Here is a 70,314-nt window from a genome sequence, read left to right as displayed (position 1 = left end):
AAAACATATTAAAATCCAATTCTGATTATTTGGCATAGAAATTAGAAGAGAGAATATGTCCAAATGTATCTTATTAGTACGATTACTTAAATGGCAAGAAAAAACTAAACTAAAACATCTTCCAGTCCTGATACAATAAACACAACAACGCAGACTTTTAACCAATGACATTTGAAACAAAATGTGCTCCAATTCTGCTGCGATCGTCCTGAAATAAATCTATTCATCCGTTCATCAGCCAAACTCACGGAGCAGTCAAACAAGCTCTTCCTGAAGTTTATGACGTTTATGACGTCGGGGGCCGAATGAGGTGCGACACACACCACAGGGACATTAACCGTCAATTTCCTGCCTCAACAGAGCGAATAAACGCCGCAAGTCGCATACAAACGGGAAACAATCGCCTTTAAACCGCTTCATTCAGAGGCGTGAGGGCGTTAGCATGAGTTAGCATCAGTGTTCAGTGTTCAACGTGTTCAGGCAAAAGAGGAAAGAAGACGTGAGGGCAAAAGAAGACAACAACGTGACTCTTCAAATAAAAATGTGGATACCTTTTGATGGTCCACCCTTGAAGATGAGTTTCACCAAATTTCAGGTTAAATGGGTTAATTGAGTTTGTAAAAGTATAAAGTGAAAGTATGTTCACATTTCAGAGATCTGGCGATTTCCCCATTGGAATAACATGGGAGGTTTCTGTCATCGCTACGGCTACGCCGTAACAAATATGACATGAGTCTCATCGACTTTTTGGACTGGGATGCCAAAATGGAATTTAGTGCCAAAATCAAACAAAACAAAACATTTTACCCTCCATATAATTTTTTTTTTCACTCTGTAGGGGGCGCTGTCCCGCCAAATTAATTTATTTCACTTCAAGTAGGTTTTGGGCAAAGAGTTTAACAACTGATTCTAATTTGACGCAATTCAGACTTTATCTGTGCAAACGGCAGCAAATTTCAAATTTGGGAAATTCTAGCTACAGTTTGTGGCTTCGCCGCTCAGAGACCGTGAAAGATATCAAAGCAATTTGGATAACTTTTGATGTCCCACTCCTCAACACCATTTTCACCAAATTCCAGCTGTTTCGGGCAAACGCCCTGGGAGGTTGTAAAAGTATGACATTTGGAAAAACTCCACAGTCATGCTTAGCAAATTTTTATCCAATATGGCCGACATTTGGTTGGGCGGAACGACATTGCCATAATAATATTTTTTACATCTCTTGTCACCATCTACCTCTGCGCCAAATTTCATGAATCTACGGTCAGATTTTTTTTGGGCCATTTCCCATCTCTCAATGAATTTGTTGTATATTTGGGGAAGCTGACGCGCCATTTGTTTATATTTTAGAAAAAGGAGAATGTAGAGAGGCACAATTTTTAGAGGTGTGCAAATCTTTTTGACTTTTTGTTAATGTTCACTGGGTGAAAAATAGGGGGGTTCTCCCGAGAAGAAAGTCGTGATACATGTATTTAAAGTCGTGATACATGTATTTAAAGTCATAATACATGTATTTAAAGTCGTGATACATGTATTTAAAGTCGTGATACATGTATTTAAAGTCATAATACATGTATTTAAAGTCGTGATACATGTATTTAAAGTCGTGATACATGTATTTAAAGTCTCGGGTTCCTTTTCCCGGTGCTTTTGTCGTTGTGCAGTTCCGTTTAAATCCTAGCTGCTCTCGCCCGGAGCGGCTTTAGCACGACGCACCTACAGGACTATCCCCGGATCACAGTCTGGTCCCGGGATCAGGACCCGGTCTCTGGTGTGGGCCCCGGTCTTGCCCCGGTCTGGTCCCTCGCTCTTCGGGGGTCGTCGGGGTCAGATCGCCGGCTCTCGGACCCACCGTCCATAAACCGTGCGGGGATTAGAAACTGTTAACCTGTCACACGGTCAAATATAAATCAAGACGCAGGAGAGAGTGGCTCTGACGTGCTCTTGTAAAGCTGCACCGTACAACTTTTCACCTGCTTGGCCTTTTACATGTTATAGTTTTGCTTTAAATGTTCCACAGTGTGACATTAAACGTATTTCTGTTTCATTCACTCAATTACAGGTGTTTTTATTGCTCAAAAATACCTCGACAATGGAGCTGCTTGTTATTAAAGCACCTCCTACAGGTCGGACAAAACATTGAACTAAAATTCAGACAAGTTTTACATTTAAAATGTTGATAAAAATAAGAATAGCAGAATATATATAAAGAATAGCAAATAGAAAATTTTTAAGGTTTGAAATGTCACTTCCTGTTTGTAATTGATGACATCACAGTAGGAAATTACCCATAAAACACTGGGCCAAAACTCATCAAATGTCACACTTTTTTTAATTTGACAAATAAAAATATATGTGAGCGACTTTATTTTGTTGAATTAATGTTTAGAGTCAAAAAAGTTGTTTCTTTTGTGTAAATTCTGCATAAACTTTGACTGGAATGAGTGTGATCCTGGTGTGATGTCACTTCCTGTCATTTTCAACACATTTTTCAACGTTTTCTCCACAAATACCTGCTCGATCGGTGTAAAACTTTCATATATATGTACGACAGGTACAAACACACCAAATAAAGTCAAAATTAGAAAATCGTAAAAACCCGTCAGAGGCACTTTAAGCCGTTTTAAATCAATATTGCGATTTACAATTAACAAAATGTAAAATCATAATCTATGTTTGTTAGTTAGTATAATACTAAATACCCCCAAAAATCATATGTTTTCTTCAAAATATGTGAAAACATATCATAATTTGAAAAAATACTAATATAACATGTGTTGTTTGGGAGAGATTTAGCAAGACATTTAACCAGTTTAAAGAAGGCCAAAAACATTAGCTGCTCGCATCAACACGAGAAGTGTAGAGAAGGCAAACGAACAGAGGCGAATAGACTTTAAAAACACAGAGGAGCACTTTGTAGATGATAGATGACATCATGCAGTGGGCAAACATGTCAATCCAAATAGGGATGAGACAAAACAACTCCAGGTTTTGTGTTTTTGATTACGAAACGACATTAAAACGTAAAAAAACCACATATACTGCAGTATTTGCACGGTCATTGGGCTCTAAACTTGCTCTTGTATCTTTTTAGAACATAAAACGATGTTCATGTGAAGAAAACAGACATCATAATCTGTCCGATCTGCTCCGTGAACTGGGATTTGGTGCTAGAACTCCCTCTACTGGCAGCAGTGGGAAGCAGCCTTGAAAAAAAAAAAAAAAACACAAGCAACTCCACTCATGCTAGTACAGCCACGCAGAAGAAATGCTAAGAACCAGTCTGATTTATGAACTTTGACGTCACAAATCTGGGAAATTTGAAACAGAGTGATTTCTGGGGCTTCGAGCAAGAGGATCTCATAAACGTGATGAAGGAAAGACGCGAGAATCGAGCTGAACACAACTCCATGCACGTTTCTGATGAGGGGAAACCGTCATAAATAATACATAAATTCATAAATACAAATAAAAAAAATAAAATGGAATTAAAAATATATATATATAAATGAATAAATAAAATAAAGTAAAGTAAAAAATATATATGTATATATATATATATATATATATACATACAAAAATAAAAAATAAAGTAAAGAAAAGAAAATAAAAGGAAATTAAATTAAATGGAATTAAATTAAATTAAATTATAATAAATAAGGCATGAAAAAAAAATTGGCAAACTAAAAAGGATAAAAATTAGTTTAACCGTTAGCAAGAGGATCTCATAAACGGGACGAAGGAAAGAAGCGAGAATTGAGAAACACAACTCCAGGCAGGTTTCTGATGAGGGGAAACCATGACGACGCGGTTAAGCTCGAAACGTTGCGTAAGACGTGTTTCCTCTGTGCGGATGACTCATGGGACTCGGGGGGGCCCCCAGAACCCCTCGGCTCCTCGTGCCCGGGGACGGTGAGCCTCGCCGGGATTAAGAGGCGTGAGCGCGCGGGAGGCCCCAGAGGAGTCGTTACGGACGGTGGCGACGTCACACAAACATGAGCGGTGCCCCGAAGTCTGCGCCGGAGGAGGCCCCACCCACAGAAGCGAGCGGGAGGAGGACGACCCGGGGCCAACAATGTCCGACCGGCACTGGAAGAAATGACAATCTTAAATACAATAATGCTTCATAAGTCCCCGAATTAAGCGGCAGTTTTCTTGATTTGAGGATATTTTGACAGTCTTGAAATAATAGTGGCCAATGGAACAAGCTTAAAACGTCTGAAACAGGAAAAAGAAAAAAAAATTCTCTGTTGAAATAAGAAAAAACTGCTTATTCCTTTGGCAAATCCTACTTCGAGATGGTAAAAATATATTCAAATGAAGGTAAATATTATTTCAAGCACTTTTTTGCACGTTATTTTATTTATCATTGTTTTTTTTTATCAGTAGGAGGTAAATATTGAGAAATGTGCATTTGTATTTTCTCAAATGGACCAGTAAATTAGCCTCAAGTGCAGAAATATCCCTTTATATACTAATTTTGTCTGTTTTTGAACAAATTTTTATTAGCTTTGGTGACCGTATTTTCCGGAGTATAAGTCGCACCAGCCAAAAAATGCATAATACAAAAAATTTAATAAAAACATATATAAGTCGCACTGGAGTGTGAAAATAACAAATAATATCACATATAAGTCGCTCTGGAGTATAAGTATATAAGTATAAATATAAGTATAAGTCGCACTCCGGCCAAAACTATGAAAAAAGGTGCAACTTATAGTCTGGAAAATACGGTATGTTACACTCAATATTCAAATTTTGCATCTACATCATCAATTGCATTTACTGTACGATTTTTCGACATGTTTTGAATGTCCAGTCTTTAATCGTCTTGATCTGTCCATCACTACAAGAGGCAAAAAGCAGAGAAACAATAAAGAATCATTATGTCTCCAAACTCTGACTTGATCTCGTGCTAAAGCGCCGTGTTTCCACTGATGCTAAGGACTATGTGGAGCCTTAGCAACACAAAGCTAGCGAAGCGCATTAGCATCAGCTGTTTCATCTGATATTTCCAGGTCATAATGCGTCTGACATGATCCAAAGCCAAAGCATGACATAAAGAGAGGTTCAAACGCTGCGCTCAAAGAAATGAGGCAAAACTGTTCTTGTGCACGCTCGCTTTAGCCACGCCCCTCATACACCCTAGCTTTAGCCACGCCCCTCACACACGCTAGCTTTAGCCACGCCCCTCACACACATACAATGGAATTATAAAATGACTTTGTGAATTCAGTCTTCAAAAGCAACAAAAAATTGACTAAAAGTGTTAAAACTGTGACAAAAGCAACAAAAATGTGACTAAAGGGTTAAAACTGTGACAAAAGCAACAAAAACGTGTCTAAAAGTGTTAAAACTGTGACAAAAGCAACAAAAATGTGACTAAAAGTGTTAAAACTGTGACAAAAGCAACACAAATGTGACGAAAAGTGCAGCGTAGAGGCTTTGCAGAGAAGTCAAAGAAATTAGGCAAAACTGTTCCTGTGCAAGCTAGCTTTAGTCAATTTTTTGTCAAATGACTGTAACAATTCACTGAGACGAATAAAAAGTGATGTTTTTGACGAGATAACAACATTAAAACTTTGGAGGACAACTATACTCTGACATCACACATTTCTGACGAGATCAACGTCCTCATTTTTACATTTATTTTAACCAGATCATAATAAATCCAATAATAAACGCGCAGCCACTTTGTTGTTCTAATTTTACCCACAATGCCCCTCTCCTTCTCCCTCTCTCTCTCTCTCTCTCGTCCATTACTTTAATGATCTGGACTCCTCCGGCTCCTCAGCGGACGCCGACGTCTTTGATTTAATTTTCCCGTTGCCGTTAGATACCGCGCTGATCAAAGCTAGCTCCTCGTTAGCGCCGCCGCATTTTTCATTCACGATTCAACAAAATTACAGCGGAAAAAAAAACGCTTCACTCATTTTGGGGACAAAGGTTCAAGCAAATATCCTCAGAGTGATGGAGATGTGGCGCCGTTGCCGTGACGATTAGCAATTCCAAACAAAATATCATATGGCGTGAATGTTTGCAAACGATTTGACTTAATAAAGTACTTCACAGTGGCATCCAAATATAAAAAAATATACATAAAAAGTACAAAAAATATACAAATAGCATTAACATTGACAATGCATTTGGTTGCCGTGGCGCTGAGGCGTTGCTTGCTCAAAATTAAAGGTTTTCAGCTGTTATTTTAGAATCACTTTCACCGTCCAGAGATTGGCCTCCTTGTGTTTTTTTAATTTAAAATAGTTTTCATTTTTTGCATCAGCTCCAGCTTAACTTCAGAAACAATCGCTCTAAGTTTGATAATCAGAATCAGAAAAAGGTTTATTGTTATTGTCAGAGAATAAGAACAAGATGCAGACACGAGGAATGTTCTTCTGTGATGAAATGTGCAGCAGGAAACAACAAATATGACAGAAAAATAAATAAAATAAATAAAATAAATAAAATAAATAAAATAAATAAAATAAATAAAATAAATAAAATAAATAAAATAAAAAAATAAAGAAAATAAAGAAAAATAAATTTAAATACAATAAAAGTAAAGTAAAGTTACATTACATTACACTAAAATAATAATAAATAAGGAAAGTATAAAAAAAATTGGTTAACTAAATAAGAAAAAAATGATTTAAGCCGTCATCAAAAACAAAACACAGAAAAACACTACTAGATTCCTCACTTTTCTTTTTGTTGAGCTTCCCAGGACGTCTAGGTGCTGTTTAACGTCTCTGTTAATTAGGTCTTGGGTCTCATTAATAAAACGTAAAAAACATGAACTACGGACAAAACACAAACTTGATAGGAGCTACAAAGCCTGAATCATTCTTAATAAAGTGTCATGAAGCAAGTCTTTGTTCACGCTTCATTAAGGACAGTGTGAGTTCAGGTGATTTCCTTCAGGGGCCGGCCCGTTTCGTCGTGAGAGACTCCTGCACACGAAAGAGGCGCTCTCTCAGTTTCACTTGGCTCCGAATGTGACGAGATGATAGCGTCTTTCAAGTGCTCGTGAGAGGATGAAAAAGACACTCCTTAAACCTTAAAAGGCTCCAAATATGTAGCGAGGAATTCGATAATTACCGCTGCGTCGTCTTGGTGCGAGACCCGTGCGCGCGTGTTATCTCTCTGCGTCCTGAACGTTTCGCGACCAAGGCTGCGCGTCACATGATCGTGTCAAGAAGGTTCATCGCCGTTTGAGTCGTTTGGAGTTTTAAAACACGTTCTTTTAAATTCAGAATAAAATATTAAAGGTGCACTGTGTAACTTTTCATGTCGATGTTATTGCTTTGCCCGATATCCCACATGTTATTGGACATATTAAACATAATAACCAGTTAAGCTTTTGGATCAAGGTCAGGAATTGTTTTTTCAAGTTTTGTCAGTTTTTTTACCAAATGTGCTTGAAATAACAGAAAAAGATGCAGTTTGAAAGTTAGTATAGTGCGTATTTAAATAATATATATATTTCGGGGGCCGAGGGGGGCGGACGGGGGTCGACGGGGGGTCGACAGGGGCCGAGGGGTTTCACTAAAGTTTGGTTCTGTTGCAAATTTGGACTATTTTCAGATAATTTTTCTTCTTTCAAAATTTGTTTTAATCTTTAGCTTTGGCTGGCTTTGGACAGCTCTCGCAGCTCTGGCTCTGATTGGTCAGAGCGGTCACATGGTGCTCAGAGAACGAGTACCGGCGGCCATCTTGAAACCCCGGTAAAGTTTGTGAGGAAAAACAAAATTGGAATCCTCTATTTATGTCATTTATACATGAAATTCTCTCCAAAATACAAAAAGTTTACGCCCGAGGACCGACATTTAGATTTAATTGAGTATTTTATTTCTTCCTCTTTTTCTCGCTGAAAATCAATCAAATGCAGCTCTAAATAACCAGTTTTATGTCCACCTTTGCAAGACTTTTTTTTGCAGAGAAGCTCATCCAGTTTCACCTGATGACATCATACAGTGAGGCCAAGCATCTGCAGCTCTAGCGCGACACAACTTTACGCTTGCCTCGCAGAGAACCTCTCCTTTGTTCGCCGTGATATCCGTAGACGCCCGGGGCCCCTGATGGTGCCAGGCCTAAGAGAGAATCCAGGCCAAACACCGCCGCTCACATGCAACTTTTGACCAGCGGGGGCGGCGTGGAGACGACGGGGGGACGGCGGCGTGGCGTGGCGTCCGTCTGAAGCGCTGGGAGCACAACGTTAGCATGCGACGCTGGCGAGGTAATTGCAGTGAATTCCAGTCCTTTGTTTTAAAGCTGTTTACATAACACGGGGTCACGGGAACTGGGGCCAAAACCATTAACTTCTTCCGATGTTTGTGTCGATGGTTCAAGCGTAACAACGGCTTTCGGTTATTGCGGTTGGATTTACATCGAGGAAACAAAGTAGTGACATCGTGACGGTAAAAGTTTGGTGCTTAATTAAACTGTGGTGAGGCTGCCCCAAATATATTGTCTGTTTGCTGTAACCCGACCCAACAAGTTTTTTTTTACTTTGAAGGCAAAAATAAAAATTGTCGCCATTTTTTGACACGGAGTGACCGCCAGGGGTCAGGCTTCAACAGTCAATGACGGAGAACGTCTCGATCAACCCGATCGGGAGACTAAATCTCCCGATTTTAAGATATTTCAATCGACCTTTTGTACGCCGCTATCCTTTATTTTGGTACCGAAGGCGAGCGGGGGGAACATGCGGGGGATACGGGCACCGCCATGTTTGTTGTGATTACGCTGCTGGGCGTGTGTCCCTCCCAGAATGCAAAGCGTAGGTAAAATTTAAATGAAGCCACACCATGATGCAGAACGATATGAGCGGTGGCCAGGGCAGTGACGCTGACAGAGGCAATCTAAGAGGTAATAGACAATATAGGTTTCATCTTGCATGGTCTGTACTGCACAGACGCATATGGAGGACCAAAAATGTGAGCGTATACGCGTTGCGCATTGTGTTATTCGTCCCTTGGGATGAAAAACAAATTTGACAGCGCGATAAAATGGCGCTTTTGGAAAGTACGGTCGGTGAGTCGGCAAAATATTAGTAAAATAAACTAATTTGGCGTCATTTTGACAAGATGCTGATATTTGTGTTTCAGTCGGCTAGTTTTATACCGGGTCGGTCGGGTTACGGCAAACAGACCTATTATTTTGCTCAGCCTGAGTAGAACGTGTAATTGATAAGTGAAAATGTCTTCCTCTGGACATAGACTGTGGTGAAGAAGAGGACATGGAGAGGCTGAGGAGGCTGATGGTTCTGTGGCGGGAGGAAGGGAGAGAGACTGTGTTTAAAGGACAAATATTATGCAGTATTTGTATTGTTATTGGCCTTTAAACACGCTTTTGTGCAATTTTTTTTTTTTTTACAAAAACGAACTTTGCCACAGCCTTGGGAGACGCCAGAGTAACTGAGTTCTGGGTCCATCTACTGACTGCAGGGGGAATTACACAGTTTCAAAATCAACACAGTTTGCTAATGCAGCTGCTCGACGACTTCCTGGTCTCAGCTCACAGTTGTACTAATCGTGATGAGACTGGAGATGATTTATAAAGTTAAAAACAGCAGAAGATTCTCAGTCACAGATGGAGAAAAGGTCAGTTCTGGAGGAGATTCAGAACGGAGTGTTTTTGAGGCTCAGAGGGGAGAGGACTTTATCAAACTGTGAATGAAGCTAAATGTGCTCCAGCCGAGTTTGTGACGAGGAACAGAGCGAGGAGAGAGTTAAAAGCTCAGAAAACAAAATTGACCTTTTTGAGCTTTGCATATTTACATTAGCTTGTCGGGAGAAGCTAGCTTTTGTTTATTTCACACGGCTGATGGAGCTCCAACACCAAATCCTGATAAAGTAATGTGTTGTTTTCAAAACATTTTCAGTTTCAAACATGAGGTGTAAAGGACAAAACAACAAAAACAATGTATAAAATCCTTTAAATGAGCTGCATTTCACGCCACTAAAGCTCTTAAACTCGCACACTCCGAGCGGCCCTCACTCTGAGTGGCCCTCACTCCGAGTGGCCCTCACTCCGAACGGAGCGGCCCTCACTCCGAGTGGCCCTCACTCCGAGCGGAGCGGCCCTCACCCTGAGCGGCCCTCACTCCGAGCGGCCCTCACTCCGAGAGGAGCGGCCCTCACTCTGAGCGGCCCTCACCCTGAGCGGCCCTCACCCTGAGCGGCCCTCACTCCGAGCGGCCCTCACTTTGAGCAGCCCGCACCCTGAGCGGCCCTCACTCCGAGCGGCCCTCAACCTGAGGGGCCCTCACTCCGAGCGGCCCTCACTCCAAGCGGCCCTCACCCTAGCGGCCCTCACTCTGAGCGGCCCTCACCCTGAGAGGCCCTCACTCTGAGCGGCCCTCACTCCGAGTGGCCCTCACTCCGAGCGGCCCTCACCCTGAGGGGTCCTCACTCCGAGCGGCCCTCACTCCAAGCGGCCCTCATCCTAGCGGCCCTCACCCTGAGCGGCCCTCACTCCGAGTGGCCCTCACTCCGAGCGGCCCTCACTCCGAGCGGCCCTCAACCTGAGTGGCCCTCACTCCGAGCGGCCCTCACTCTGAGCAGCCTGCACCCTGAGCGGCCCTCACTCCGAGCCGCCCTCACCCTGAGGGGCCCTCACTCCGAGCGGCCCTCACTCCAAGCGGCCCTCACCCTAGCGGCCCTCACTCTGAGCGGCCCTCACCCTGAGCGGCCCTCACTCCGAGTGGCCCTCACTCCGAGCGGCCCTCACCCTGAGGGGCCCTCACGCCGAGCGACCCTCACTCCAAGCGGCCCTCACCCTAGCGGGCCTCACTCTGAGCGGCCCTCACCCTGAGCGGCCCTCACTCCGAGTGGCCCTCACTCCGAGCGGCCCTCACCCTGAGGGGCCCTCACTCCGAGCGGCCTTCACTCCAAGCGGCCCTCACCCTAGCGGCCCTCACCCTGAGCGGCCCTCACCCTGAGCGACCCTCACTCCGAGTGGCCCTCACTCCAAGCGGCCCTCACCCTAGCGGCCCTCAACCTGAGTGGCCCTCACAGTGGTCCTTGGACCCTCGCCAGAACTCGCCTGTGTGTTCCTCATCAAAGCGGCCCCTCAGATCAGACCACACAGATCAGGTTTGGATTAACGAGGGGCCAGGCATCAAACCGCAGCCCCCACGAGTCCAGGGGCCGATCTGACAGAAGCATCCTGACCAGAGCCGGGAGGAGCGGCTCGAGGAGGAACGCTTCAAAGACTCCAATTAGGACGTGTGTGGGAGTGCCGCAGAGAGGGAGCGAGGCCCGGCGCCAAGTGGAGTCTTTTACCCGACGAGCGCGACCGTGTGAGCGGGACATGTCCGAGGTTCAGGGGCCAAACCGGCCACGCAAGCGAGGCCATTTTCACGGCCGCGGGACGAGAAGACGAGCATCAAAACTCCAGTCGCATTTCTGTCTCTTGTTAAGGACTCGTTAAGCTTTTAGCCGTTAATTTGTCGTCATTCCCTCATTAAAAACACGTCTCGGAGCCTCAAAAAACACTCAATTTCAACTTTCCCTGGATTATGGCGTCGCGAGTAAAGATCTGAACATCTCCTGCACAAACGACCGCTCGACTCTATTAGCTCAGCGGTCACATTGACCGAGGGCTTCGTTTGTTTCTTTTTTCACAACTCGTTCCCTCGACAGAAACGCCGGAATAACTCGGACGGGCAATTTGTTATTTTCCAAATCTAGACATTGTTTAAGGTTTGAAGATGTAAAATACTAAGGCAAAAAGTGCGTTTAAAGCATTAAAGGCACAAGAATGTAGAATACGTCCCCTTTAAACCTTACATTTGAGACGCAGTTTTGAACAGATGGTTGGTTTTTAAACGTTATAATGTCCAGTATCTTTCAAACTCGCAGCAGGAAGTCCACTCTGCAACGTTTGTCCCGATGGCAGAGATCTGACCCGGAGCAGAGACATTCAGCGCAAACTCTAAATCTCTGAAATTATTTCCAGATTCAGCTCGTGGCAAAAGAAAGAACGTGCAAACGCTCCCTACACACGACAAATACATGTTCAGGGAAGACGTGCGGAACCGAAGGAGCGACGACGACCTGGCCGTGTTTGGCTTTCCCGTTGCCGTGGTTACAGAATGTGTGAGCTCGCTTGTGTCCTCAAAAAAGACGACGTGAAATAATCGATTGTATTTTACGGACGTTTGGGTTCAGGTTAAAGTGTCCTCTACAGGTTAAAGTGTCCTCTACAGGTTAAAGTGTCCTCTACAGGTTAAAGCGCCCTCTACAGGTTACAGCGCCCTCTACAGGTTAAAGCGCCCTCTACAGGTTACAGCGCCCTCTACAGATTAAAGTGCCCTCTACAGGTTACAGCGCCCTCTACAGGTTACAGCACCCTCTACAGCTTACAGCGCCCTCTACAGGTTAAAGTGTCCTCTACAGGTTAAAGCGCCCTCTACAGGTAATGGAACAAGCCCTGGACTAAAACTGTGAGGAGACCTTGCTCAACACCCGGTCTGGAGAGACGGGAGATGGCGGAGGAGAGTGGATCGGGGATGGAAGACGTTCTGGACGGCGTGGAGGAGCAGCCTTTTCTGCCTGCACGTGCCCGGAAACGTAAAAAGTCCCTTAGCTCGTCCGAGGGTTCTGGGAATGAGCAGCAGGATGAGGCTGAAGCTATTGATATCCGGGGTGAGAGCAGAGACTGTAAGGTGATCATAAAGCTTGCACAGGATAGTGCATCCTTTAAGGAGTGGAATTCAGTGGCATTGTCAAAGAGCCTAACTGTAGCTGTGGGAGTGATCAAGAGTGCGAGTGTCCTTAGAGATGGCTCGCTGCTGGTCGTGTGCAAGGACGCGGCTCAGCAACGGAAGGCGATTGGAACTAAACGTCTGGGTGGAAAGGACATTCTTGTGTCTGATGCTGAAAGAAACACGGTCAGAGGAGTTATCGTAGGTGTCCCTACGGCGACGTCTGTGGATGAAGTTAAGGAGAATTTGACTGGAGTTACGGTGGTGGACGCTAGGCGTTTGAAGGTGACCCGGTTTGGGGTAAGATGTGACAGCTTGTCGTAATGGTAACACTTGAAGGGAGGTGCCTGCCTAGTAAGGTGTTCATTGGGTACATGTGCTATAGCGTCAGGCCATATGTTCCGCCGCCCCTGCGTTGCTTTAAGTGCCAGCGCTTTGGGCATATTGCAGCGGTCTGTAGAGGGAGGCAAAGATGTGGTAAATGTGCAGGAGACCACGAGTATGGGAAGTGTGACGTGGGAGCAAAACTGAAGTGCTGTAACTGTGGGGAAGAACATAGCTCTGCCTTCGGGGGATGCAGGTTTAGCAAAAGAGCTGCTGAGGTGCAGAAAATAAAGGTCTCTCAAGGTATATCCTATGCAGATGCAGTCAAGAAAGTTTCAAGTAACGAGTTTAGAGTAAATACAGAGAAGGGAGCCAGCGCTGCTCCCAGCCAGGGCGAAATGAGAAAGGCCAGCGTGGCTCCCAAGAAGTGTGAAGGTTTCAAGAGTGGAGGTCCCAAGTGTGCAGGTTCCAGAATTAATGAGAATACCCTGGTTGTGGATAGAGAGGATTTTGTACTCTTTATGGTGGATGTTGTAAACTGTGCTGCTCAGACTCAAAGCAGAACTGAAAGGATCAGGATCATTGCTAAAGCTGCAGGGAGATTCCTTGGAACAAAGGAGCTTGATTGGGCAGATATAGAAAACAGGCTAAAGGCGCTAAATGGGAGTCAGAGTGATGGGGGTCTGCTTGTGGGGAGTCAGAGTGATCAGAGTGACGAGATGGGGGTGGGGGTGGTCTCCTGTCCTCGTCCAGTCTCGTAGACGCACGGCTACCAAGCAGCGACATCAGTGGACATATTAAAGCCTATAGAATGAAGCCTGAAGAATAAAGCTGTACGGTGGAAGCACCGAACGTCAAAGAAGGAGAGGAAGATGAAGAAGAGTCTCCCTGGAATAAAGCCGGTCGGTCTCTGAAACAACAACAACTATTCTAGTCACAAAGACATATCATGACCTCATGGGCTTTGTAACACCAAAGAAATGGAAGGAGTTCTTTTACGGACTACGACAGTCTGAGGACTACGAAAAGTCTGAGGAATAAAGTCTGGCGGTAATGCAACGATTGGATGCCAACCGCCATAAAACAACAACAACAACAACAACAACAAAGCGCCCTCTACAGGTTAAAGTGTCCTCTACAGGTTAAAGCGCCTCCTACAGGTTAAAGCACCCTCTAAAGGTTACAGCGCCCTCTACAGGTTAAAGCGCCTCCTACAGGTTAAAGTGTCCTCTACAGGTTAAAGCGCCCTCTACAGGTTACAGCGCCTCCTACAGGTTAAAGCGCCTTCTACAGGTTAAAGCGCCTCCTACAGGTTAAAGTGCCTTCTACAGGTTACAGCGCCGTCTACAGGTTACAGCGACGTCTACAGGTTAAAGCGCCTCCTACAAGTTAAAGTGCCTCCTACAGGTTAAAGCGCCTCCTACAGGTTAAAGCGCCCTCTACAGGTTAAAGCGCCCTCTACAGGTTACAGCGCCCTCTACAGGTTAAAGCGCCCTCTACAGGTTACAGCGCCCTCTACAGGTTAAAGCGCCCTCTACAGGTTACAGCGCCCTCTACAGGTTAAAGCTCCCTCTACAGGTTAAAGTGTCCTCTACAGGTTAAAGCGCCCTCTACAGGTTAAAGCGCCCCCAAAAGCGCCCTCTACAGGTTAAAGCGCCCCCAAAAGCGCCCTCTACAGGTTAAAGCGCCTCCTACAGGTTAAAGCGCCTCCTACAGGTTAAAGCGCCCTCTACAGGTTAAAGCGCCCTCTAGAGGTTGAAGTGTCCTCTACAGGTAAAAGCGCCCTATACAGGTTAAAGCGCCCCCTACAGGTTACTGCGCCCTCTACAGGTTAAAGCGCCCCCTACAGGTTAAAGCGCCTCCTACAGGTTAAAGCGCCTCCTACAGGTTACAGCGCCGTCTACAGGTTACAGCGCCTCCTACAGGTTAAAGCACCCTCTACAGGTTAAAGCGCCTCCTACAGGTTAAAGCGCCTCCTACAGGTTAAAGCGCCCTCTACAGGTTAAAGCGCCTCCTACAGGTTAAAGCGCCTCCTACAGGTTAAAGCGCCTCCTACAGGTTAAAGCGCCCTCTAAAGGTTAAAGCGCCCCCTACAGGTTACTGCGCCCTCTACAGGTTAAAGCGCCTCCTACAGGTAAAGCGCCTCCTACAGGTTAAAGCGCCTCCTACAGGTTACAGCGCCGTCTACAGGTTACAGCGCCTCCTACAGGTTAAAGCACCCTCTACAGGTTAAAGCGCCTCCTACAGGTTAAAGCGCCTCCTACAGGTTAAAGCGACTCCTACAGGTTAAAGCGCCCTCTACAGGTTAAAGCGCCTCCTACAGGTTAAAGTGCCCTCTAAAGGTTAAAGCGCCCCCTACAGGTTACAGCGCCTCCTACAGGTTAAAGCGCCCTCTACAGGTTAAAGCGCCTCCTACAGGTTAAAGCGCCCTCTACAGGTTAAAGCGCCTCCTACAGGTTACAGCGCCGTCTACAGGTTAAAGCGCCCTCTACAGGTTAAAGCGCCCTCTACAGGTTAAAGCGCCTTCTACAGGTTAAAGCGCCTCCTACAGGTTAAAGCGCCTCCTACAGGTTAAAGCGCCTCCTACAGGTTAAAGCGCCTCCAACAGGTTAAAGCGCCTCCTACAGGTTAAAGCGCCTCCTACAGGTTAAAGCGCCTCCAACAGGTTAAAGCGCCTTCTACAGGTTAAAGCGCCTCCTACAGGTTAAAGCGATTCCTACAGGTTAAAGCGCCTCCTACAGGTTAAAGTGCCCTCTACAGGTTAAAGCGCCTCCTACAGGTTACAGCGCCCCCTACAGGTTACAGTGCCCTCTACAGGTTAAAGCGCCTCCTACAGGTTAAAGTGTCCTCTACAGGTTAAAGCGCCTCCTACAGGTTAAAGTGTCCTCTACAGGTTAAAGCGCCTCCTACAGGTTAAAGCGCCCTCTAGAGGTTAAAGCGCCCTCTACAGGTTAAAGCGCCTCCTACAGGTTAAAGCGCCCTCTACAGGTTAAAGCGCCTCCTACAGGTTAAAGTGTCCTCTACAGGTTAAAGCGCCTCCTACAGGTTAAAGCGCCCTCTAGAGGTTAAAGCGCCCTCTACAGGTTAAAGCGCCTCCTACAGGTTAAAGTGCCCTCTACAGGTTAAAGCGCCTCCTACAGGTTAAAGCGTCCTCTACAGGTTACAGCCCCCTATACAGGTTAAAGCGCCCTCTAGAGGGTAAAGTGTCCTCTACAGGTTAAAGCGCCTCCTACAGGTTAAAGCACCTCCAACAGGTCAAAGCGACCTCTTGGGCTTTGTCAAAGCACTGGAGGTCAAAGCACTGGAAGAACAACTTTTAGGACTACGACAAAGTCTGGGGAATAAAGTCTGGCGGTAATGCGACACTCGGCTGTCGACTGCCATAAAACAGTAACAACAGTCTAAGGAATAAAGTCTGGCGGTAATGCAACACTCGGATGCCAACCGCCATAAAACAACAACAACAACAACAACAACAACAACAACAGCCTTCAACAGGTTAAAAAGCCCCCTATAGATTAAAGCGCCTCCTACAGGTTAAAGCGCCTTCTACAGGTTAAAGCGCCCCCAAAAGCGCCCTCTACAGGTTAAAGCGACTCCTACAGGTTAAAGCGCCCTCTACAGGTTGAAGCGATTCCTACAGGTTAAAGCGCCCTCTACAGGTTAAAGCGCCTCCAACAGGTTAAAGCGCCCACTACAGGTTAAAGCGCCTCCAACAGGTTAAAGCGCCCTCTACAGGATAAAGCGCCTCCTACAGGTTAAAGCGCCTCCTACAGGTTAAAGGGCCCTCTACAGGTTAAAGCGCCCTCTACAGGTTAAAGCACCCTCTACAGGTTAAAGCGCCTCCTACAGGTTAAAGCGCCCTCTAGAGGTTAAAGTGTACTCTACAGGTTAAAGCGCCCTCTACAGGTTAAAGCGCCTCCTACAGGTTACAGCGCCGTCTACAGGTTAAAGCGCCCCCTACAGGTTAAAGCGCCCTCTAGAGGTTAAAGTGTACTCTACAGGTTAAAGCGCCCTCTACAGGTTAAAGCGCCTCCTACAGGTTACAGCGCCGTCTACAGGTTAAAGCGCCCCCTACAGGTTACAGCGCCCTCTACAGGTTAAAGCGCCTCCTACAGCTTAAAGTGTCCTCTACAGGTTAAAGCGCCTCCTACAGGTTAAAGCTTCTCCTACAGGTTAAAGCACCCTCTACAGGTTAAAGCGCCTCCTACAGGTTAAAGCACCCTCTACAGGTTAAAGCGCCCTCTACAGGTTAAAGCACCCTCTACAGGTCAAAGCGCCCTCTACAGGTTAAAGCGTCCTCTACAGGTTAAAGCACCCTCTACAGGTTAAAGCGCCCTCTACAGGTTAAAGCGCCTCCTACAGGTTAAAGTGTCCTCTACAGGTTAAAGCGCCCTCTACAGGTTAAAGCGCCTCCTACAGGTTAAAGCGCCTCCTACAGGTTAAAGCGCCCTCTACAGGTTAAAGCACCTCCAACAGGTTAACGCGTCCTCTACAGTTTAAAGCGCCTCCTACAGGTTAAAGCGCCCTCTACAGGTTAAAGCGCCTCCTACAGGTTAAAGCGCCTCCTACAGGTTAAAGCGCCCTCTAGAGGTTAAAGCGCCCTCTACAGGTTAAAGCGACTCCTACAGGTTAAAGCGCCTCCTACAGGTTAAAGCGCCTCCTACAGGTTAAAGCGCCTCCTACAGGTTAAAGCGCCCTCTACAGGTTAAAGCGCCCTCTAGAGGTTAAAGTGTCCTCTACAGGTTAAAGCGCCCTCTACAGGTTAAAGCGCTTCCTACAGGTTAAAGCGCCTCCTACAGGTTACAGCGCCGTCTACAGGTTAAAGCGCCCCCTACAGGTTACAGCGCCCTCTACAGGTTAAAGTGTCCTCTACAGGTTAAAGCTCCTTCTACAGGTTAAAGCGCCTCCTACAGGTTAAAGCGCCTCCTACAGGTTAAAGCGCCTCCTACAGGTTAAAGCGCCTCCTACAGGTTAAAGCGCCCTCTACAGGTTAAAGCGCCTCCTACAGGTTACAGCGCCGTCTACAGGTTAAAGCGCCCTCTACAGGTTAAAGCGCCCTCTAGAGGTTAAAGTGTCCTCTACAGGTTAAAGCGCCTCCTACAGGTTAAAGCGCCTCCTACAGGTTACAGCGCCCTCTACAGGTTAAAGCGCCTCCTACAGGTTACAGCGCCCTCTACAGGTTAAAGCGCCTCCTACAGGTTAAAGCACCCTCTACAGGTTAAAGCGCCTCCTACAGGTTAAAGCACCCTCTACAGGTTAAAGCGCCCTCTACAGGTTAAAGCACCCTCTACAGGTCAAAGCGCCCTCTACAGGTTAAAGCGTCCTCTACAGGTTAAAGCACCCTCTACAGGTTAAAGCGCCCTCTACAGGTTAAAGCGCCTCCTACAGGTTAAAGTGTCCTCTACAGGTTAAAGCGCCCTCTACAGGTTAAAGCGCCTCCTACAGGTTAAAGCGCCTCCTACAGGTTAAAGCGCCCTCTACAGGTTAAAGCACCTCCAACAGGTTAACGCGTCCTCTACAGTTTAAAGCGCCTCCTACAGGTTAAAGCGCCCTCTACAGGTTAAAGCGCCTCCTACAGGTTAAAGCGCCTCCTACAGGTTAAAGCGCCCTCTAGAGGTTAAAGCGCCCTCTACAGGTTAAAGCGACTCCTACAGGTTAAAGCGCCTCCTACAGGTTAAAGCGCCTCCTACAGGTTAAAGCGCCTCCTACAGGTTAAAGCGCCCTCTACAGGTTAAAGCGCCCTCTAGAGGTTAAAGTGTCCTCTACAGGTTAAAGCGCCCTCTACAGGTTAAAGCGCTTCCTACAGGTTAAAGCGCCTCCTACAGGTTACAGCGCCGTCTACAGGTTAAAGCGCCCCCTACAGGTTACAGCGCCCTCTACAGGTTAAAGTGTCCTCTACAGGTTAAAGCTCCTTCTACAGGTTAAAGCGCCTCCTACAGGTTAAAGCGCCTCCTACAGGTTAAAGCGCCTCCTACAGGTTAAAGCGCCTCCTACAGGTTAAAGCGCCCTCTACAGGTTAAAGCGCCTCCTACAGGTTACAGCGCCGTCTACAGGTTAAAGCGCCCTCTACAGGTTAAAGCGCCCTCTAGAGGTTAAAGTGTCCTCTACAGGTTAAAGCGCCTCCTACAGGTTAAAGCGCCTCCTACAGGTTACAGCGCCCTCTACAGGTTAAAGCGCCTCCTACAGGTTACAGCGCCGTCTACAGGTTAAAGCGCCCCCTACAGGTTACAGCGCCCTCTACAGGTTAAAGCGCCCCCTACAGGTTAAAGTGTCCTCTACAGGTTAAAGCGCCTCCTACAGGTTAAAGCGCCACCTACAGGTTAAAGCGCCCTCTACAGGTTAAAGCGCCTCCTACAGGTTAAAGCGCCTCCTACAGTTTAAAGCGCCCTCTACAGGTTAAAGCGCCTCCTACAGGTTACAGCGCCGTCTACAGGTTAAAGCGCCCTCTACAGGTTAAAGCGCCTCCTACAGGTTAAAGTGTCCTCTACAGGTTAAAGCGCCTCCTACAGGTTAAAGCGCCTCCAACAGGTTAAAGCGCCTTCTACAGGTTAAAGCGCATCCTACAGGTTAAAGTGTCCTCTACAGGTTAAAGCGCCTCCTACAGGTTAAAGTGTCCTCTACAGGTTAAAGCGCCTTCTACAGGTTAAAGCGCCTCCTACAGGTTAAAGCGCCTCCTACAGGTTAAAGCGCCTCCTACAGGTTAAAGCGCCCTCTACAGGTTAAAGCGCCTCCTACAGGTTAAAGTGTCCTCTACAGGTTAAAGCGTCCTCTACAGGTTAAAGCGCTTCCTACAGGTTAAAGCTCCTCCTACAGGTTACAGCGCCCTCTACAGGTTACAGCGCCCTCTACAGGTTAAAGCGCCTCCTACAGGTTAAAGTGTCCTCTACAGGTTAAAGCGCCTTCTACAGGTTAAAGCGCCTCCTACAGGTTAAAGCGCCTCCTACAGGTTAAAGCGCCTCCTACAGGTTAAAGCGCCTCCTACGGGTTACAGCGCCCTCTACAGGTTAAAGTGTCCTCTACAGGTTAAAGCTCCTTCTACAGGTTAAAGCGCCTCCTACAGGTTAAAGCGCCTCCTACAGGTTAAAGCGCCTCCTACAGGTTAAAGCGCCCTCTACAGGTTAAAGCGCTTCCTACAGGTTACAGCGCCGTCTACAGGTTAAAGCGCCCTCTACAGGTTAAAGCGCCCCCTATAGGTTAAAGCGGCTCAAAACAGGTTAAAGCGCCTCCTACAGGTTAAAGCGCCCTCTACAGGTTAAAGCGCCCTCTACAGGTTAAAGCGCCCTCTACAGGTTAAAGCGCCCTCTAGAGGTTAAAGTGTCCTCTACAGGTTAAAGTGCCTCCTACAGGTTAAAGCGCCCCCTACAGGTTACAGCGCCCTCTACAGGTTAAAGCGCCTCCTACAGGTTAAAGTGTCCTCTACAGGTTAAAGCGCCTCCTACAGGTTAAAGCGCCACCTACAGGTTAAAGCGCCCTCTACAGGTTAAAGCGCCTCCTACAGGTTAAAGCGCCTCCTACAGTTTAAAGCGCCCTCTACAGGTTAAAGCGCCTCCTACAGGTTAAAGCGCCTCCTACAGGTTAAAGCGCCTCCTACAGGTTAAAGTGTCCTCTACAGGTTAAAGCGCCTCCTACAGGTTAAAGCGCCACCTACAGGTTAAAGCGCCCTCTACAGGTTAAAGCGCCTCCTACAGGTTAAAGTGCCTCCTACAGGTTAAAGCGCCCTCTACAGGTTAAAGCGCCTCCTACAGGTTAAAGTGTCCTCTACAGGTTAAAGCGCCCTCTACAGGTTAAAGCGCTTCCTACAGGTTAAAGCGCCTCCTACAGGTTACAGCGCCCTCTACAGGTTACAGCGCCCTCTACAGGTTAAAGCGCCTCCTACAGGTTAAAGTGTCCTCTACAGGTTAAAGCCCCTTCTACAGGTTAAAGCGCCTCCTACAGGTTAAAGCGCCTCCTACAGGTTACAGCGCCCTCTACAGGTTAAAGTGTCCTCTACAGGTTAAAGCTCCTTCTACAGGTTAAAGCGCCTCCTACAGGTTAAAGCGCCTCCTACAGGTTAAAGCGCCTCCTACAGGTTAAAGCGCCTCCTACAGGTTAAAGCGCCTCCAACAGGTTAAAGTGCCTCCTACAGGTTAAAGCGCCTCCTACAGGTTAAAGCGCCTCCAACAGGTTAAAGCGCCTTCTACAGGTTAAAGCGCCTCCTACAGGTTAAAGCGCCTCCTACAGGTTAAAGCGCCCTCTACAGGTTAAAGCGCCTTCTACAGGTTAAAACGCCCTCTACAGGTTAAAGCGCCTCCTACAGGTTAAAGCGCCTTCTACAGGTTAAAGCGCCTTCTACAGGTTAAAGCGCCATCTACAGGTTAAAGCGCCCTCTACAGGTTAAAGCGACTCCTACAGGTTAAAGCGCCCTCTACAGGTTGAAGCGATTCCTACAGGTTAAAGCGCCTCCTACAGGTTAAAGTGCCCTCTACAGGTTAAAGCGCCTCCTACAGGTTACAGCGCCCCCTACAGGTTACAGTGCCCTCTACAGGTTAAAGCGCCTCCTACAGGTTAAAGTGTCCTCTACAGGTTAAAGCGCCTCCTACAGGTTAAAGTGTCCTCTACAGGTTAAAGCTACTCCTACAGGTTAAAGCGCCCTCTAGAGGTTAAAGCGCCCTCTACAGGTTAAAGCGCCTCCTACAGGTTAAAGCGCCCTCTACAGGTTAAAGCGCCTCCTACAGGTTAAAGTGTCCTCTACAGGTTAAAGCGCCTCCTACAGGTTAAAGCGCCCTCTAGAGGTTAAAGCGCCCTCTACAGGTTAAAGCGCCTCCTACAGGTTAAAGTGCCCTCTACAGGTTAAAGCGCCTCCTACAGGTTAAAGCGTCCTCTACAGGTTACAGCCCCCTATACAGGTTAAAGCGCCCTCTAGAGGGTAAAGTGTCCTCTACAGGTTAAAGCGCCTCCTACAGGTTAAAGCACCTCCAACAGGTCAAAGCGACCTCTTGGGCTTTGTCAAAGCACTGGAGGTCAAAGCACTGGAAGAACAACTTTTAGGACTACGACAAAGTCTGGGGAATAAAGTCTGGCGGTAATGCGACACTCGGCTGTCGACTGCCATAAAACAGTAACAACAGTCTAAGGAATAAAGTCTGGCGGTAATGCAACACTCGGATGCCAACCGCCATAAAACAACAACAACAACAACAACAACAACAACAGCCTTCTACAGGTTAAAGCGCCCCCTATAGATTAAAGCGCCTCCTACAGGTTAAAGCGCCTTCTACAGGTTAAAGCGCCCCCAAAAGCGCCCTCTACAGGTTAAAGCGACTCCTACAGGTTAAAGCGCCCTCTACAGGTTGAAGCGATTCCTACAGGTTAAAGCGCCCCCTACAGGTTACAGCGCCCTCTACAGGTTAAAGCGCCTCCTACAGCTTAAAGTGTCCTCTACAGGTTAAAGCGCCTCCTACAGGTTAAAGCGCCTCCTACAGGTTAAAGCACCCTCTACAGGTTAAAGCGCCTCCTACAGGTTAAAGCACCCTCTACAGGTTAAAGCGCCCTCTACAGGTTAAAGCACCCTCTACAGGTCAAAGCGCCCTCTACAGGTTAAAGCGTCCTCTACAGGTTAAAGCACCCTCTACAGGTTAAAGCGCCCTCTACAGGTTAAAGCGCCTCCTACAGGTTAAAGTGTCCTCTACAGGTTAAAGCGCCCTCTACAGGTTAAAGCGCCTCCTACAGGTTAAAGCGCCTCCTACAGGTTAAAGCGCCCTCTACAGGTTAAAGCACCTCCAACAGGTTAACGCGTCCTCTACAGTTTAAAGCGCCTCCTACAGGTTAAAGCGCCCTCTACAGGTTAAAGCGCCTCCTACAGGTTAAAGCGCCTCCTACAGGTTAAAGCGCCCTCTAGAGGTTAAAGCGCCCTCTACAGGTTAAAGCGCCTCCTACAGGTTAAAGCGCCTCCTACAGGTTAAAGCGCCTCCTACAGGTTAAAGCGCCCTCTACAGGTTAAAGCGCCCTCTAGAGGTTAAAGTGTCCTCTACAGGTTAAAGCGCCCTCTACAGGTTAAAGCGCTTCCTACAGGTTAAAGCGCCTCCTACAGGTTACAGCGCCGTCTACAGGTTAAAGCGCCCCCTACAGGTTACAGCGCCCTCTACAGGTTAAAGTGTCCTCTACAGGTTAAAGCTCCTTCTACAGGTTAAAGCGCCTCCTACAGGTTAAAGCGCCTCCTACAGGTTAAAGCGCCTCCTACAGGTTAAAGCGCCCTCTACAGGTTAAAGCGCCTCCTACAGGTTACAGCGCCGTCTACAGGTTAAAGCGCCCTCTACAGGTTAAAGCGCCCTCTAGAGGTTAAAGTGTCCTCTACAGGTTAAAGCGCCTCCTACAGGTTAAAGCGCCTCCTACAGGTTACAGCGCCCTCTACAGGTTAAAGCGCCTCCTACAGGTTACAGCGCCGTCTACAGGTTAAAGCGCCCCCTACAGGTTACAGCGCCCTCTACAGGTTAAAGCGCCCCCTACAGGTTAAAGTGTCCTCTACAGGTTAAAGCGCCTCCTACAGGTTAAAGCGCCACCTACAGGTTAAAGCGCCCTCTACAGGTTAAAGCGCCTCCTACAGGTTAAAGCGCCTCCTACAGTTTAAAGCGCCCTCTACAGGTTAAAGCGCCTCCTACAGGTTACAGCGCCGTCTACAGGTTAAAGCGCCCTCTACAGGTTAAAGCGCCTCCTACAGGTTAAAGTGTCCTCTACAGGTTAAAGCGCCTCCTACAGGTTAAAGTGCCTCCTACAGGTTAAAGCGCCTCCTACAGGTTAAAGTGTCCTCTACAGGTTAAAGCGCCTCCTACAGGTTAAAGTGCCTCCTACAGGTTAAAGCGCCTCCAACAGGTTAAAGCGCCTTCTACAGGTTAAAGCGCATCCTACAGGTTAAAGTGTCCTCTACAGGTTAAAGCGCCTCCTACAGGTTAAAGTGTCCTCTACAGGTTAAAGCGCCTTCTACAGGTTAAAGCGCCTCCTACAGGTTAAAGCGCCTCCTACAGGTTAAAGCGCCTCCTACAGGTTAAAGCGCCCTCTACAGGTTAAAGCGCCTCCTACAGGTTAAAGTGTCCTCTACAGGTTAAAGCGTCCTCTACAGGTTAAAGCGCTTCCTACAGGTTAAAGCTCCTCCTACAGGTTACAGCGCCCTCTACAGGTTACAGCGCCCTCTACAGGTTAAAGCGCCTCCTACAGGTTAAAGTGTCCTCTACAGGTTAAAGCGCCTTCTACAGGTTAAAGCGCCTCCTACAGGTTAAAGCGCCTCCTACAGGTTAAAGCGCCTCCTACAGGTTAAAGCGCCTCCTACGGGTTACAGCGCCCTCTACAGGTTAAAGTGTCCTCTACAGGTTAAAGCTCCTTCTACAGGTTAAAGCGCCTCCTACAGGTTAAAGCGCCTCCTAGAGGTTAAAGCGCCTCCTACAGGTTAAAGCGCCCTCTACAGGTTAAAGCGCTTCCTACAGGTTACAGCGCCGTCTACAGGTTAAAGCGCCCTCTACAGGTTAAAGCGCCCCCTATAGGTTAAAGCGGCTCAAAACAGGTTAAAGCGCCTCCTACAGGTTAAAGCGCCCTCTACAGGTTAAAGCGCCCTCTACAGGTTAAAGCGCCCTCTAGAGGTTAAAGTGTCCTCTACAGGTTAAAGTGCCTCCTACAGGTTAAAGCGCCCTCTACAGGTTAAAGCGCCCTCTAGAGGTTAAAGTGTCCTCTACAGGTTAAAGTGCCTCCTACAGGTTAAAGCGCCCCCTACAGGTTACAGCGCCCTCTACAGGTTAAAGCGCCTCCTACAGGTTAAAGTGTCCTCTACAGGTTAAAGCGCCTCCTACAGGTTAAAGCGCCACCTACAGGTTAAAGCGCCCTCTACAGGTTAAAGCGCCTCCTACAGGTTAAAGCGCCTCCTACAGTTTAAAGCGCCCTCTACAGGTTAAAGCGCCTCCTACAGGTTAAAGCGCCTCCTACAGGTTAAAGCGCCTCCTACAGGTTAAAGTGTCCTCTACAGGTTAAAGCGCCTCCTACAGGTTAAAGCGCCACCTACAGGTTAAAGCGCCCTCTACAGGTTAAAGCGCCTCCTACAGGTTAAAGCGCCTCCTACAGGTTAAAGCGCCCTCTACAGGTTAAAGCGCCTCCTACAGGTTAAAGTGTCCTCTACAGGTTAAAGCGCCCTCTACAGGTTAAAGCGCTTCCTACAGGTTAAAGCGCCTCCTACAGGTTACAGCGCCCTCTACAGGTTACAGCGCCCTCTACAGGTTAAAGCGCCTCCTACAGGTTAAAGTGTCCTCTACAGGTTAAAGCGCCTTCTACAGGTTAAAGCGCCTCCTACAGGTTAAAGCGCCTCCTACAGGTTACAGCGCCCTCTACAGGTTAAAGTGTCCTCTACAGGTTAAAGCTCCTTCTACAGGTTAAAGCGCCTCCTACAGGTTAAAGCTCCTTCTACAGGTTAAAGCGCCTCCTACAGGTTAAAGCGCCTCCTACAGGTTAAAGCGCCCTCTACAGGTTAAAGCGCCTCCTACAGGTTAAAGCGCCTCCTACAGGTTAAAGCGCCTCCTACAGGTTAAAGCGCCTCCTACAGGTTAAAGCGCCCTCTACAGGTTAAAGCGCCTCCTACAGGTTAAAGTGTCCTCTACAGGTTAAAGCGCCCTCTACAGGTTAAAGCGCTTCCTACAGGTTAAAGCGCCTCCTACAGGTTACAGCGCCCTCTACAGGTTACAGCGCCCTCTACAGGTTAAAGCGCCTCCTACAGGTTAAAGTGTCCTCTACAGGTTAAAGCGCCTTCTACAGGTTAAAGCGCCCTCTACAGGTTAAAGCGCCTCCTACAGGTTAAAGTGTCCTCTATAGGTTAAAGCGCCTCCTACAGGTTAAAGCGCCCTCTACAGGTTAAAGCGCCTCCTACAGGTTAAAGCGCCTCCTACAGGTTAAAGCGCCCTCTACAGGTTAAAGCGCCTCCTACAGGTTAAAGTGTCCTCTACAGGTTAAAGCGCCCTCTACAGGTTAAAGCGCTTCCTACAGGTTAAAGCGCCTCCTACAGGTTACAGCGCCCTCTACAGGTTACAGCGCCCTCTACAGGTTAAAGCGCCTCCTACAGGTTAAAGTGTCCTCTACAGGTTAAAGCGCCTTCTACAGGTTAAAGCGCCTCCTACAGGTTAAAGCGCCTCCTACAGGTTAAAGCGCCCTCTACAGGTTAAAGCGCCTCCTACAGGTTACAGCGCCGTCTACAGGTTAAAGCGCCCTCTATAGGTTAAAGCGCCCCCTATAGGTTAAAGCGGCTCAAAACAGGTTAAAGCGCCTCCTACAGGTTAAAGCGCCCTCTACAGGTTAAAGCGCCCTCTACAGGTTAAAGCGCCCTCTACAGGTTAAAGCGCCCTCTAGAGGTTAAAGTGTCCTCTACAGGTTAAAGCGCCTCCTACAGGTTAAAGCGCCTCCTACAGGTTACAGCGCCGTCTACAGGTTAAAGCGCCCCCTACAGGTTACAGCGCCCTCTACAGGTTAAAGCGCCTCCTACAGGTTAAAGTGTCCTCTACAGGTTAAAGCGCCTCCTACAGGTTAAAGCGCCACCTACAGGTTAAAGCGCCCTCTACAGGTTAAAGCGCCTCCTACAGGTTAAAGCGCCCTCTACAGGTTAAAGCGCCTCCTACAGGTTAAAGCGCCTCCTACAGTTTAAAGCGCCCTCTACAGGTTAAAGCGCCTCCTACAGGTTAAAGCGCCTCCTACAGGTTAAAGCGCCTCCTACAGGTTAAAGTGTCCTCTACAGGTTAAAGCGCCTCCTACAGGTTAAAGCGCCACCTACAGGTTAAAGCGCCCTCTACAGGTTAAAGCGCCTCCTACAGGTTAAAGCGCCTCCTACAGGTTAAAGCGCCCTCTACAGGTTAAAGCGCCTCCTACAGGTTAAAGTGTCCTCTACAGGTTAAAGCGCCCTCTACAGGTTAAAGCGCTTCCTACAGGTTAAAGCGCCTCCTACAGGTTACAGCGCCCTCTACAGGTTACAGCGCCCTCTACAGGTTAAAGCGCCTCCTACAGGTTAAAGTGTCCTCTACAGGTTAAAGCGCCTTCTACAGGTTAAAGCGCCTCCTACAGGTTAAAGCGCCTCCTACAGGTTACAGCGCCCTCTACAGGTTAAAGTGTCCTCTACAGGTTAAAGCTCCTTCTACAGGTTAAAGCGCCTCCTACAGGTTAAAGCTCCTTCTACAGGTTAAAGCGCCTCCTACAGGTTAAAGCGCCTCCTACAGGTTAAAGCGCCTCCTACAGGTTAAAGCGCCCTCTACAGGTTAAAGCGCCTCCTACAGGTTAAAGCGCCTCCTACAGGTTAAAGCGCCTCCTACAGGTTAAAGCGCCTCCTACAGGTTAAAGCGCCCTCTACAGGTTAAAGCGCCTCCTACAGGTTAAAGTGTCCTCTACAGGTTAAAGCGCCCTCTACAGGTTAAAGCGCTTCCTACAGGTTAAAGCGCCTCCTACAGGTTACAGCGCCCTCTACAGGTTACAGCGCCCTCTACAGGTTAAAGCGCCTCCTACAGGTTAAAGTGTCCTCTACAGGTTAAAGCGCCTTCTACAGGTTAAAGCGCCCTCTACAGGTTAAAGCGCCTCCTACAGGTTAAAGTGTCCTCTACAGGTTAAAGCGCCTCCTACAGGTTAAAGCGCCCTCTACAGGTTAAAGCGCCTCCTACAGGTTAAAGCGCCTCCTACAGGTTAAAGCGCCCTCTACAGGTTAAAGCGCCTCCTACAGGTTAAAGTGTCCTCTACAGGTTAAAGCGCCCTCTACAGGTTAAAGCGCTTCCTACAGGTTAAAGCGCCTCCTACAGGTTACAGCGCCCTCTACAGGTTACAGCGCCCTCTACAGGTTAAAGCGCCTCCTACAGGTTAAAGTGTCCTCTACAGGTTAAAGCGCCTTCTACAGGTTAAAGCGCCTCCTACAGGTTAAAGCGCCTCCTACAGGTTAAAGCGCCCTCTACAGGTTAAAGCGCCTCCTACAGGTTACAGCGCCGTCTACAGGTTAAAGCGCCCTCTATAGGTTAAAGCGCCCCCTATAGGTTAAAGCGGCTCAAAACAGGTTAAAGCGCCTCCTACAGGTTAAAGCGCCCTCTACAGGTTAAAGCGCCCTCTACAGGTTAAAGCGCCCTCTACAGGTTAAAGCGCCCTCTAGAGGTTAAAGTGTCCTCTACAGGTTAAAGCGCCTCCTACAGGTTAAAGCGCCTCCTACAGGTTACAGCGCCGTCTACAGGTTAAAGCGCCCCCTACAGGTTACAGCGCCCTCTACAGGTTAAAGCGCCTCCTACAGGTTAAAGTGTCCTCTACAGGTTAAAGCGCCTCCTACAGGTTAAAGCGCCACCTACAGGTTAAAGCGCCCTCTACAGGTTAAAGCGCCTCCTACAGGTTAAAGCGCCTCCTACAGTTTAAAGCGCCCTCTACAGGTTAAAGCGCCTCCTACAGGTTACAGCGCCGTCTACAGGTTAAAGTGCCCTCTACAGGTTAAAGCGCCTCCTACAGGTTAAAGTGTCCTCTACAGGTTAAAGCGCCTCCTACAGGTTAAAGCGCCTCCAACAGGTTAAAGCGCCTTCTACAGGTTAAAGCGCCTCCTACAGGTTACAGCGCTGTCTACAGGTTAAAGTGCCCTCTACAGGTTAAAGCGCCTCCTACAGGTTAAAGTGTCCTCTACAGGTTAAAGCGCCTCCTACAGGTTAAAGCGCCTCCAACAGGTTAAAGCGCCTCCAACAGGTTAAAGCGCCTTCTACAGGTTAAAGCGCATCCTACAGGTTAAAGTGTCCTCTACAGGTTAAAGCGCCTCCTACAGGTTAATGTGTCCTCTACAGGTTAAAGCGCCTTCTACAGGTTAAAGCGCCTCCTACAGGTTAAAGCGCCTCCTACAGGTTAAAGCGCCTCCTACAGGTTAAAGCGCCCTCTACAGGTTAAAGCGCCTCCTACAGGTTAAAGTGTCCTCTACAGGTTAAAGCGCCCTCTACAGGTTAAAGCGCTTCCTACAGGTTAAAGCGCCTCCTACAGGTTACAGCGCCCTCTACAGGTTACAGCGCCCTCTACAGGTTAAAGCGCCTCCTACAGGTTAAAGTGTCCTCTACAGGTTAAAGCGCCTTCTACAGGTTAAAGAGCCTCCTACAGGTTAAAGTGCCTCCTACAGGTTAAAGCGCCTCCTACAGGTTAAAGCGCCTCCTACAGGTTACAGCGCCGTCTACAGGTTAAAGCGCCCTCTACAGGTTAAAGCGCCTCCTACAGGTTAAAGTGTCCTCTACAGGTTAAAGCGCCCTCTACAGGTTAAAGCGCCCTCTAGAGGTTAAAGTGTCCTCTACAGGTTAAAGCGCCCTCTAGAGGTTAAAGTGTCCTCTACAGGTTAAAGCGCCTCCTACAGGTTAAAGCGCCTCCTACAGGTTACAGCGCCGTCTTCAGGTTAAAGCGCCCCCTACAGGTTACAGCGCCCTCTACAGGTTAAAGCGCCTCCTACAGGTTAAAGTGTCCTCTACAGGTTAAAGCGCCTCCTACAGGTTAAAGCGCCTCCTACAGGTTAAAGCGCCTCCTACAGGTTACAGCGCCGTCTACAGGTTAAAGCGCCTCCTACAGGTTAAAGCGCCTCCTACAGTTTAAAGCGCCCTCTACAGGTTAAAGCGCCTCCTACAGGTTACAGCGCCGTCTACAGGTTAAAGCGCCCTCTACAGGTTAAAGCGCCTCCTACAGGTTAAAGTGTCCTCTACAGGTTAAAGCGCCTCCTACAGGTTAAAGCGCATCCAACAAGTTAAAGCGCCTTCTACAGGTTAAAGCGCATCCTACAGGTTAAATTGTCCTCTACAGGTTAAAGCGCCTCCTACAGGTTAAAGTGTCCTCTACAGGTTAAAGCGCCTTCTACAGGTTAAAGCGCCTCCTACAGGTTAAAGCGCCTCCTACAGGTTAAAGCGCCTCCTACAGGTTAAAGCGCCCTCTACAGGTTAAAGCGCCTCCTACAGGTTACAGCGCCGTCTACAGGTTAAAGCGCCTTCTTCAGGTTAAAGCGCCGTCTACAGGTTAAAGTGTCCTCTACAGGTTAAAGGGCCCTCTAGAGGTTAAAGTGTCCTCTACAGGTTAAAGCGCCCTCTAAAGGTTAAAGCGCTTCCTACAGGTTAAAGCGCCTCCTACAGGTTACAGCGCCCTCTACAGGTTACAGCGCCCTCTACAGGTTAAAGCGCCTCCTACAGGTTAAAGCGCCTCCTACAGGTTACAGCGCCGTCTTCAGGTTAAAGCGCCCCCTACAGGTTACAGCGCCCTCTACAGGTTAAAGCGCCCCCTACAGGTTAAAGTGTCCTCTACAGGTTAAAGCGCCTCCTACAGGTTAAAGCGCCTCCTACAGGTTAAAGCGCCTCCTACAGGTTACAGCGCCGTCTACAGGTTAAAGCGCCTCCTACAGGTTAAAGCGCCTCCTACAGTTTAAAGCGCCCTCTACAGGTTAAAGCGCCTCCTACAGGTTACAGCGCCGTCTACAGGTTAAAGCGCCCTCTACAGGTTAAAGCGCCTCCTACAGGTTAAAGTGTCCTCTACAGGTTAAAGCGCCTCCTACAGGTTAAAGCGCCTCCAACAAGTTAAAGCGCCTTCTACAGGTTAAAGCGCATCCTACAGGTTAAATTGTCCTCTACAGGTTAAAGCGCCTCCTACAGGTTAAAGTGTCCTCTACAGGTTAAAGCGCCTTCTACAGGTTAAAGCGCCTCCTACAGGTTAAAGCGCCTCCTACAGGTTAAAGCGCCTCCTACAGGTTAAAGCGCCCTCTACAGGTTAAAGCGCCTCCTACAGGTTACAGCGCCGTCTACAGGTTAAAGCGCCTTCTTCAGGTTAAAGCGCCGTCTACAGGTTAAAGTGTCCTCTACAGGTTAAAGCGCCCTCTAGAGGTTAAAGTGTCCTCTACAGGTTAAAGCGCCCTCTAAAGGTTAAAGCGCTTCCTACAGGTTAAAGCGCCTCCTACAGGTTACAGCGCCCTCTACAGGTTACAGCGCCCTCTACAGGTTAAAGCGCCTCCTACAGGTTAAAGTGTCCTCTACAGGTTAAAGCGCCTTCTACAGGTTAAAGCGCCTCCTACAGGTTAAAGCGCCTCCTACAGGTTAAAGCGCCTCCTACAGGTTAAAGCGCCCTCTACAGGTTACAGCGCCGTCTACAGGTTAAAGCGCCTCCTACAGGTTACAGCGCCGTCTACAGGTTAAAGCGCCCTCTACAGGTTAAAGCGCCTCCTACAGGTTAAAGCGCCTCCTACAGGTTAAAGCGCCTCCTACAGGTTAAAGCGCCCTCTACAGGTTAAAGCACCTCCTACAGGTTACAGCGCCGTCTACAGGTTAAAGCGCCCTCTACAGGTTAAAGCGCCCCCTATAGGTTAAAGCGGCTCAAAACAGGTTAAAGCGCCTCCTACAGGTTAAAGCGCCCTCTACAGGTTAAAGCGCCCTCTACAGGTTAAAGCGCCCTCTAGAGGTTAAAGTGTCCTCTACAGGTTAAAGCGCCCTCTACAGGTTACAGCGCCGTCTACAGGTTAAAGCGCCCTCTACAGGTTAAAGCGCCTCCTACAGGTTAAAGCGCCTCCTACAGGTTACATCACCGTCTACAGGTTAAAGCGCCCCCTACAGGTTACAGCGTCCTCTACAGGTTAAAGCGCCTCCTACAGGTTAAAGTGTCCTCTACAGGTTAAAGCGCCTTCTACAGGTTAAAGCGCCTCCTACAGGTTAAAGCGCCACCTACAGGTTAAAGCGCCCTCTACAGGTTAAAGCGCCTCCTACAGGTTAAAGCGCCTCCTACAGTTTAAAGCGCCCTCTACAGGTTAAAGCGCCTCCTACAGGTTACAGCGCCGTCTACAGGTTAAAGCGCCCTCTACAGGTTAAAGTGCCTCCAACAGGTTAAAGCGCCTTCTACAGGTTAAAGTGCCTCCTACAGGTTAAAGCGCCTCCTACAGTTTAAAGCGCCCTCTACAGGTTAAAGCGCCTCCTACAGGTTACAGCGCCGTCTACAGGTTAAAGCGCCCTCTACAGGTTAAAGCGCCTCCAACAGGTTAAAGCGCCTTCTACAGGTTAAAGCGCCTCCTACAGGTTAAAGCGCCTTCTACAGGTTAAAGCGCCCTCTACAGGTTAAAGCGCCCCCTACAGGTTAAAGCGCCCTCTACATGTTAAAGCGCCGTTAAAGCGCCCTCTACAGGTTAAAGCGCCTCCTACAGGTTAAAGCGCCTCCTACAGGTTAAAGCACCCTCTACAGGTTAAAGCACCCTCTACAGGTTAAAGCACCCCCAAAAGCGCCCTCTACAGGTTAAAGCGCCCTCTACAGGTGGAAGCGACTCCTACAGGTCAAAGCGCCTCCTACAGGTTAAAGCGCCCCCTACAGGTTAAAGCGCCCTCTACAGGTTAAAGCGCCGTTAAAGCGCCCTCTACAGGTTAAAGCGCCTCCTACAGGTTAAAGCGCCTCCTACAGGTTAAAGCGCCTCCTACAGGTTAAAGCACCCTCTACAGGTTAAAGCGCCTCCTACAGGTTAAAGCGCCTCCTACAGGTTAAAGCGCCCTCTACAGGTTAAAGCGCCTTCTACAGGTTAAAGCGCCCTCTACAGGTTAAAGCGACTCCTACAGGTCAAAGCGCCTCCTACAGGTTAAAGCGCCCCCTACAGGTTAAAGCGCCCCCTCCAGGTTAAAGCGCCCCCTACAGGTTAAAGCGCCCCCTACAGGTTAAAGCGCCCCCTCCAGGTTAAAGCGCCCCCTACAGGTTAAAGCGCCCCATACAGGTCGGATGACTCGTTGAGCTAAGATCAATATATTTAGACTTTTATGAAAAATTATTCACATTTTATCCCAGAATAGCAATGTTTTTTAGGTTCAAAATGTCACTTCCTGTTTGTAATTGATGACCTCACAGTAGGAAATTACCCAGCAAACACTGGGCCAAAACTTATCTAATGTAACTTTTTTTTTTCATTTGACAAATATGAATATTTGAGAGCGACTTTATTTTGTTGAATTAATGTTTAAAGAGTCGAAAAAGTTCTTTCTTTGTGTAAATTCTGCATAAACTTTGACTGAAATGAGTGTTCCTGGTGTGATGTCACTTCCTGTCATTTTCTACAGATATTTAAACGTTTTTTCCACAAATACCTGCTCGATCGGTGTAAAACTATAACTATATCTGTACAACAGGTATAAACACACCAAATAAAGTCAAAATTAGAAAATCATAAAAACCTGTCAAAGGCACTTTAATAATAATAATAATCCATTGACTTCCAGTTCAAAAGTGAGGCTACATGACTTATGTGGGCGGGGATAGGGGGTAGGTGAGGATCAAATGCAGAATCCCTCTGTGATGTCATCAAAACTAGAGAGAAACTTTATTTAAACCTTTTTACGACAGATTAAAACGTCATTTAACAAAAAAATGTGTGTCAGGTCAAATCATAACTGTCTCCGTGTTAGTTTGCTTGTTCTGCCTGTGCTCGTCCCGTGGCAGAGTGGTTATCCTCCTCTCTCTCTCTCTCTCTCTGTGTGCTTGTTCTGCCTGTGCTCATCCCGTGGCAGAGTGGTTATCCTCCTCTCTCTCTCTCTCTCTCTGTGTGCTTGTTCTGCCTGTGCTCATCCCGTGGCAGAGTGGTTATCCTCCTCTCTCTCTCTCTCTCTCTCTCTCTCTCTCTCTCTCTCTGTGTGCTTGTTCTGCCTGTGCTCGTCCCGTGGCAGAGTGGTTATCCTCCTCTCTCTCTCTCTCTGTGTGCTTGTTCTGCCTGTGCTCGTCCCGTGGCAGAGTGGTTATCCTCCTCTCTCTCTCTCTCTGTGTGCTTGTTCTGCCTGTGCTTGTCCCGTGGCAGAGTGGTTATCCTCCTCTCTCTCTCTCTCTGTGTGCTTGTTCTGCCTGTGCTCGTCCCGTGGCAGAGTGGTTATCCTCGTCTCCTTCGCAGGCGCCAGCTCGTCATTAATGCCGGGCTCATTATGGTTTACGGGGCCAACGCTCTGCTCCGGGTTTATGGCCCTCGACAACACTCTCTCTGTGCAATCGCAGCGTCCACGAGGTGAAAGAGAGAGGCCGGTTTATGAGTGACTTGTGCGGGGGGGAGACGACGGGAGGTGAGGAGAGGAGGACGAGGGGAGGAGGCGAGGGGAGGAGGCGAGGAGGGGAGGGAGGAGGACGAGGAGGAGATAAGGGGGAGGTGAGGCGTCACAAAGAGGTAGAATTTGAATTTTTAAGTCCGTTTTGTGTATTTTTGGCATTTACTTAATGAAATAAAATATCTAGAATTCCGTCTGTATGTGTTTTTGTGTCTAATATGTAAACAAACGCCTGAAGCCTAATGGGCCTGAAGCATCATGGGCCTGAAGCCTCATGGGCTTCATGGGTCTGAAGCCACATGGGCCTGAAGCATCATGGGCCTGAAGCCTCATGGGCTTCATGGGTCTGAAGCCACATGGGCCTGAAGCATCGTGGGCCTGAAGCCTCATGGGCTTCATGGGTCTGAAGCCACATGGGCCTGAAGCATCGTGGGCCTGAAGCCTCATGGGCTTCATGGGTCTGAAGCCACATGGGCCTGAAGCATCGTGGGCCTGAAGCCTCATGGGCTTCATGGGTCTGAAGCCACATGGGCCTGAAGCATCATGGGCCTGAAGCCTCATGGGCTTCATGGGTCTGAAGCCACATGGGCCTGAAGCCTCGTGGGCCTGAAGCCTCATGGGCCTGAAGCCTCGTAGGCCTGAAGCATCGTGGGCCTGAGGCCTCGTGGACCTGAAGCCTCGTGGGCCTGAAGCCTCGTGGGCCTGAAGCCTCGTGGGCCTGAAGCCTCTAGGGCCTGAAGCCTCATCGGCCTGAAGCCTCGTCGGCCTGAAGCCTCGTGGGCCTGAAGCCTCGTCGGCCTGAAGCCTCGTGGGCCTGAAGCCTCTAGGGCCTGAAGCCTCATGGGCCTGAAGCCTCATCGGCCTGAAGCCTCGTGGGCCTGAAGCCTCATCGGCCTGAAGCCTCGTGGGCCTGAAGCCTCATGGGCCTGAAGCCTCGTAGGCCTGAAGCATCGTGGGCCTGAAGCCTCGTGGGCCTGAAGCCTCATCGGCCTGAAGCCTCGTGGGCCTGAAGCCTCTAGGGCCTGAAGCCTCATGGGCCTGAAGCCTCTAGGGCCTGAAGCCTCGTGGGCCTGAAGCCTCATCGGCCTGAAGCCTCGTGGGCCTGAAGCCTCTAGGGCCTGAAGCCTCATGGGCCTGAAGCCTCATCGGCCTGAAGCCTCGTGGGCCTGAAGCCTCATAGGCCTGAAGCCTCGTGGGCCTGAAGCCTCATGGGCCTGAAGCCTCGTAGGCCTGAAGCATCGTGGGCCTGAAGCCTCGTGGGCCTGAAGCCTCATCGGCCTGAAGCCTCGTGGGCCTGAAGCCTCTAGGGCCTGAAGCCTCATGGGCCTGAAGCCTCTAGGGCCTGAAGCCTCGTGGGCCTGAAGCCTCATGGGCCTGAAGCCTCGTGGGCCTGAAGCCTCATGGGCCTGAAGCCTCGTGGGCATGAGAATAACTTAATTTTACTTTACTTGTGTTTTTCATCTTCTTGTTTGCAGTGTCTTGTTCGTAGACCCTGTTGGTGTATATTTGTTCCTGTCGCCCCTCGAGGATCCAATAAAGTGTTGAAGTTGAAGTTGAGGGTCAGATTATGGGCCCCTAAAGCCCTGAGGCCCCGGGAGAGATGCCCACTTTGTCCCCCCCTGTCCACACCCCTGTGCGGTCGTGTAAATCTGTGTTTGTTCCATCGCTCGGGTCAGAACGCCTCCAGGAGGTGCTCCTCTGTGTTTTTAAAGTCCTTTACCGGACTCGATATGAAACTTTCAGGTCTCAAACAGCAGCTCATGTTTTTAACCCCATTTACGCTGCTTTACACACTTAATAAACCTTAAAAACCAACAAATAGTATTATGCAAATGTATTGAGTAACTTTTTGAAGAAAATGTGTTTCTCTTCAAACTGCGAGTAAAAGTGACAAAGCTTTATGTAGACTAAACCAGGTCTAAACCAGGACTAAACCAGGACTAAACCAGGACTAAACCAGGTCTAAACCAGGACTAAACCAGGTCTAAACCAGGACTAAACCAGGACTAAACAAGGACTAAACCAGGTCTAAACCAGGTCCAAACCAGGACTAAACCAGGTCTAAACCAGGACTAAACCAGGACTAAACAAGGACTAAACCAAGTCTAAACCAGGACTAAACCAGGACTAAACCAGCTCTAAACCAGCTCTAAACCAGGACTAAACCAGGACTAAACCAGGTCTAAACCAGGACTAAACCAGGACTAAACAAGGACTAAACCAGGTCTAAACCAGCTCTAAACCAGGTCTAAACCAGGACTAAACCAGGACTAAACAAGGACTAAACCAGGTCTAAACCAGGACTAAACCAGGACTAAACCAGGTCTAAACAAGCTCTAAACCAGGACTAAACCAGGACTAAACCAGGACTAAACCAGGTCTAAACCAGGTCTAAACCAGGACTAAACCAGGACTAAACCAGGTCTAAACCAGGACTAAACCAGGACTAAACCAGGTCTAAACCAGGTCTAAACCAGGACTAAACCAGGACTAAACCAGGTCTAAACCAGGACTAAACCAGGACTAAACCAGGTCTAAACCAGCTCTAAACCAGGACTAAACCAGGACTAAACCAGGACTAAACCAAGTCTAAACCAGGACTAAACCAGGACTAAACCAGGACTAAACCAGGTCCAAACCAGCTCTAAACCAGCTCTAAACCAGCTCTAAACCAGCTCTAAAATCCAGCGTTTGGGTCGACTTCACGTTCCTGGTTCATAACAGACGTCCTTGAATGAATGACATTTTGAACGATGATAATTTCGCCCATAAATGTTGGAAAAGTCGTGTTCACATCTGGACGATCCATCAGCACGATTCTAATGAGAGCGAGGACTGAACACGATCCGCTCCAGACTCAAAATACACTTGGCATTTAGTCTCAAATCTCTCACTGTTCCACCGAGGAAAAAGGACGTGGGGCTGCGAGCGGTCAGACATTCAGTTTGAACATATAAGAGAAAAGGACGCGGACTATAAGTTGCACCAGCCAAAAAATACATAATAGAAGAAGAAAATCTAGTATTTATTTATAAGTATTTAGCCACCCCAAAGCTGCCCTTTGTCACTGGTTCTGTTCATAGTTTTTATGGACAGAATTTCTAGGCGCAGTCAGGGGTCGGAGGGTGTCCGGTTTGGGGACCACAGGATTCCATCTCTGCTGTTTGCAGACTATGTTGTCCTGATGGCTCCATCAAACCCGGACCTGCAACATGCACTGGGAAGGTTTGCAGCCGAGTGTGAAGCGGCTGGGATGAGAATCAGCACCTCCAAATCCGAGGCCATGGTTCTCGACCGGAAAAAGGTGGCTCACCCTCTTCAGGTGGGTGGGGAGTCCTTGCCCCAAGTGGAGGAGTTCAAGTATCTCGGGGTCTTGTTCACGAGTGAGGGAAGGATGGAACGTGAGATTGACAGTTGAATCATCACTGCAGTCACTGCACCGGACTGTCGTGGTGAAGAAGGAGCTGAAGAAAAAGACAAAGCTCTCGATTTACCGGTCAATCTACGTTCCTGCCCTCACCTGTGGTCATGAGCTTTGGGTAATGACCCAAAGGACAAGATCGCGGACACAAGCGGTCAAAATTAGTTTCTTCCGCCGGGTGGCTGGGCGCTCCCTTAGAGATAGGGCTCTGCCACACGGGGGGAGCTCGGAGTAGAGCCGCTGCTCCTCCAACTGAGGTGGCTCGGGCATCTGTTCCGGAGCATCCTGGGCCCTGGGAAGGTGTTTTGGGCATGTCCCACCAAGAAGAGGTCACGGGGGAGACCCAGAACACGCTGGAGGGACTATGGGAACGCCTCGGGATCCCCCCCGGAGGTGTTAGGTGAAGTGTCTGGGGGGGAGGAAGTCTGGGAGTCCCTGCTTAGACTGCTGCCCCCACGACCCGGCCCCGGATAAAGCGGAAGAAAATGGATGGATGGATAGTCAGTCACCAATTGTGCAAGTTCTCCCTCTTAAAAAGACGAGAGACCTGTGACATCATAGGTCGACCTCAACTATGAGACTAAAATGAGAAAAAAAAATTCTGAAAATGACATTTTCAGATTTTTAAAGAATTTATTTGCCAATAATGGTGGAAAATAAGTATTTGGTCAATAACAAAAGTTAATCTCAATACTTTGTTATATATCCTTTGTTGGCCATGACAGAGGTCAAAGGTTTTCTGTCTTCTCGAGGATGTCCCGTTCCTCCAGGCAGATTTCCTCTAGAGCAGTGATGTTTTGGGGCTGTCGCCGGGCAACACGGACTTTCAACTCCCTCCAAAGGTTTTCTATGGGGTTGATATCTGGAGATTGGCGAGGCCACTCCAGGACCTTTACGAAGCCACTCCAGAACCTTTACGGAGCCACTCCAGGACCTTTACGAGGCCACTCCAGGACCTTTACGAGGCCACTCCAGGACCTTTACGAAGCCACTCCAGAACCTTTACGGAGCCACTCCAGGACCTTTACGAAGCCACTCCAGAACCTTTACGGAGCCACTCCAGAACCTTTACGGAGCCACTCCAGGACCTTTACGAAGCCACTCCTTTGTTGCCGTGGTAATGTGTTTGGGATCATTGTCATGCTGAAAGACCCAGCCACGTTATCGCAAACCAAACGTATCGATAAACGATAAAACCGATCCAAACAGTTGGATTGACCTTCGAGTTTCCACACGATCGTTTGGCTTCTTCTCGTTTACTGGAACTCTACATTTTAACTCTACTTTTTGGCTCCGATGTGTTTTTCACACACGGACTTTCAGCGGCGACGCCGACGCGCGAACTACCTCGACACCAAGGCGCTATGGCAACGAGGTGGACGGCCAGACTTCAGCGTTCAGACGGCGACCGAGTGGAACTTTACGGAGTTTTTTCTTTCATGTTTTTAATAATAATAATACAAACGTAAATATTTACAAAATATAGCCGCAAGCCTCAGGAGCCCTCGCCACGCCGCCGCCACGCCGCATAAGTGTGACTCTAAGAATAAAAATTTGGTTCGTAAAAGTATAAAGTGTAAATATGTTCAAATTTCGGAGATTTGGCGATTTCCCCAATGGAACAACATGGGAGGGTTCTGTCATCAAATATGACATAAGTCTCATTGACTTTGTTGATCAGGATGCCAAAATGGAATTTTGTGCCAAATCTCGTAAAATTTCAAAAAACTAAATATTTTACCCTCCATATAATAATTATTTTCATCCTGTAGGGGGCGCTATTGCGCCAAATCAATTTATTTCACCTCAAGTAGGTTTAGGGCAAAGAGTTTAACAACTGATTCAAATTTGACACAATTCGGCCTTTGTCTGCGCAAAGGGCTGAAAATTTAAAATTTGGGAAATTTCTGAAATTCTAGCTACAGTTTGTGGCTTCGCCGCACAGAGACCGTGACAGATATCAAAGTGATTTTAATAACTTTTGATGTCCCACTCTTCAACACCATTTTCACAAAATTTCAGCTTTTTAGAGCTAACGCCCTGGGAGGAGTTTGTAAAAGTACGACTTTTAGAAAAACTCTTGAGTCATGCTTTGCCATTTTTGAACCAATATGGCCGACATTTGGTTGGGCGGACGGCGTTGCCGTATAATATTTTTTACTTCTCTTGTCACCATCTATCTCTGCGCCAAATTTCATGATTCTACGATCATCGTCATCCCCGTGTAAAGCGCTCCTTTAGTGCGCACTTTCGCACGGGCTTTGCCCGTTTACAATGGTAATGTTACATTTTACTAATACTAATTAGTATGCACGGGGAGCTTAGGCTCATTTAATCCAAATTTGTCCATTTCTAAATTCAATCCGAATGTAATTTTTTCCATTTGTCAGATGTTTATCACAATTTCAGTCTTGTCCTCGATCGTCGTGAAGTTTGTGTCGTCGAGAGGAACTTTCCTTCTGGATAAACACACTAAACACAGGATCTGACAGAGGATCCTTCACGAGGCAGGTTCCTCTGTCCCTCCTCAGCTTGATGGATGGCCTGGTGCAGACAGAGACAGAGGCAGAGACAGGCCGGGTCCCAGAGAGGTGAGTGTCTCTGCCGGGGAGGGGGGGGGGGGAGGAGCAGACCTGGAGCCGAGCTAATGGACTGTGAAATCCACTCCGAATGCGATGTGTCTGAGGACGGCTCCGGCGCTCCACAATGAGTCCACAAAAAGTCCACAACGAGACGGAGGAAGTGGGCCGGCCCGGGCCAAACTGGGCCATCATGAGCCGACATGAGCTGACCAGGGTCCAGTGTGGAGGGACGTCACCGTATCTAAGAACATCTTGTATTCTTTAGTATTTAAGTTCTTTACATTTAGCTCTATTATTTTGGACGACATCAGGATCAGAAAAAGGTTTCTTGCTGTTGTCAGTGAATAAAAACAATTCACAAACGGTGAAAAGTTTCAACATGAAACAACAAATACTCCGTTTGTGTCTCTGCATCTGTAGAAAGAGCGGACGACACTAACGGGTTTCATTTCTCGTTACAACAGAATGTACTTGAAAAGAGAAAAGAGCAGTTAAAACCTCTGGTGATTCGCAGAGTTGTAGGATGGATTGGAACACTTGAACACGAGCGTGCGGTCCTCGTACTCGCTCGATCAGGCCACATTCGACCGTGTTCTTCGCTTGGAGCAAATCGTTGATGAAACCGTGGCTAAATCGTGGTAGCTCTTGACCTGTAGTGCGGCCTTCGCTCACAAACCAAATCACTGGTGTTTGTGACGTTTCCGACGTGCGCGGCTTTAAAACGTCCCGCGTCCTTCGGCGACGTGAAGCAGGTGTAAACCAATGCCGCTGCGCGACTTCGGCCCGTTTGTGGATGCCGGTCTGTGGCGTCTGTGGAGGCCTGTCTGTGGAAGCCTGTCTGTGGAGGCCTGTCTGTGGAGGCCTGTCTGTGGCGTCTGTGGAGGTCCGTCTGTGGAGGCCTGTCTGTGGAGGCCTGTCTGTGGAGGTCCGTCTGTGGCATCTGTGGAGGTCCGTCTGTGGCATCTGTGGAGGTCCGTCTGTGGCATCTGTGGAGGTCCGTCTGTGGCATCTGTGGAGGTCCGTCTGTGGCATCTGTGGAGGTCCGTCTGTGGCGTCTGTGGAGGCCTGTCTGTGGAGGCCCGTCTGTGGTGTCTGTGGAGGTCCGTCTGTGGCGTCTGTGGAGGCCTGTCTGTGGAGGTCCGTCTGTGGTGTCTGTGGAGGTCCGTCTGTGGCGTCTTTGGAGGCCTGTCTGTGGAGGCCTGTCTGTGGAGGCCCGTCTGTGGAGGTCCGTCTGTGGTGTCTGTGGAGGTCCGTCTGTGGTGTCTGTGGAGGTCCGTCTGTGGAGGTCCGTCTGTGGTGTCTGTGGAGGTCCGTCTGTGGCGTCTGTGGAGGCCTGTCTGTGGAGGCCCGTCTGTGGTGTCTGTGGAGGTCCGTCTGTGGCGTCTGTGGAGGCCTGTCTGTGGAGGCCTGTCTGTGGAGGCCCGTCTGTGGAGGTCCGTCTGTGGTGTCTGTGGAGGTCCGTCTGTGGTGTCTGTGGAGGTCCGTCTGTGGCATCTGTGGAGGTCCGTCTGTGGCGTCTGTGGAGGCCGGTCTGTGGAGGCCTGTCTGTGAAGGTCCGTCTGTGGTGTCTGTGGAGGTCCGTCTGTGGAGGTCCGTCTGTGGTGTCTGTGGAGGTCCGTCTGTGGAGGTCCGTCTGTGGCATCTGTGGATGTCCGTCTGTGGCGTCTGTGGAGGCCTGTCTGTGGAGGCCCGTCTGTGGTGTCTGTGGAGGTCTGTCTGTGGCGTCTGTGGAGGCCTGTCTGTGGAGGTCCGTCTGTGGTGTCTGTGGAGGTCCGTCTGTGGCGTCTTTGGAGGCCTGTCTGTGGAGGCCTGTCTGTGGAGGCCCGTCTGTGGAGGTCCGTCTGTGGTGTCTGTGGAGGTCCGTCTGTGGTGTCTGTGGAGGTCCGTCTGTGGCATCTGTGGAGGTCCGTCTGTGGCGTCTGTGGAGGCCCATCTGTGGAGGTCTGTCTGTGGAGGTCCGTCTGTGGTGTCTGTGGAGGTCCGTCTGTGGAGGTCCGTCTGTGGTGTCTGTGGAGGTCCGTCTGTGGCGTCTGTGGAGGCCTGTCTGTGGAAGCCTGTCTGTGGAGGCCTGTCTGTGGAGGCCTGTCTGTGGAGGCCTGTCTGTGGCGTCTGTGGAGGTCCGTCTGTGGAGGCCTGTCTGTGGAGGCCTGTCTGTGGAGGTCCGTCTGTGGCATCTGTGGAGGTCCGTCTGTGGCATCTGTGGAGGTCCGTCTGTGGCGTCTGTGGAGGCCTGTCTGTGGAGGCCCGTCTGTGGTGTCTGTGGAGGTCCGTCTGTGGCGTCTGTGGAGGCCTGTCTGTGGAGGTCCGTCTGTGGTGTCTGTTGAGGTCCGTCTGTGGTGTCTGTGGAGGTCCGTCTGTGGCGTCTGTGGAGGCCCGTCTGTGAAGCCCTTTCTGTGGAGGCCTGTCTGTGGAGGCCCGTCTGTGGAGGTCCGTCTGTGGTGTCTGTGGAGGTCCGTCTGTGGCATCTGTGGAGGTCCGTCTGTGGCGTCTGTGGAGGCCTGTCTGTGGAGGCCCGTCTGTGGTGTCTGTGGAGGTCCGTCTGTGGCGTCTGTGGAGGCCTGTCTGTGGAGGTCCGTCTGTGGAGGTCCGTCTGTGGTGTCTGTGGAGGTCCGTCTGTGGCGTCTGTGGAGGCCTGTCTGTGGAGGCCTGTCTGTGGAGGCCCGTCTGTGGAGGGCCGTCTGTGGTGTCTGTGGAGGTCCGTCTGTGGTGTCTGTGGAGGTCCGTCTGTGGCGTCTGTGGAGGCCCGTCTGTGGAGGCCTGTCTGTGAAGGTCCGTCTGTGTTGTCTGTGGAGGTCCGTCTGTGGAGGTCCGTCTGTGGTGTCTGTGGAGGTCCGTCTGTGGCGTCTGTGGAGGCCTGTCTGTGGAGGCCTGTCTGTGGAGGCCTGTCTGTGGAGGTCCGTCTGTGGCATCTGTGGAGGTCCGTCTGTGGCGTCTGTGGAGGCCTGTCTGTGGATGTCCGTCTGTGGCGTCTGTGGAGGCCTGTCTGTGGAGGCCTGTCTGTGGAGGCCTGTCTGTGGAGGTCCGTCTGTGGCATCTGTGGAGGTCCGTCTGTGGCATCTGTGGAGGTCCGTCTGTGGCGTCTGTGGAGGCCTGTCTGTGGAGGCCCGTCTGTGGTGTCTGTGGAGGTCCGTCTGTGGCGTCTGTGGAGGCCTGTCTGTGGAGGTCCGTCTGTGGTGTCTGTGGAGGTCCGTCTGTGGCGTCTGTGGAGGCCTGTCTGTGGAGGCCTGTCTGTGGAGGCCCGTCTGTGGAGGTCCGTCTGTGGTGTCTGTGGAGGTCCGTCTGTGGCATCTGTGGAGGTCCATCTGTGGCGTCTGTGGAGGCCCGTCTATGGAGGCCTGTCTGTGGAGGTCCGTCTGTGGTGTCTGTGGAGGTCCGTCTGTGGAGATCCGTCTGTGGTTTCTGTGGAGGTCCGTCTGTGGAGGTCCGTCTGTGGTGTCTGTGGAGGTCCGTCTGTGGCGTCTGTGGAGGCCTGTCTGTGGAGGCCTGTCTGTGGAGGCCTGTCTGTGGAGGTCCGTCTGTGGCATCTGTGGAGGTCCGTCTGTGGCGTCTGTGGAGGCCCGTCTGTGGTGTCTGTGGAGGTCCGTCTGTGGAGGTCCGTCTGTGGTGTCTGTGGAGGTCCGTCTGTGGAGGTCCGTCTGTGGCATCTGTGGCGGTCCGTCTGTGGCATCTGAGGAAGTCCGTCTGTGGCGTCTGTGGAGGTCCGTCTGTGGCGTCTTTGGAGGCCTGTCTGTGGAGGCCCGTCTGTGGTGTCTGTGGAGGTCCGTCTGTGGCGTCTGTGGAGGTCCGTTTGTGGCATCTGTGGAGGCCCATCTGTGGAGGCCTGTCTGTGGAGGTCCGTCTGTGGTGTCTGTGGAGGTCCGTCTGTGGAGGTCCGTCTGTGGTGTCTGTGGAGGTCCGTCTGTGGCGTCTGTGGAGGCCCGTCTGTGGAGGCCCGTCTGTAGAGGCCCGTCTGTGGAGGCCCGTCTGTGGAGGCCTGTCTGTGGAGGCCCGTCTGTGGAGGCCCATCTGTGGAGGCCCGTCTGTGGAGGCCCGTCTGTAGAGGCCCGTCTGTGGAGGCCCGTCTGTGGAGGCCCGTCTGTGGAGGCCTGTCTGTGGAGGCCTGTCTGTGGAGGCCCGTCTGTGGAGGCCCGTCTGTGGAGGCCTGTCTGTGGAGGCCTGTCTGATGAGGCCTGTCTGTGGAGGCCTGTCTGTGGAGGCCCGTCTGTGGAGGCCCGTCTGTGGAGGCCCGTCTGTGGAGGCCTGTCTGTGGAGGCCCGTCTGTGGAGGCCTGTCTGTGGAGGCCCGTCTGTGGAGGCCTGTCTGTGGAGGCCTGTCTGTGGAGGCCTGTCTGTGGAGGCCCGTCTGTGGAGGCCTGTCTGTGGAGGCCTGTCTGTGGAGGCCCGTCTGTGGAGGCCTGTCAATGGAGGCCTGTCTTTGGAGGCCTGTCTGTGGAGGCCTGTCTGTGGAGGCCCGTCTGTGGAGGCCTGTCTGTGGAGGCCCGTCTGTGGAGGCCCGTCTGTAGAGGCCCGTCTGTGGAGGCCTGTCTGTGGAGGCCTGTCTGTGGAGGCCCGTCTGTGGAAGCCCGTCTGTGGAGGCCTGTCTGTGGAGGCCCGTCTGTGGAGGCCCGTCTGTGGAGGCCTGTCTGTGGAGGCCCGTCTGTGGAGGCCCGTCTGTGGAGGCCTGTCTGTGGAGGCCCGTCTGTGGAGGCCTGTCTGTGGAGGCCTGTCTGTGGAGGCCTGTCTGTGGAGGCCTGTCTGTGGAGGCCTGTCTGTGGAGGTCCGTCTGTGGAGGCCTGTCTGTGGAGGACACTCGAGAAACACCAGAGATGGAACGCTAAAGCCAACAGCGTCCATGTCGAGTCTCGACAGTGCAGAATGTCCTTCTAGACTCTTCACCTGCGGATGTGAGCAGTGTGTTTATGCTCAAGGCCTGGACCGCGACGTTAGCAACAGACGTCATCCAAACACATGTTTCACTGAACAAATAGAATCCAAATTGTACCTGGATTATACTTTTTAATCCTGAGTTTGATCTGAGTGAGTCACAAAAAGACGTTTACTAATTCCCAGTGTGTGTGTGTGAGGGGCGTGGCTAAAGCGAGTGTGTGTGAGGGGCGTGGCTAAAGCTAGCGTGAGTAGGAACAGTTTTGCCTCATTTCTTTGACTTCTCTCAAAGCCTCTGTGTCAATAAACAGGAAACAGATGTTGCTAACACGCTTTGCTAGCTTTGTGTTGCTAAGGCTCCACATAGTCGTTAGCATCAGTGGAAACACAGCGCTTTAGCACGAGATCAAGTCAGAGTTTGGAGACATATGATTTTTTTGTGTTTCTCTGCTTTTTGCCTCTTGTTCATGGCCTGAGTCTGCGTTCTCTCGCTCGTCCAATCATCTGGCTGTGCTGTGAAGCTCCGCCTCCTGAGTCCACCTGTAGCCAAAGTGACCAGACAAGTCAGAACCTCTCAGGGGCCACTTTGGATCCTTAAACGGGCCGGTGGGGGTCAGTTTGGACAGTGGAGACACAGGACAGGTCAGCACAAAGTGAACCTGTGGAAACATGGCTGTAGTGGCAGATTCAGCCCCGGGGCAGCTGTGGCAACACGAGTCACTTCATGTCAGTGATTGAAGCACATTGACTTTCTGTGTGTTTTTTTATTGAAATGCAAGAGCCAAAATGCGACATTAAACCAAAGAGCCGTGGACCCGCCCCCATGGTCACAGGATCCAAGATGGCGGCATGTTTAGTGTGAGAAAGTCCAAAGTGTGTGTTGTGCGGGTGAAAGTGGGTGAAAGTGGGTGAAACTGGGTGAAAGTGGGTGAAACTGGGTGAAACTGGGGGAAACTGGGGGAAACCGGGTGAAACCGGGTGAAACCGGGTGATGGATGAGTGCGACAGGCCCGTGATCTTGTTTACTCTGCCCCGGCTCGGGTTCTCAAACGCAGCCTTTGAAACGCGACCCGGAGACAAAGCTTAAGGTGACGAGCAGAACAAACAAACTGCTCTGGCATCGCTCGGGGTCACTTTGATTTACAGCGCCGAAGCAGACGAGCGAGCGGCGGCGTCACCACAGATGATCTTTGACTGTAAGAAGAGCTTCAGAACGACGCCGACACAACAGATGATCTTTGACTGTAAGAGGAGCTTCAGAACGACTCCGTCACCACAGATGATCTTTGACTGTAAGAAGAGCTTCAGAACGACGCCGACACAACAGATGATCTTTGACTGTAAGAAGAGCTTCAGAACGACTCCGACAGATGGAGAGAAGACTCAGGTCATCAAAAAGTGGATTTGAAATGTTATTTTTCTTTCATTTTTCAAAATTCTTTCATTTTTAATTTTTTTTTCAAAAACACAGGGAAAGGAACCAGACCAGAGAGAATGCATAAGCATAATGCATAATGCAAAAATAACCCTAATAAATAAATAAAAATAAAATAAATAAAATAAATAAAATAAATAAAATAAATAAAATAAATAAAATAAATAAAATAAATAAAATAAATAAAATAATATAAAATGAATAATAATAACCACCATCATCATCATCATCATCATCATCATCATAATAAATATAGATAATTAAATAATTGGGGCACCCAAAACCCCCAAAGAGCGTCCCATTGTGTACAAAGTCTGTCAAATTAAGTCAAATGTGATTATTTTTTCAGTCAGTTATAAAGTCAGTCTCGTCCTTTATCGTCTGGAGTTTGTGTCTTTCATTTCTTTGTGATGGTCTTTTTCCTGTCGACAGAAGAACGTTCCAAGTGTTTCATTCACTGTGTCCAGAGTTTTGAGGCCCAAAGAAATGTGCAGTTTATCATTAACTTCAGTCCAATAGTTCTGAGCTTCAGGACGGCCCCAGAACATGTGGCAGTGTTTGTCTCCTGCCACAGTCTCTCCAACAGTCTCCTGCCTCTCTCCAAAAGTCTCCTGCCACAGTCTTCTGCCACAGTCTCTCCAACAGTCTTCTGCCACAGTCTCTCCAACAGTCTCCTGTCACAGTCTCTCCAACAGTCTCCTGCCACAGTCTCTCCAACAGTCTCCTGCCACAATCTCCTGCCACAGTCTCTCCAACAGTCTTCTACCGCAGTCTCCTGCCACAGTCTCTCCAACAGTCTCCTGCCAGTCTCCTGCCACAGTCTCTCTGCCACAGTCTCCTGCCACAGTCTCTCCAACAGTATCCTGCCACAGTCTCTCCAACAGTCTAATGCCACAGTCTCTCCAACAGTCTCCTGCCACAGTCTCTCCAACAGTCTTCTACCACAGTCTCCTGCCACAGTCTTCTGCCACAGTCTCCTGCCACAGTCTCCTGCCACAGTCTCTCCAACAGTCTCCTGCAACAGTCTCTCCAACAGTCTCCTGCAACAGTCTCTCCAACAGTCTGTGTTCCCTGTGAGTGTTCCCTGTGAGTAATGAGACTTTGAAACAGAATCCTTTGTGATCTTCCGTTGTAAAGTAAACACATTTTCCCATTCTTCATGCGTCTAAACAAAAGCGATGGTCCAGATCTGGAGATGAGTCCAGAGATGGGTCAAATGCAGAGAACAGCTTTTTTGTGAAACAGGTTCGACTCCGACAATGTTCAAATCTAAGCCGCCGAAAGGATTTGATCGACACTTTTCTCCTTCAAAGTACATTTTCCTACAGGAATACTGAAGGATGGAACAAGGCAAAACACAAATGAAGCCTGCGTAAATTCAGCCTGGAAGACCTAACTCCATCCTTCTACATCAAGGCCACCATGGAAGGACCCCTCTCCCCAGCACCATCATCGCACTCAAGCGGGTGCCCGCCTGTCCGTCTGTGAGAGTCAGATCCCTCCTTCACCATGGACTCTGCGCTTATCCCAAAGAGGTTATGCAGTTTTTCCTGGCCAAAGAAGTAGGGTGAAAGGACAGGGGACGTCTGTACCATGGCCCCCGCACCTGCTGCTCATCCCCAATCAACGCTCTCAGTGACTCCTCCCTGCTCCCAATCGGCACAAGGCGGCCACATTTAAGCCCTCAGGCAGATGGCTCGGCCGCTCAAACCGTACTGCGACCCACCACCTCCCCAGCTCCTCCTCTACATTCCCCTCATCCTCTACCTCCTCTTCACATCTACCACCACCAGTCTCCAGACTCCGGGGGAGACATCTAATACAAATAGATCATGGAGTGCCCATGATTGCAACGTCTTCCGCCGGGGTCTGAGCGCCAAATAACTCGCAAATAAAGCTTGCTAAACAGTCCATTCTCGTGGTCTCTTTGTCTCTCCAGGGTGAACTACAGTAAAAGTAGAACAAGTATTTGGGAGAAGTACGAGTAACGGAGGAAGGATATTTTCAAAGGATGGACAGAAAAACGAAGGAAGTGTTTGTGACTCGAGGTGTGAACGTTTGGCCTGGGCTCGGCGGCTCGGCGGGGGGTCCGGAGGGGGGTCCGGACGGTGGATTACTCTGCCACACTGCGGCCCTGTTTACAAATCCCAGCAGCAGCGGCCGGCCCGTTTACACAGGGTTATTTTTGGGAGACACAGCGCTTACGGGATCTGTGTAAATGATGGAGCTTTGGGAGGGATTTGGGCCAGTGTTGATAAGCGGTGTGTGGGCCGGGTCTGCCAGCGTGGGCCGAGTCTCCCAGTGTGGGCCCGGTCTGTCAGTGTGGGCCGGGTCTGCCAGCGTGGGCCGAGTCTACCAGTGTGGGCCGGGTCTGCCAGCGTGGGCCGAGTCTCCCAGTGTGGGCCGGGTCTGCCAGTGTGGGTCGAGTCTGTCAGTGTGGGCCGGGTCTGCCAGCGTGGGCCGAGTCTATCAGTGTGGGCCGGGTCTGCCAGCGTGGGCCGAGTCTCCCAGCGTGGGCAAGCTCTCCACGTTTCCTCCAGGGGGCGCTGGTCTCATGTTATTGACCAAATATCAACGTGTAAAATCCCCATTATTCAAATGTATGTATTCGCAAAGCTGCCCCTGGGGCCGCCTTTGGCCCTAGGGCCGCCTTTGGGCCACCGAGGTGACAAAAGTGGCCCCATCACCATGTTTCTGTCCAGGAACTCTGGACACACAATGGACTTGGGCCTCAAAACTCCTGCCACGGACACAATACATAGATACTTTTGAACGTACTTTTAGAATGTACTTTTGGCATCAGGAAAAAAGTCCATGGACTGAGACAGGAACAGACATCAGGCAAATGGAATGGTTGGACAGACTTTGTAGCAAATGTGACTTTTATTTCCATTTAAACGTGACTCTCTCGCTCTTTAGTCGCGTTCTGCGCTTGATATTCTTGTCAATATATACATAAACACAAAAGGAAGAACTATGGGTCAAATGCCCGGTATCGTCTTCATTAAAGCGCGTCCAGAGCCCCCTCGAGCTCGGGGCCCCCCTTCAGCCGTCGTGCTGTTCCTCTTTAATCATTTAAACATTCGGTGGGAGGATCCTGCTGCCGTGGCCCGGTTCCAGGTCTAAACTGGTCCGGATCAGGCCCGTGGGCCACCGGCGGTGGTCAGAACACACATCTCCACATCTGACCGCGACGTGACTGAGCGAGTGGCCGCGATGCCATCAGAACGGCCCAATCCTGATGGACATTAAAAACGCAGAGCTCCATTCAGTCTAAGCAGTGCCCCCTAAATATATTTAGAATTGTGTTCAAAATTATTACAATTTTGTCACAGAAAAGCACATTTTTTCGGTTTATAATTTAACTTCCTGTTTGGAATTGGAATCACAGTCGGAAATTACCCAGCAAACACGTTGCAACATCGAAATTTCCCCATGTGTGGACAATAAAGGAATATCTTATCTTATCTTAACATTAGAGAATTGTAAAAAACATAGTAACTTTAATAAGACAAAGAGAGTTCCAGAGTGATAATCCCAACAGCGTGTTCAGACCTTTAGTCACGTGTTCAGACCTTTAGTCATGTGTTCAGACCTTTAGTCACGTGTTCAGACCTTAAGTCATGTGTTCAGACCTTTAGTCATGTGTTCAGACCTTTAGTCATGTGTTCAGACCTTTAGTCACGTGTTCAGACCTTTAGTCATGTGTTCAGACCTTTAGTCACGTGTTCAGACCTTTAGTCACGTGTTCAGACCTTTAGTCACATGTTCAGAACTTTAGTCACATGTTCAGACCTTTAGTCACGTGTTCAGACCTTTAGTCATGTATTCAGACCTTTAGTCACGTGTTCAGACCTTTAGTCATGTGTTCAGACCTTTAGTCACGTGTTCAGACCTTTAGTCACATGTTCAGACCTTTAGTCATGTGTTCAGACCTTTAGTCACATGTTCAGACCTTTAGTCACGTGTTCAGACCTTTAGTCACGTGTCCAGACCTTTAGTCACGTGTTCAGACCTTAAGTCACGTGTTCAGACCTTTAGTCATGTGTTCAGACCTTTAGTCACATGTTCAGACCTTTAGTCATGTGTTCAGACCTTTAGTCACGTGTCCAGACCTTTAGTCACGTGTTCAGACCTTAAGTCACGTGTTCAGACCTTTAGTCATGTGTTCAGACCTTTAGTCACGTGTTCAGACCTTTAGTCACATGTTCAGACCTTTAGTCACATGTTCCTTTAGTCACTTGTGACAATTTGTCGCTAAGCTAATGCTAATGCTAACATACATTACATGTGATAAACCATGTTCCAATAACAGCACAAACTGAACTCACCTGTGTGTTATATTGAAGCTAACGTGTGTTAGCCCATGGTGTTAGCCTTTAGCCTTTAGCTTCAGTCAGTTTGACTTGACGCTTCATGTTGATGCTGACACAGACTTACAGCTCCATCTAGCGGCAGAAGTTGAACATGCACAAGAGTAACACTCGAGCAAAAAGTAATTATCTTTATTTTTCTGAGTCATTTCGTGCTGTGATGTTGGATGTTCTGGAAGTAAATGTTCACCTTCATTTCTCCCACAAACATTTCAATACATTGGAAGAGGTTGAAGATCAAAACGCTTTGAAAACATTTGAGGAAGTATTTTAATAACTTAGCGGTTTTATTAGTTGCCACATCTTTGAGCAGCTTAAAGGTGAGAACACTCACAAAACTGTCTTAAATAATAATCTGAGCTTTCAAACCTTTTTAAGAATGAGAAATGTACTCTTGAAACTCAGAGCTGCCGAGTCGAACTCCAGTTGTCTTTACTGTAACTTCTGTCTATATTTCTGTACATTTGTGACAGCGATAACAGAAATAACTCATCTTTATAACATTCTTTAATTACACATTATGAATATTCTCGTTTATTGTCCCGGTCCAGTGGGAATCATCATAATCGTGTCCTAAACGCTCATAATTAATAAGTCATTTGTGGCGATGTTCCTGGAGCAGAGGTCAGAGGTCATTCCGGGCCTGCTCGTGTCAGGACCGCCCACTCCCAAGCTGCTCCCACAGCTTGGAACTCTTACATCACATTTGATTTTGGCGAGCTGGTCTCGCGCAGAGGAATTTGCTCGATTTTTCAAAATCAAAATAAAGATAAAATCCTAGAAAAATGTGTTTTAAATGTTTTTTTATCTTCTTAAACGTGAAGCTGCTGCAAAAGGAAAAGAGCTCAATCTCGATGAGCTTGAAATAAAATAAAGGTTCATAAATAAACTCAAGTAAAACCCACAACATTTCAGATTGTGTATCAAACATATTTATTGACAGATCTCCAAAAATATGCAGTTTATATTTTGTGTCGAGAAGAACGAGGTTTACAAAAATATCAAGCTCTGCACTTTGGAAACGAACCAGAATCTGACACGATAAACGAGCGAATGAGACGGGAAATGTTCAGAACGAGACGGGAAATGTTCAGGACGTGACATGAAATACAGCAGTTTGTCAGTATAAACCTTGTGCAGAAGATAGTTTGTTTCAGTCGTAATAAGAACACATGGAGGTAGCTAAACTGAGGATTACAACATAAAAGTCGCTCTAAAAATACAAAGTTGAGATGATCCACGACAAAAACAAGACGAGAAGAATATAATAAAGTCACTTAAACCATTTATATATGTGAATGTCCCAGAAGAGCTTTTTAAACAGTAAATATTCAGTTTTTTTCTGCCTCAAACGTTCAAACGATTCAGAACGTTACGATTAATGTGAGAAATAAACATCACGATTTTAACGGTTCTTCACGATTAACAATGAAATCTTTCAGTTTCATTTAATATTTGTCAAGTTTGTGACCAACTTTATGAAATATAACTATGTGAATGACAAAATAAAGTTATGACAAACGGACAAAAAAAAACACTTTCAGACAATAAATTGAATTAAGATATTTTGCTTGTAAAATTGTGTTTTAGTTCTTCTTTTATAGTGACCTGAATAAACATAAGGGCGGTGGGTCTTAAGTCGATACCATTTAAATCCCTAAAATATAGATGAGTGTGAGAAGTTATGGCGTAATATAGCTGATTTTATTGTATTTTTGGGGTATTTCTATGTAAAAATGCAGAGTTAACTCACGATTCACATAATTACTCATCTTTAAACATAGATACAGAGCTTCAGTTCTTTTTTCTGCATTCATAGTCAGTTGTAGTTTGACTCACATACATAAAGATACTTGGCCCTAAAAATCATAACAATCGATTATCCAAATACCCATGACAACCGGGCCCTGGAACACTGGAGCCGTCTTCAATCTACAGCAGCGTTTGTTCTCTTCCTTCTAAATACAGACGATTTATTATAATTTCACTTTTGAGATCTCGGCGCCATAAACACATGTCAATAAAAACAAATAAATAAAATTACTTTAGCTAAGAAACGGTTTTACTAAAAGAAGCGCAAAGTCGTTTTCCCTCCGTCGGCTCGTGACGCTGTAAATGTGGAGCGATGTCACACCGCGTCACATGACTTTAAATCAGAATCTGTCTCGAATAATAATGTGGAGCGAACGTAACCGAAAACATGTTTATCACTTCAAAATGACATAATCATGACTCCCCCAGTGGTTTTTATATAAGTTATTACAAAATTAGCATTAGCGTCAATACTTATTTCAGTTTGTGGCCCAAATTAGCATTAGCATCAATACTTATTTCAGTTTGTGGCCCAAATTATCATTAGCATCAATACTTATTCCTGTTTGATACAGAAATTAGCATTAGCATCGATACTTATTCCTGTTTGATACAGAAATTAGCATTAGCATCGATACTTATTCCTGTTTGATACAGAAATTAGCATCAGCATCGATACTTATTTCAGTTTGTGGATGAAATTAGCATTAGCATTGATAGCCCACATTTGTAGTTAGCCCTTGTGCTTCCCTCAGAAAGTGCGCGCGGGTTAAAACTTTTTCTTTTACCGTTTATATTTTTAACCATAAACCAACAAAAACAAACATAAAACAACAACTTTTCCAGGCGCCTGTGGGTCCTCCAGACCCAGCACGAGGTTTATCCAAAAACGATAACATTTGCTGCGGGGCTAAAATGCCGCCGCAATGCTAGTGCCGGTATTTTACATGTACAGAACCGATCACTTTTGAGGTCACACGAGGTCAAGGATTTCCATTAAACTCAACTGTGACTCGACTTTAGTTGTGCTTGAAATGGACTTAATTCACCAAGAAATGTAGTAGAAGAGAGAAACAGCTGCGTTTGAGTTTCCCCACGGCAGACAACGCCCATCAGACCACGCCCATCAGACAAAAGGTCCTCCTCGTGTGTAAAGTCTGTAACATGTGGTCAGTGACATTCACCTCAGTAACACGTCAATATTTCATCATTTCAGAGCAACACAGGGAAGATAAAGGTGAGCTAACAGTGAGCCAACAGAGAGCCAACAGTGAGCTAACAGTGAGCTAACAGTGGGCTAACAGTGGGCCAACAGTGGGCCAACAGAGAGCCAACAGTGAGCTAACAGTGGGCTAACAGTGGGCCAACAGAGAGCCAACAGTGAGCTAACCGCTAGCCTTGCCTGATGTTAACAATGACACGTTTTGCTCTACACGCTGCTCAAACAAAAGCCTGTTATTCTGATTCAAAGTCATTTTAAAGGGGGCGTGTCCCTTTCCTCCTTCGCGGCGTCGACTGTCCCGACTCAGTAGTTTCGGATGCTGAAAAAGCCCACGCTGGTCGGCGACTCCTTCACCGTCACAGTCACCAGGTTGGCCGTGACGTCGGTGACAAACACGTGCTCGATCAGACTTCTGGGCGGCTTCCAGTCGTTGCCCGTCACAATCTGAGCTCCAAAATCCGTGTCAGACTCCGAGGTGCTCCCGGCCTCTTCGCCGGCGCTCAGCTCGTTCACCTTTTTGCCGTCCTTGGACACCTCGCCGTTGGCTTTGTGCACGGCGCTCCTCTTCATTTCCGCCAGCTCCTTTGCCTTCTCCTGGCGATTCTGCAGCGGCGTCCCGGGGCTTTTGGGCGACATGTATTCTTGACTTTGCGGTTTCCGGACGGGTGCGGCCGCACTCTTGAGCCCCGACGTCTGCATGACGCCGTTCACGTGCGTATCTTTCGTTTTAGCGTTTTGCAGATTTAGCGGCTGCTGGCTCGAGCCGTGGCCGCCGCTCTTGGACGGCGGCGCGCACACGGCCTTCGCGTTGGGTGTCCTTTGCGCGCTCGCGATGCTTGTTGGCGATTTCTTGGCGGCGTTGGGCGGACTGAGCGTGTGCTGCGTCGTCCCATGATGCTTCGTCGTGTTCAAATTCAGCGCGGCGACTCCTTTCGACTTGACGGCTGCCGGCGTTTTCAAATCCAGGCCGCTGGCGCCGGCCCCGCTCAGCTTAGCGTCGCTTTTGTTTTGGCTAGCTTTGTTAGCCGCTAGGTTGCTCTGCGCCTGGCCGGACTTGCCGACGCTCGGCGCGACCGGGCTCCTGTTCAAACTGCTGATGTTGCGGTGAAACCCCATGAAGGTGAAGCTCGCCGGGTGGACGGGCTTCTTGATGGCGCCCGGCACGTCCAACTCCTTGAGCGGTCGCTTGGCCTTGTTGTGGTACTCCTTGAGCTCGGGCGGCATGGGTTTTCGCCCGCGCTTCCTGGGCGGCTCCGGCTTGGCCATGACGATCTGGGCCTTCTTCTGCGGGACCGGGTGCAGGGTCCGGATCGCCGGCTGCGGCTGGTTCAGGTCCGGCTCGTCCTCGTCTTCGGAGGAGGAAGAGGAGGAGCACGAGGAGGAGGAGTCCGAGGAGGAGGAGGAACCCGAGCCGGAGCCGGACGAGCTGCTGGACTTTAGGGGTTCTGGAAGGTTCTCCTGAAACGACAAAGACAAACGGTGACGTAGAGTTTGTGGGCCGGGTTTACGGATCAGATCTCTAGTAACTGGTTCACGACTTCTGTCTGTGTAAATAAACAAAGCTTCAGAACATGTTGCCAACATTCAGCTCCAAAGACGTGATCGTCGTCAGAGGATAAGTTTGAGGAGCCAATCCCAAAATATGTAGGTTGTGGATCAAACATTTGCATATTTCGAACATTAAAAAACAGTGAATCTCCCAAATAGTTGTAAAGGCCACACCCTCCTGACTTCATCAAACTCTAGACGTTAAATACACGCTAAACCTGGTTTAGTCCCGGTTTGCCGTACTTTTCAGACTCTAAGACACTACTTTTTTTTCTCACGCTTTGAACCCTGCGGTCATCTTAACAGTGCGTCAAGATTTTTACCGACAAACGGCCAGCAGGGGGCCCTCTAGCAGGAAGCGCACCCATTTGACACACAGAAGAAGACGTCAGTGGAAGCTCTGTCAAATGGCTACATCGTGTTTTCTATAGTTTAAGCTTCAAACGCGGTGCGTTTTATCACAATCAGACTCATATTCAGGAGAAATGAGTCTAATGAGGAAGTGACTCTAGACGCAGCTGAACACAAAGACACACGGAGCGCGTATACATGTGATACACGGCGAAATTAAAACGTTCTCTGCCAGATCCGACTCACGGGTCTAAAGACGACATGTGCATCATGACCATGGACCATATTTATGTGGAAAAACCTTTTAAGTACATTCTTTACAGTAAATTTCATGCGCGCGGCTTTTATTCAGCGCTGTATCGGCCGAAAAGTACGGTATTGTGTAAAAGAGTTGTTGTTACAGAACGAGTACGACTGAAAACGGGGCAAACGCATCGTAAATGGTCCTCTATCACTGTGTATAAAGTCTTTCAAACTGCAGCAGTCGCATCTCGCAGGTGTCTCGACAGTTACTCCAGTCAGTTTCTGTGGTGAACTCTCTGACTCATCCTAACAGCGAGTTCATTCGAGTTCCTTGCGGTTTTGTCGATCTCCAGTTGAAACACCTGCTTGAGGATCAGAACCAGGAAGTGGCAGACCCGACGCCCAAGAGGGTGAGAGAGGCTTCCGGTGTCGCTCTGAACGATCTGGATTCGTTTGAAAACCTTGGGCCGGCGGCGCTGACACTCTTAAACGCTTTGAACAAACTTACGAGTATTTTCCGTGGCCGTCCTCGGGGTCTCTTGCCTCGGTTCCTCAGCAGCAGCTCCTTCTCATGCTCCCTGAAAACACAACCAACATTTAGAACATGTTTGAAGACGGTTTAAAGCCGCTTCAGCTCAGAGAAAAGGAGAATATAACGGCGGTTGAAGCTTTAAGACGAAGCTAAACGGCACATTTTCAGCTCGTCTGTCCAGTGTAAACGCCTTTGACTCACTTCTTGTTGAACGCCGCCAGGAGTCGAGGGTCCAGGATGTTCTCCTGAGGCTCCCAGCTGTTGTGTCTGAAGCGGAGACAAAAGAATCAGCGTTAAACCAAACCGACTTGTATCTGGTCGTTATGTTCAAAACTCAAAAAACCTCGACACACGTTCAACATTTACCCGACATCAGATCAAAATGCTATTGGTGCTAGCAACAGTTTTGAATTTGCAGTGTGGAAATGTCCCTTGGTTTGCTTCTTTCACATGGAGGATAGAATAAGTGCCATTTTCTAGCCTTAAAATTGTGTTTGAGCCTCATTAAATACATGATTAGTGGGAATATGTTGGTAGATACAAAGAAACACGATTGTGCAGTCGACTTTTCTACAGTATTTGTTCAGTAAAAACCTGAAAATCTGGATTCTGACTTCTTCAAGTGTCTAAACAAAAGTGTAAAACTTAAACACAAGAGAACTCTGGTGGCCACAAATCAGGGAAGTTTGAAACGGAGTGTCTTTTGTGAGGCGCAGAGAAGAGGAGCTCGTAAACGTGATTTAATGAAAAGTGTGAATGAAATAAATACAACTGCAGCTTTTGATGAGGAACAACGTTAGAACAGGGTTAAAAGCTAAAAAATAAACAATTTTTCGACAATAAAGGAAAACAAAATTTTTAATACCAATTTAGACGCCACAATGATAATTAAAAACACTCTTTTTCAGGTAAATATTTAAGACAAATAGAAATTGTCAACACAAAATAGTCTGAGAGTATTAAACTATTAAACAGAGCACTATTTTCTATTAATACATAACATTCCCATTGGTTGGCCAATCCTTAAAACAGCTATTTTGATATAATTTTGTGGATCATGTGTCGCAGTTATAACAATTAATGTGAGAAAAAACACATTTTATCGATTTTTCACGATTGAGACAAAACAACTGTAAAATCCTTCATTTTGGTCCGACACGTGACCAGTTTTACCAAATGTAACTTATTGAAAGACAAAATAAAGTAAAACGTGACAAAAACCGCCAGATAAATAAAGTTCTTTACATTTAAGTCTATTTTTCAGACGACAGCGTGAACAAAATACACTTAATTTGGCTTTTAAATTGTCATGATTATTACTTTTCAATTATCGATTAACCTGATCATACTGACATCTGTTTGCAGATAATACGTCCCTCTAGCCCCTCCCACCTCCAGCCCCTCCCACCTCCAGCTCACATTACATTCACGTTTGTAGCGTTTCCGTCTCCGCCTTAAACATCTGCCCCTCTGCGAGCGCCGCATTGTGCCCATGTAATCCCGCCTCAATGCCGGGGCCCGCGCTGGTGCCGGGGCCCGTCCTTTGTGCGCGAGCAGGGGGGGCCCCGGTCCTTTTGTGCGAGCGGGGGTCCCCATTCAGGGGTCGTTTATCCGCGCGGCCGCCTCGGCGCTCTCCGCACGCCAGAAGCCGTTCCCCGTCGACGCCCACAGAGCTGCAGCCGCGCCTTTGTTTTGGTAATGAGTTTGATTGAGAGTGAAAGGAGCGGTCAGCGTTTGAGCCGGGGGAACGGGCCGAGGGGGAACGGGCCGGGGGAGCACGGCGCTCGGAGCAGACCGGGCCAGGGCAACAGAGTATTTTACAAGTCCACGGGTCAAACGGTAATTTCAGTTTCACACTTTTAATACACTGTAAACTAATTTTAAATAGTTAAAATGTGCAGACCGAAGGCTTCTAGATTGAGAAAGTTTACAAATAGTGTTTAAGTGACAAAAATCAGTCGTTATCTATTATTTTTTGACATTTCGGTTGAATAACACTGCAGAATAACACTGCCGTCTTTGTTATAACGTTGTCTTTTCATGCGTTTTAAATACGACTGCAGTTATTTATTTTTTTATAGTCGACTAGTCACAATCAGTTGGTTAATTGTCGCGGCGTCATTATCTAAACTGACCATTTGGACGGTCACTGCTGATTGTATTAAAATAAAAGGGAAAGAGGGTGATTTTGTTTTGACTGACGGAGAATGGGAAACTGTTCCTCATGAAGTCACATGTTTAGAGGGGATTTTGTTGGAAAAGTGTGACTCTTTTCTTCATAGCAGTGTCAAAGTGCAGATCATTCACAGGGAAATGTAAAGAGTTGGAGAAACTGTGGCTCCAGGAGGAAAACCACCGTCTTTGATACTGTCGATACATTTCAGAACTATGGACTCAGAACTCCTGCCATGGACACAATAGACCTTTGGACTTCTGGCAGTGGGAAGACTGACATTATAAGTGACACATGGACAACGGGGAAAACCAATCACAGTCAGAGTTACCGTATTTTCCGGAGAATAAGTCGCACCAGCCAAAAAATGCATAATAGACGGACTTGCGATTGCAAGTGTGAAGATAACAAATTACATATAAGTCACTCCAGAGTAAAAGTATATAAGTATAAATATAAGTGTAAGTCGCACCCCGGCCAAAACTATGAAAAAAGGTGTGACTTAATAGTCCAGAAAATACGGGTGGGGTGATGTGAAAATGTACGATTATGGAAGATGAAGATTTTAGGAAGTGTCTCGTCACTTTTTTTATTTTAATTTTCGGCCCTTCTTTTTCTCTGTTCAGTGCGTTTTGTTACGAGTTAAAAAATCTAAAAAATCTAATCAAAAAATAGATCATTTTAAACTTTTTTGTATAGTTTCTACCATTAAATTCTGCTCAAAAATTAAAACAAATAATCAAGCAATTATTGGAAATGATTCTCCGTAGACTTGATAGGTAAAACATAATTTAATTATTGTTAACGATTTATAATAATCTACATTTATAAAGCACAAACAGACTTTATCCATACTAAACAGATACTTTATTAATGAATCAGTTTAAAATCGAGCTTAGTAAATATTTAATACCAGCCTAAATCATGCTTAATAAACTACATGTTCATTATGAGTTAAGTCTTTGTTCAGACATAAACGCTGTAGTGATTATTTATATATTATTTTTCTTCTGACTATTAACTTTTTGACAGTGATTAACGTCTTTAAAGCTGTAAAACGTATCACAATCGAACTCGAAAAGACTGCAACTATGTAACAATTACCTTCTAATTACACATTCTATGAATATCTGAGTGTTTGATGAGTCTGACCTTGTACTTTTGACCTCTACAAACCCGTTACAAACTTCACTCGGGCGTTAGTGCTCCTGAATCTGAACTTCATCGATGAAAACGTGATCGCAAATCTAAAAATAAAATACTAACGACATTTGGCCAAAATGGTAGGTCTGAGTTTGTTTTTTGTGTTTTTTTTTAAGTGAACTTCAGAGCGTTCCCGTCATATTCCAGATGATTTACGGTGTTCAATAACGGAGAGAACCAGAATGTGAAAACTCCCTTTGCTTTTCAAACGAGCTGCGAAAATATGCAATTCATTAAGACAACGGAGCTTGTAATTTAATATACTGTAGATTTAACGTCTTAGTTTTAGAAGAAAAGTCATTTTTTGGGTAGTTTGCACCGACAAAACTCCAATCTGCTCCTAAAAGTATTTCATTTCATCCACTTCATGCATAGATTTTTCTGGGACATTGTAAGTTTCCATAAAATGTATTTTTCTCGCACAAAAGACACAAAGATCAGCCTTAAAACAGCTCCTAAAAACACCAAACTGTACAATCTTAGATTCAACACGATCCTGACTGAACGTACAGAAGGATTTGTTCATTTTTAATTCCAAGCCTGATTTATTACAGTTGTAAGTCCAAAAAAAGAGGCAAATTTTGAATTTTTAAGTGCTTTTTCCAGTCAGATCATGTCTAATCAAAACCTAAATGAGAAATACAAAATCCTCTCAGTAAACCACAACATTTGAAACTGCTCTGTCCCTTTTTCAGATGTAAATGTCCCAAATATGTGACATTGGACTTTTTTTTTACACAGAAAATGCCATAAAAAAACCATATAACTTGAATTGTTATATGTACATTTGTTTCCTGTTCAGCTGCAGCGCCTGAATCGACTCAGTTTGCGCAGGTTTACCGTATTTTCCGGAGTATAAGTCGCACCAGCAAAAAAAAAAAAGCATAATAGAGGAAAAAATATATATAAGTTGCGTGTGTGAAAATAACAAATAATATCACATACAAGTCACTCCAGAGTATAAGATAAGTACAATATAAGATATTCCTTTATTGTCCACACATGGGGAAATTTTGTTGTAGCAACGCAGGTAGATACAGGAGTGTCTTTTAAACTTATAAGTTAATAGAAGAACTCTTATAAACAAAACTCTTATAAACAAAACCTCATTTCTCAATAAGGAATGATGGGGAAAATAAAAAGATAAAATAAAAACAGCTAGCGTAAGACAAAATAATACTAATAATAATGGTAAAATAAACACTCTTATTTACATCAGTTCCCTATCAGCACATGAATATGACATTATTGCGTGCGAGTACGACAGTAATTGCACATGAATTTGACGGTATTGCACATTAGGTCTGTTACCCTAACCCAAGTATACAACTAGTAAGTCGCACCCCGGGCCAAAACTATTAAATAAGATAATAGAGCTCTCAGACATTAGCTTAGCAGTTCAGACTTCTCTAAAACTCTGAGCACTTTGAATCCAACAATTAAAACATCAATTGTCCTTTTCCAACTTTTTATTGGTCAACTCATTATTTTTCTGGTATTTTAAAGGATTTACGATCACCACAGCAGAAAGCAGAAGACGCACTGAACACACAGTCTGCGAGTAGGCTAACGTTTATTAGCCAGCTGCCAATGACCCGACACAAACAGCTCCGCCTCAGCCTGGAGTGACCTCTAAGTCCACATGTCCCTCCTGACCACAGTCACACACTTCTGGACACACGGGGTCTTTGGGGGCGCGGCAAAAGATAATTAATTCTTGTTTTCAGTCTTTTTGTTGACACCGCCCACAGTGAACATACCGCTTCTGTCCTCAAGATGGCAGCAGCAACGAGCGCGTGACGTCACTTCAGACACTTGAAACGGGTTTAATTGGCTTTGGCCACGCCCCTTTAGCCCACCAATCGCGGCACAGAGCGTGTCTTTACTCGACTACAGCCCTTTGTTCGGCGTCTCCATCTGTGTAGCGAGATTGTAGTGATTTCGAGAGCTTTTTAAAGTACTTAAGTACTTTTCAGACTCTTGGAGCACCTGCTTACGCTCCCGGGGCCCGTCACCACAAGTGTAATTACCGCAGAGGCAGATGTTACTAATCCAATTTACCTCCGAGAACGACATGCGGGGACAAAAGACAAGAGGCCTCAGAGGGTCAAAAAGAACTCCTCAAACTTCTACAACAGACAAAAGGACGAGGAGGCAGAAAGAGTTAGATTACAGCCAAATAGAGACGCGTTGTGTCGATTCTGTCAGTACTACTACTACTATAAACAATCAAAACAATGCAATGAACGAGGACTGAAGGCGTGACTGAATATAAAGAAATGTGAGACTTGATTAAACGTCAAGTCCTCTAACATTTTTCAACACAAACAAACTAAAAAAGAGAACGAAAGATCTTTGCGCCTTCAAGTATCGTATTTTCCAGACTATAAGTTGGTCTTTTTTCATAGTTTTGGCCGGGGTGCGACTTATACTTATATTTATACTTAAACTCCGGAGTGACTTATGTGATATTATTATTTTATTAGTTATTTTCACACTTGCAACCACATTTCATACTCTAGTGCGACTGATTATGGTGTTTAAAAAAACGTCGTAATGGTTTGAGGAATCGAGGAAATGAATGTCGTCGACGGGTTTTCGACAAACCAGATGCAAACAGCTCGAGCTTTATCTGCGTTTTTAGATAAGTACAAAAACAAGCTCTCAAGGATTTCACGATAAATTCTCAACGTACGACAGCGGATTGTTATAGAAAACTGAATATCTGCCTTAAAATGTGTTCTGTACGATAGAAACGCGTTGCAGAATACATTATCCACATGTCACAACACTAAAGCAGGAAAACCTGAACAAACTCTTCACTAAAATGCAAAATGTTGTTAAAAATAGCTAAATGACACACGTAAAGGAGCACTACTTAACATTTAGACTAAGATTAAAGTCTTTGTAAGTCGGTGTGATGGTTAAATACGTGTTTTCGGGGCGTTTGAGTGTCTGTCGACGCCCCCTGCTGTCTGAATGGAGAACATTGACCCGAAGTCAAGTCACAACTCTCCTGAGAAACCCTGGCTCTTTTTTTTTAATATATGGCAAGATTAAATGTTTTTGTATGTGATTAAACGGTCTTATTATGGTAAAGGAAAGAAGGGGACTATGTATTTACACAAGGGAGCTGCAGGGGGAGCTCTAGGGTTAAAGCTAGGTTTTTTTTAACCTCTACAGCTCAAATCCTATAGTAGTGTTCTCGCTGAGGGCTTTTGGCCCACCATGATGCTATGACCATAAACATTATTTAACTCGTCTGCTTCCATTTTTATTACTTTAAAGACTTTAGATAGTAAAGTTTTGTGAAGTTTTTGTCCCGGATCCGAGAACTTTCACTCACGGATGAATAAAGTTGGTGAAAGTCTCGTGTTTTTGGTACAACTTTGCTAATTTATGCTAATACGCGTGTCATCGCGGGAGCCCTTCACAGCCAGGGGCCCATTGTGTCGGCCCCTTGGCTAAGTTAATGACGACTGTAATCACAACGCCAGCAGATGTTGCCAATCGAATTTACTTCCACCGCCGCAACATATGGCGACGACTACGGCGGCCGCAGAGGCTCAAAACCGACGTTTTCACTGACGTTTCACATCTTTAGGAACCGTTTTCAATTGTCATGCGTTTTAGTAAAGTTTAAAGTTAGGAAGGTTGTCTTATTTTACACATTTGACAGGTTTTAGGTGTGTGTTTACGTGCACAACAGGAAAAGTACTGCAATGAAATGATTATTATAACACTGAATTGGTCAAACCAACATTTCTATCAAACATTTAAGACTTTCAAAACATCTTTTAAATGAAGTTAAGGTTGAAATGTGGTGATTAAAGGCTTTTAGGGGGAGAGTATTTAGAAAGAAAGTGTGTAACTTATCGTTTTAGGACAATACAGAGTCTAAAACACAAAGACACACACATTAAAACATATTGCGAATATGTTTTAATGTGTGTGTCTTTGTGTTTTAGACTCTGTATTGTCCAGATAACAATGATCAAAACACATTTTCTGTTCTTCCAATTCCGTGCATCTCTAAAACAACAATCACGATACAAACAAAACCACTGATTTAATTCACGTTTTCGATGACCACTTATGGATCTACACATTTCTATTCGACATATTTGTTGATATTATTCATAAAAAACCGTCAGACGCGCGTGGGAAACATTGTGTTCGCGAAACTTCCAACGATCGAAATGAACAAAAGACGCAGGAAAAACACGTAAAAAAACCCGCGCGGTTAACCGAACGCGCGGAGGTTTACGTGTCAACAAGAAGCAACAAGCGTCACTACGTCGCCGCTGCTGTTGTTGTTGTGGTCATTGTTCGTTACTCACTTGGCCGACCACCCGCGCCACTTCACCAGGAACTCCAACTTCCCCTGCAACACAAAAGCGTGGTCGGTTAACCGGGCGGAAGGCGCGTGTCTCGGTAAAAGGGCGCGCGTGCTCTGCGTACTTTTCTCAGGCGCTTGTTGAGGATGCACTCGGCGTCGAAGACCTGCTCTCCCACCGCGCTCAGCTCCTCCATGGCCGCGCTATGGCTCCGTGTGTCCGGCGGGGAAACTAGCGGAGACGAGAGGCAGGCGGAGCAGGAGGGGGAGGAGCCGGAAGAGGCGGGGCGGAGGAGCGGAAGAGGACCGGGAGGGAGCGCGGGGTTTCACAGTAAAAGTCACTCCGGCCGCGCGCGGTAAAACTTAGTAAAAAAATGTACCTGAAACAATTAGTCATCTTTTTGGGAATTGCGCTGTTATAAAAGCGTTTTGGAAAGACTGTTTACAAGTTATAATTCGTATATAATTTTACCTTTTTCTGGACTTTCAGTACCCACGCAGCGCTCCTCATTTATATATTTTTCTCTTATAATATGTCACATTGAATCCAACTTTAGATAACAATTTTAACGTGGGCGAAAACACAAGCGAAAACGCGGGCAAAAACGTGGGCACAAAAAAAATATTGGTGTTGGTAAAAAAATAAATAACCTGAAACTATTAGTCATCTTTTTGGGAATTGCGCTGTTATAAAAGCGTTTTGGATACGTCACGTTGAATCCAACTTTAGATTAAAATTTTACCATATAATTTTCATTCACAGTTAAAGTCCCTCCTAGCCGCTCGGGAAGAGAAAATATAACATTATATAAGTGTACATTATGAGCACTGGGAGGAAGAAGGGAGAAGAATAAAGTCTAAAGAATAAAGTCGGACGGGGAGGGAATTATCAAGAGTAAAGTTTGGAGAATAAAGTCTAAATTCTAACTGCAGTAGGTGGCAGTAATGTAACACTTGGATACCAACCACCATAAAACACCAAAGAAGAAGAAGAAGAAGAAGAAGACACTTCAGACATTGACGCCCGAGCCACCAGGAGCAGCGGCTCTACTTCGAGCTCCTCGAAACTCGTGTCCTTTGGTCTTCATGTGGGTACGAGTCAGAATCAGAAAAGGTTTATAGCCATTGTCAGTGAACAAAATTCACAGTCTGGAACTTGTTTTGGTGATTCGGTGCAACATAAAACAATGAACAATGATAAAAGCAAAATATATCAAATAAGGCATGCATTAAAGAAAAACTATTACAGACGTATTAACACTTATGAACAATAGTATGAACACAAAATGTACAGCTGTAGAGGAGGAGCAGGTCATGGACAGAGTAAAGACATTTGAAAACAAAAGAATCTTAACATGAATCCTGTAATGGACAAGAAGCCAGTGCAGTGGTGTAATGTGCTCCTGTGGCCCGGTCCACGTGGCCCAGTCCACGTCGGTCCTGAATCACACTCAGACCTGGGACGGACCGACATTAGTGATCTTAAGTGCAGAGAACATTTAATCAGAATTAAAATGGCCAAAGATTAACATTTCGGTTCTGTTTTGTTCAGGTAGAGACTTTTGGCCCTTCAGGCAGTTCGCCCCGGGGCCCGGACCGAGTCACTGTTGGTTCTTTCGGGGGCAGATAAACCTGTCGGTCGTCGGCGAAGCGGTGAAACAACATTAAAACCCCGACACAACACAGTTTGAGTGGAGTCTTTATTCACAACAATCACTCACACACTCTTGAGTCCTTTTAGCCTTTGAACCGGCTTTTATTTTGAACATCATCACAGGAAATAGGCGTGTTCCTCATCTAACTTGACACAAGAGAAAGGCGGGTAACAAATGTCCCGTTAAGGCCACCATCTCTATGGTTTACCTCAATTAAAGAATAGATCAGACCCTGAATTTATTAGAACATTTTAAGAGCTAAAACGCACAGAACTTAATTTAATGTTGTTGTTGTTGTGTTTTTAAATGAACTGTAGGCGCGGCCCGGCCCACAGTCAGGGGTCTGCATTTATGTAACCCTCGTGTTACATCACTTGTTTTCAAACGGGACGAGGGGCCGCAAAGGGGAGCGGGGGCCAATCCGACTCCAGCCCCGGCTCGTTTCACACAAACATGATCCGTAACTGAAAAAGTATGAAGTTATAACGTTCTGTAGCGGCGCTGGACTGTGCACACGCTAAAAACACATCAGAGCTTTTTATATAAAGCAAAGACAGCGGCATTTTTAATTTAAAATGTCGAAAATGAATAAATTATTTCAGTTTTTCATCATTTTCACACTTTATCAACAAATAATCTACTGTAGAAACACCATATTTCAACCGTTATTTGGTTAAAAATGTGCGTGAAAAGTCTCATTTATGGCAGCTACATTTAAAAAAAATCAAAGTATTAAATCAAAATGTCGAAAATTAACTAATTATTTCAGTTTTTCATCATTTTCACACTTTATCAACGAGGAATCTGCTGTAGAAACAACATATTTCAACCGTTATTTGGTTAAAAATCTGCGTGAAAAGTCTCATTTATGGCAGTTAGATTTAATGATATTGATATTACCTCTCGCCCCCATCGTCATCGTCACATGTGCTTCTCTTTTATATATATATTTTTAACTGTAAAAAGGTTTGAACAGACTTTTAGTTCTTCCGTTAACGTGAAATGTTAGTGAATAAAGGTTATTTTAAATGTATAAAACAGTTAACACCATCAGATGTTTGACTTTTATGATTTTAAACGATTGTAACCAAGTAAAGCAAAGACCTTATTAAATAAACTAAAATAAACTTCCCGCAGTTTAGACGTGACTTTTATTTATGCCTGGACTTTTATTATTTTTTCATGTTCTGTTGTTTTAAATGTAAATAAAAAACAGAGAGAAAGATTAAAAGTCATGATTCTCCGTTTAATTTTATTTCAAGACAAATATAAATACAAATTTCTTGAAAAAAAAAGACGCAAACGCTCAAACGTTGTCCTCACCCGAACCGCGTTTTCGCGTCCAAAACAAACAAAAGACAGAGTTTCGCGTCAATTTAAACGTCATTAGCGTCGCTGCGGTTTCTGAAAAGCTTAATTACTCTTGAAAGACCCGCTGCGTTAAATTGACCACAAACGACTCGCGCAGAAATATTGTAAAAAAATCTCCCAAAAAATGCAGTTTTCTCATGCTTTTTGCAATAAATGCTGTTCATATCGTGTGTTTTCTGCTCAAACATTTGAATAATAATAATCAACGTAAAATAGTTAGTTATCGAGGAGTTTAAGTACCAAACGCAGCGGTATCGGTATCGGATCGAACCGTAAATCCGCGGCATCGGTCAGCGCTTGAACTTTCGCCGCCGCGTCGACAGGATTCGTGCGGATTTAATAACCAAACATTTATTATTTTCATTCACTCGGATTCAACACAAGTGCGACGATGTTCTCGGGTTTTGATTTTTGGATTTGATTTGTTTTGAATCCGTTATCGCCGAGTTTGACGGACGAGCCAGAGCGCCGGGCGACGACAGGATCGTTCAGAATGAAGTTTGTTTGTCGTCCTCCTCTTTCTCTTCTTTCTCCTCCTTCTTCTCCTCTTTCTCCTCCTTCTTCTCCTCTTTCTCCTCCTTCTTCTCCTCTTTCTCCTCCTTCTTCTCCTCTTTCTCCTCCTTCTTCTCCTCTTTCTCCTCCTCTTTCTCTTCTTTCTCCTCCTTCTTCTCCTCTTTCTCCTCCTTCTTCTCCTCTTTCTCCTCCTCTTTCTCTCCGTCTCGTTGTGATCTGAAACGAACAGAACGTCGTTTGTCTTAATGTGACGATCTTTGTCGCTCGGATACGACTGTTGTGACTTCAAAAACAATGTAACTCCAGTGTGAAGTGACCCGAGTGTTTGGGGGAAACTGAACTTGAAGGAATTGGAAGGACAAAACGTTAAAATAAGTCACAAAATCTGGAACAAAGAACGGACAAAAAAATTAGAGAAATGAGTTCAGATCCGAAAGAGCGCTTCAAGAAACAGGAAAACAATCTGAAATGTAACGTTTTTCACACAGAAATAAGTCATTTTATGTGTAAAAACTGACAGAATTACACAAGTTGGACATTTAAATAAATGTTTAAAATAAACAGGTTTAAATTTCTTGCTTCATTTTGAAGACATATTAGACACAAAAACATTTTCAGGAGGATTTTGGATTTCTTATTTTGTTTTTGAGTAAACGAGATCTGACTTAAAATTTCACTCATTTATTTAGACTTTAAACTGTAATAAATGAGACATAGAGTCAGACATCAGCAGATCCTTCAGAATGTTCTGTATAAAGACTGTACAGTTTGGTGTTCGTAGGAGCTGCTTCACGTTTATAGAGTTTACAATGTCCCAGAGAAACCTATGGAAGTGGAATAATGTAAATAATAAAACATCTTTAGGAACCGTTTTGTTTGAATAAGAAAACAGAGCAAACTGACCAACACATTCTTGTCGTGTCTTGCCTTATTATTGTCGACATAAACCAGGCCTGTCCAAACTACGGCCCGGGGGCCAAATGTGGCCCTCAGACCATTTTTTGTTGGCCTTCAGGCTTCCTGCTAAGTTGAAAACTTCCTGCAAACTAAAAGATCTTTTACTATTTACTGTAAAATTGGAAAAATACATTAATTGTGATGTTATATCAACCTAATATTATTTTTCACTTTCCTAATAAACAATGTCAAATCCAAAATTCCAAACTCTTCACAATTTGACATTGTTGGTTTGTCTTTGGCCCTCTGCCCCGTATAAGTTTGGACACCCCTGCATAAACCTTTTGTCACTTGTAAATTTACTCACCAAAACCTCTACTGTTACTGCCAAATATATACTACTCAAGTAAAAGTACAAGTTTTATTCAAAAAGTTGCACCACTAAAAGTAAGAAAGTCCGATCCACCTCTGTATTTAAAGCCACAGTCAAAAATACTTAAATATTATGACGTGTTTTTAACCAGTTTGTACCTCTGGTTTTTCCTCTTCAGAATCGCGCTCGTCATCAACGCCAGAAAAACGAGGAGCAGAAACCCAGCGACGGCCGCTAAACCCAGGAAGACGCTCGGCAACACGTTTAGTCCTGTAAAAGAGCGACGTCTGCGAGTGAATCCCACTGTTTAGAGAGCAGTCGTTACAGTGACGGACCACATGATGGCGCCAAAGGGACATCTCAAGTCGTTCTAAAAAGTGCCAATCATGCTTTTTTTCTTGTGGTTTGTGTCGTCCGTTTTCTCTGAGTCTGATGCTTATCTGTGTGATTCAAAATGACCCAGTTTTATTGATAAAAACAAACTACCTCCTGTTTTGTATTATCTATGTTTTATTGCCTGTTTATCGCACACGACATGAACACATAGCTCTGCAATCACCTGTTGTAAAAGAGAGAACTTCAGTTGTATTTTATCTTGTTGTTTTCTCTGGCTTTGTCGCTCTTCCTCCTGTAGCTCCTCCTTAAGCTCCTCCTTAAGCTCCTCCTGTAGCTCCTCCTGTAGCTCCTCCTTAAGCTCCTCCTGTAGCTCCTCCTTAAGCTCCTCCTGTAGCTCCTCCTTAAGCTCCTCCTGTAGCTCCTCCTTAAGCTCCTCCTGTAGCTCCTCCTAAAGCTCTACCTGAAGCTCCTCCTCCTGAATCTCCTCCTGAAGCTCCTCCTAAAGCTCCTCCTCCTCACCTTTCCCTCCTCCTCCTGAAGCTCCTCCTCCTCACCTTTCCCTCCTCCTCCTGAAGCACTTCCTCCTCACCTTTCCCTCCTCCTCATTCCCTCCTCCTCCTCACTTTTCCCTCCTCCTCCTCCTCCTCCTCCTCCTCCTCCTCCTCCTCCTCACCTTTCCCTCCTCCTCCTGGCTCCCCCTCCTCACCTTTCCCTCCTCCTCCTGAAGCTCCTCCTCCTCCTCACCTTTCCTTCCTCCTCCTCACCTTTCCCTCCTCCTCCTGAAGCTCCTCCTCCTCACCTTTCCCTCCTCCTCCTGAAGCTCCTCCTCCTCCTCACCTTTCCTTCCTCCTCCTCACCTTTCCCTCCTCCTCCTGAAGCACTTCCTCCTCACCTTTTCCTCCTCCTCACATTTCCCTCCTCCTCCTGTAGCTCCTCCTCCTCACCTTTCCCTCCTCCTCCTGAAGCTCCTCCTCCTCATCTTTCCCTCCTCCTCCTCACCTTTCCCTCCTCCTCCTGTAGCTCCTCCTC

At 47.2% G+C, this 70,314-nt stretch overlaps 2 protein-coding genes across 2 annotated transcripts in view; both read right to left on the bottom strand.

Annotated features, from left to right (window-relative positions):
- Window positions 1–51,648: 51,648 nt before the first annotated feature.
- On the bottom strand, window positions 51,649–64,380 carry cbx2 (chromobox homolog 2 (Drosophila Pc class)). Its single transcript, XM_072442666.1, has 5 exons — window positions 64,266–64,380; window positions 64,145–64,188; window positions 56,630–56,695; window positions 56,405–56,474; window positions 51,649–55,212 (listed from the first exon to the last, which is right to left on the bottom strand). The coding sequence occupies exons 1-5, from the start codon at window positions 64,335–64,337 to the stop codon at window positions 54,058–54,060; spliced, it is 1,407 nt and encodes a 468-aa protein (XP_072298767.1). The 5' UTR covers window positions 64,338–64,380; the 3' UTR covers window positions 51,649–54,057.
- Window positions 64,381–67,816: 3,436 nt separating this feature from the next.
- LOC140358765 (ectonucleotide pyrophosphatase/phosphodiesterase family member 7-like) overlaps window positions 67,817–70,314 on the bottom strand; it is a gene marked incomplete at its 3' end in the record, with an annotated part of 7,508 nt that continues 5,010 nt past the window's right edge. Inside the window, exons 5-6 of the mRNA XM_072443814.1 lie at window positions 69,108–69,219; window positions 67,817–67,895 (exon numbers count right to left, since the gene is read on the bottom strand). Coding sequence (XP_072299915.1) covers window positions 67,817–67,895; window positions 69,108–69,219 — 191 coding nt within the window. The remainder of the gene's footprint in view (window positions 67,896–69,107; window positions 69,220–70,314) is intronic.

This window comes from Eucyclogobius newberryi, unplaced genomic scaffold (assembly GCF_026437365.1).
Source record: "Eucyclogobius newberryi isolate DKJ021-1_F unplaced genomic scaffold, fEucNew1.0.hap1 SCAF_13, whole genome shotgun sequence".
Lineage (NCBI taxonomy): Eukaryota > Metazoa > Chordata > Actinopteri > Gobiiformes > Gobiidae > Eucyclogobius > Eucyclogobius newberryi.
The sequence above is the reverse complement of the archived record's forward strand: the minus strand, read 5'-3'. Positions and strand labels throughout refer to the sequence as shown.

Coding starts and splice junctions, on each gene's coding strand:
- cbx2 (XM_072442666.1), bottom strand. CDS start 64,337: ATGGAGGAGCTGAGCGCGGTGGGAGAGCAGGTCTTCGACGCCGAGTGC. Junction 64,189..64,265: donor TCAACAAGCGCCTGAGAAAA/GTACGCAGAGCA, acceptor TTTGTGTTGCAG/GGGAAGTTGGAGTTCCTGGT. Junction 55,213..56,404: donor GACGGCCACGGAAAATACTC/GTAAGTTTGTTC, acceptor TTGTCGTTTCAG/GAGAACCTTCCAGAACCCCT.